This window comes from Chiloscyllium plagiosum, unplaced genomic scaffold (assembly GCF_037043375.1).
Source record: "Chiloscyllium plagiosum isolate Xiang-an unplaced genomic scaffold, Cpla_swu_hap1 HiC_scaffold_10, whole genome shotgun sequence".
Classification (NCBI taxonomy): domain Eukaryota; kingdom Metazoa; phylum Chordata; class Chondrichthyes; order Orectolobiformes; family Hemiscylliidae; genus Chiloscyllium; species Chiloscyllium plagiosum.
Window position 1 is genome coordinate 6,954,571 of NW_028270148.1, and position 72,089 is coordinate 7,026,659.

The 72,089-nt window shown below is 45.1% G+C and overlaps 1 protein-coding gene across 12 annotated transcripts; it reads right to left on the bottom strand.

Annotated features, from left to right (window-relative positions):
* Nucleotides 1-2,201: 2,201 nt before the first annotated feature.
* LOC122552577 (uncharacterized) lies at nucleotides 2,202-46,424 on the bottom strand. 12 transcript variants are annotated; one of them, XR_015758337.1, is made up of 4 exons: nucleotides 36,916-37,068; nucleotides 30,383-33,494; nucleotides 19,861-20,040; nucleotides 2,202-2,806 (listed from the first exon to the last, which is right to left on the bottom strand). XR_015758337.1 is itself a non-coding variant. In XM_087991050.1 (4 exons), the coding sequence occupies exon 4, from the start codon at nucleotides 33,474-33,476 to the stop codon at nucleotides 31,413-31,415; it is 2,064 nt and encodes a 687-aa protein (XP_087847176.1). In that variant the 5' UTR covers nucleotides 33,477-33,494; nucleotides 37,081-37,188; nucleotides 38,296-38,596; nucleotides 46,325-46,402; the 3' UTR covers nucleotides 29,363-31,412. The 12 variants fall into 12 exon arrangements, 7 of the variants coding, with proteins under 7 accessions (XP_087847176.1, XP_087847174.1, XP_087847177.1 ...); XR_015758339.1 differs by having other exon boundaries at nucleotides 18,571-20,040; XR_015758338.1 differs by lacking the exon at nucleotides 2,202-2,806 and adding an exon at nucleotides 12,477-13,527.
* Between the last annotated feature and the right edge of the window lie 25,665 nt (nucleotides 46,425-72,089).

The following is a 72,089-nucleotide window of genomic DNA, read 5'->3' on the forward strand; positions in this document are numbered from 1 at the left end:
CCCAGTATCGTTAGATTCTAACCCCTGGTTCTGGACTCCCCAGTTATTTGGAACGTTCTTCCTGTTTTTATCCTGTCTAATCCTGTTAAATTAATCCTAGTTTTTTGGGATACTGATTAAAGTGCGCTGTCCAAATCTGATTACAATTAAACAGAATCTCATCTTGTGTTACTTGATCAATACACTTTCATTACTTGACCGTTGCTCATAGTTAAATGAAAAGCTACTTATTTAAGCTGAGCTTTCCTACCACAGTGCTGGTTGATTATCTCAAATGAGCTCAATAAATACATTTTCCTTTTGCCTGGAAGGGCTTGCGGTGGGACAATCACATTCTCCTGATGGTCAGATCAGGGACTGGGATACAGCTCATGCTGTGGTTATTGTTTCTTTTATACACTCATGGGATGTGGGCATTGCTAGCTGGGCCAGCATTTATTGCCCATCCCTAGTTGCCCCTTGAGAAGGTGGTGGTGAGCTGCCTTCTTGAACCACTGCAGTCCATGCGCTGTGGGTAGACCCACAATGTCCTGAAGGAGGGAATTCCAGGATTTTGACCCAACTGCACTGAAGGAACGGTGATGTAATTCCAAGTCAGGGTGGTGAGTGACTTGGAGGGAAATATACAGGTGGTGGTGTTCTCATGTATCTGCTGCTCTTGTCCTTCTAGGTGGAAGTGGTTGTGAGATTGGAAAGTGTTATCTATGGTTCTTTGGTGAAGTTCTGCAGTCCATCTTATAGATAGTACACACTGCTGCTACTGTGTATCGGGAGTAGATGTTTGTGGATCTCATGCCAATCAAGGTTTTATCCTGGATGGTGTCAAGCTTCTTGAGTGTTTGTTGGAGCTGCCCCCATCCAGGTAAGTGAGGAGCATTCCATCACACTCCTGACTTGTACCTTGGAGATGATGTTGAAGGTACAAATCTGTTGTGGAAGCTTGAACAGACAATGTAGAGCAGACATTGGAATTTCTTCTATCAGTTTCAGTCAGTGTTACAGACACATTCAAGGCAAGAATCACCTTCCTGGAACATTTTGAAGTCTGTTTTTTTAGATAAAATGCTTTATAAAACTCAGTGCAAGGAAAGCACTGGTTGGTCACTACAACAAATGAAAGACATGTTCCCTGGAACTGGGTAATTTCAGGGAGAACATACACACAAGTATCCTTTGTTTGCCATTCATAAGCTTCAAATGAAGACAAAATAAATATTAGTATTGTACGTCTAAGAGAGGTCTTTGGCTTTTTGGATAGAATCAAAGTCCAATGTTTTGTTTGTTTACTTGATTTGCAACTGTGCAGAACTGAACTGTTTTTGTGACAATCTATATGTGCAGAGAGACATTTTTATGAATAAGGTATCCTTTTGAAATTTAACAAGAGATAAAATACTGCAGATGCTGGAAATCTGAAACAAACACAGAGAAAGCTGGAGAAACTCAGCAGGTCAGGCAGCGTCTGTGGCGATAGAAACAGAGTTAACGTTTGGGTCTGGTATGACTTTTCTACAGAGCCCTAATGAAGAATCATACAGGGTTTGAAGCATTAATTCTGTTTCTCTCACTGCAGATGCTGCCCGACCTGCTGAGTTTCACAAACTTCACATCCTGATTTTCCGATCTTGGCTTTGCAGCTGCAAAGGTTACATGAGAAAAAACGGTCAGCCTGGTGTGGACCGTGAGGAGGTAATTGGCTGGGACTGGGCCCATTGTGCAATACAAATCCTGAAGAAGGAAAATGGTCAGGAACCAACAAACCTTCCCAACGCTGAAGGGAGGAAATGTAGAAGAGTCCTTTGTGAACAAAATAGCCTGAAATTGCTTGCACATCATTCACTCCTCAATAAGCCCATGTGGATGTGTGCAGGCACCAGGAATTAGCAGGTACACCAATCCCATCTTGTTTATTCCATTCTCCATAGTAACCAAGAGTATCTTTATGTGCCCAGAGTTCATGGGGTAATACAACCAGCAGAAAGTTATCAGAACAAGTTAGATTGCTTCTTACTTTCAACAGAAGCTTGGCTCAGGAACTATTACTAACACTTGGGGTGTTCTCTAAAGAGCTCAAGTGTTTTCTTCATTTCTATTCGTAAGTTGTTTGCTTTTTCATTCACAGATTGTAACAAAGGTGTATCATTTAATGAAATTTCAATCTATAGGGAACTTACAGGGAATTAATCATTGTCCCAGAAATGTGAATTTTGAAATGCAATTTTTTATTCACTCATGGATCACAGGTATCACTGGTTGGACCAGTATTTACTGCCTGTCTCTAGTTACCCCTTGAGACGGTAATGGTAAGCTGCCTTCTTGAATTGCTGCTGTCCATCTGCTGTAGGGATGCCACTTAGGGAGGGAATTCCAGGATTTCGATCCAGCCAGAGTGAATGAACAGCAATATATTTCCAAGTCAGGATGATGGTCGGCTCGGAAGGGAACTTGCAGGGGATAGTGTTCCCATGTATCTGCTGTGCTTGCCCTTCTCAATAGAAGTAGTCATGGGTTTAGAAAGCGCTAAGGATCTTTGATGAATTTCTGTAGTGTACCATGTAGATAGTACACATTGCTGCTACTGAGCATGGCAGTGGGGGGAGTGGAGACTTGTGGATGCGATACCAATCAAGTGTCCTGGATGGTATCAGTGTTGTTCAGTGTAGATTATAAGGTTGTAGACTGATCTTCTGGAGCAGATCTCAATCACCATCTGGAGGTCAGGGTGATATTTTTGAATCAATTCTATTTTCTCAAGAACTTAGTCGGTGAGTGTTGTTTTCTTTCGGATTGCCAGTGGATTAGTGAACTGAAAAGAAAGGAACAAATAATCGCATTCACATAGTGCCTTTAATGGTTCAGGACGGCACAGCCTGTAATTTGGATACACAGGGACCTCACAAAGAGCAATGTGATGATGACCAGATACCCTGAATCGTGGATATCTTTTACAATATTATCCATGACATGGTAAAAAAACACCTCTCTTCTTTCCTTCTTCCATTAGACCATAGAATCATTGAAGAATTGTCGAATCACACAGTACAAAAGAGACCCATTGAGTCTTCACTACCTATTCTGGACCCTGGCCTTTAATGTTATAATACTTCAAGTGCTTATCTAAATTCTGTTTAAAGGTTGTGTGATTTCCTACCCCAACTACCCACTATTTAAGGGCATTGTGGCATGTTGTGACTCTGACAGCTCTCAGACATTCCTTCCCATTCCCTGTAAATCTGCACCTTCTTCCTGTCACCATCTGCTGAGGTGGGATTTGAACCCCTGTCCTGAGAGTATTAGCCTGGTATCTAGATTACTCTAAGGTACCACCTACTCCCCCCCAGTCTCCATGGGATCTGTGGTTGGGCTCAGCATTCAGGAGAGTCACAATCACGAGAGGGAAATGATTGTGGAGAGTCCCTGTAATCTCCTTGGATCCTGCAGTATAGTTACTTATGAACTCCCGCCTGTCAGTTTCCAGTGGATGTGGAACTGCTTCACAGAATTCTCAGTAAAAGTTAGCATTTTTATTTACAATTTCCATTGCGTTACTCCCCCTTTATGCTGAGAATTGGGACCAGAGTGAGATTAACAGTTAGGCCTCTCCTCAGCAGAAGTTCAAGTTTGTTGTACCACTTTACAGACATACCATGGGCTCAAAGAAGTGAAGTGAAATCTGACCCAACATTGGTTCTGATTGCTGTTCAGGCATTTGGTGACTGTACAAAACAGACATTAGCCCCTTGTAGATGCTGATGGGGATCGTGATACCGGTATAACGAGCTTCACCTGAAGCTGGGACCTTTCCCTCATTACAGCCTGAGGCCTAGGCCTGGTCTGCTCAGGGTCGCTAAATGTGGTCTAGTCAATGAAGGAAATTTCACTGGAGCTTCAAGGGAGGGCAGGGTCATCTGCAGTACTTTCTATTGTTACTATTTGGCTGTAAATAAAAAGGTTGCATTTCTGTAGCACCTTTCATCAGCACAGGACATTGAAAGGTGCTTTACAACCAGTGAAATCTTTTTTTGAAATGCAGTTACAGTTATAGTGGATTGCACAGAACACAACCTTACGAAGAGCAGTGCAGTGACCACGTACTTTGTGGTGAAACTCAGCAGATCTGGCAGCACCTGTGGAGAGAAAAGTGTGATTTTCTGAGTCCAGTGACCCTTCTATTTTTGTGCGTTTCAGATCTCCAGCATCCACAGTTCTTTGTTTTATTTTACATACTTTTAATGTTGGTTGAAGGATATATATTGAACAGACACCATAAAGTTCTAGAGGTCTATAGCACAGAAAAAGGTTCTTCAGCTGATTGAGTCTGTGCTGGTCAAATACAAGCACCTGAGTATTTGAATCCCATTTTCCAGTTTTTCACCCATTGTGTTGTATGCTTTGATACCATGGGTGTGGATCCATGGAGAGCTCCCACATTATTCTTTGAAATAGAGGCATGAGTTATTTCATATCCACCAAAGATATGATGTCTTGGATTATAGTGTCCCATTCAAAACTTTCAGATGTGGTGGCGCAATGGTTCGGTGGTTAGCATTGCTGCCTCACAGTGCCAGGACTGTCTGTGTGGAGTTTGCACATTCTCTCTGTGTCAGCGTGGGTTTCCTCTGGGTGCTCCAGTTTCCTCGCACAGTCCAAGGATGTATAGGTAGATGAATTGGCCATGGGACATGGGAGAGAGGTGTGATGCTCTTTTGCAGGGTGGTGTGGATTCGATGGACCAAATGGCCTGCTTCCACAGTGTATGGAGTCTTTGATTCAGTGCAGTACTCCGTGACAACTGCATGGGGATTATGAACTTAATTCTCTGGTATAGGGAATTAGCCAACAATTCTTACAAGCTCTCCCATTTATAGTCATTGCATGATAGGCTGCATTTCTGTCAGCTGGTTTGCAGGAATAAATATTTATGCACAGCGCACGAGTGTGAGAAACTTCATAAAATAACACACAGCCAACCAACAGGTTTGTAAATTACAGCAGGCTCTCTCTGTGGAGCAGTCAAGGGTGTCTATGCTGCTTCTTAAATTATTAACACCTTGACCATTCATTGTTCAATCTTGCTATCTTCCCAGTACTTTTATTTCACACTCTCTGCATTTAGATTTGACAATTTAAAGATTTGAAAAGGGTGATTAATAAAAGCTGATTAACACAGCTATCTCTGTCTCTCTGTCTCTCTCTCTCTCTCTCTGTGAGGGACAGCATTCAGTTAAAAGTCTAAATGGAATTCAGCCACTAAAGTGTCAGGGAAGTGGTGATTATCTGAGCTTCTTTAGGGAGAAAAGGGTTTGGTGGAGATTTCCCCAGAGCGCTAATTAACAAAAAAGTAAACAACATGTTTGAAATAAGGTATGCAATCTGGTTACCTAGCATCCTGGCTGCATTGGGATTTAATTGTGTTGAGCTGTCCAAGCCACATTACACCTGTGTGTTTGTTGCTGCTGCTTGTTTTTCAGCGACATGTCTGACATCATCAGCCAGGGGCTGCGCCCTCACCTTTATCTCTTCAGCTACACTTTAACAGTTCCTTTGTACTGAACAGTCTACTAACCTCGGTCTCAAATATACTCAGTGACTCAGCGTCCACACCTCTCTGCAATAGAAAATTCTCAAGATCAACAAACCCTTTCACAGGAAAAATTTCTTATACGTTCATCTTAAATGGTCACCTCCTATCTTCTGTTGCCATGACCTCACCAGCTCCCCCCGCCATTATGTTCTAGATTTAGGAAGAAAAGCGTCTTGGCATCTATCCTGTCAACACCCTTTTAGAAATTCTTATGTTTCAATGTGATCACCTCTTTGAAACTCCAGCTGTTATAAACTTGATGTTATGAGTTGTTGATGCAGGGTGTGGTGGAGGGAGATGGTGAGAGGAGAGCAGAGGGGAGGGCTAGAATGATTAAAGGTGGTCCACCAGTTCCTGAAAAGCTGCTGGAAGGTAGTGGGGGCTGTGTGATTGGAAGACGGGGTGGTGGTAGTCTGGAAAACGGACCTCCAAGCCACAGAGGCTGACGCCAACTCTCCGACACCACATCCTATCTCCGCCTTGCCCGAGATCCCACCGCAACCCATCAGGCCAAAATCACTGGCACAGTCAGTGACCCCAATGCCTCCAATGATCTCCCCATCACCACCTCCAAACTCATAGTCCCCCAGCTCCACACTGCCCCGTTCTACCTGCTCCCCAAGATTAACAAGCACAACTACCCCAGCTGACCAATCGTCTCTGCATGCTCCTGCCCCACCAATATCCACGACACCAACCACACTCTACATCTCTTCAGCAACTTCCAGTTCCCCGGCCCCAAGCGCTTTATCTTGACTATGGACATGCAATCCTTACACATGTCCATACCCCACAAGGACGGTCTCCAGGCCCTCCACTTCTTCCTCTCCAACAGACGCATTCAGTTCCCCTCTACCAATACCCTCCTCCACCTCACTGAACTGGTCCTCACCCTCAACAATGTTTCCTTTAACTCCTCCCATTATCCAGGGGGTGGCCATGGGCACCCGGATGGGCCCCAGATACATCCGCCTCTTTGTTGGCCATATTGAACAGTCCCTCTTTAGTACCTACACAGGTGGTGTGCCCCAACCCTTCCGCTGTTACATCGGTGACTGCATAGGTGCAGCGTTCCACACCCAGGTTGAACTGGAGAAGTTCACTGACTTCGCCCATAACTTCCACCCCGCCCTCAAATTCACTTGGTCCATCTCGGACACCTCCCTCCCCTTTCTTGACCTCACCATTTCAATCTCCAGCGACAGTCTCCAGGCAGATGTTAACTACAAACCCACAGACTCCCATAGCTACCTGGATTACACCTCCCCCCACCCAATATCTTGCAAGAACTCCATCCCCTCCTCCGCCTCCGCTGCATCTGCTCAGACGAGGAGACATTCCATTTGTGAGCATCCCAGATGTCCACCTATTTTGAGCAACGTGCTTTTCCTCCCTCTGTCATCCAGATAGCCCTCTGCCACACTACCTCCATTCCACTGCTCTAAACCACTCCTCCCTCCAACACCAAAGACAGAGTCCCCCTGGTCTTCACCTACCACCTGACCAGTTTCCGCATCCAACGCACCATTCTTGAACACTTCCACCAACTCCAACCAGACCCCATCACCAAGAACATCTTCCCCTCCCGCACCCCTCTCTGCCTTCCTCAGGACCATTCCCTTTGACAGTTTTGGTTTGCACCACTCTCTCCACCAACACCCCCGAACCCCCAGGTACCTTCCCCTGCAACTGGAAAAGATGCAAAACCTGCTGGCACACCACCCCCCTCACCTCCATCCAGGGCCCCAAATAGCCCTTCAGGTGAGACAGAGGTTCACCTACCTCTCCTCCGACCTAGTTTACTGCATCAGGTGCTCCCGATGTGGTCTTCTCTACATCGGGGAGATCGCACGTGAACGTAAGAAATGGTTCATCGAGCATTTCAGCCGGGTCTGCAGGGGCCAACTGGACCTCCCAGTCACCGCCCATTTCCCATGCCCTTTCCTACAAAACCATCTTTGGCCTCCTCCATTGCCAAAACTGCCAAACTGGAGGAACAGCAACTCATCTTCCACCTGGGAGCCTACAGCCCGGAGGACTTAACATTGAGTTCTCCAATTTCAAATAACTTCCCTCCCCATCCCCCGAATTCCTTCCCAGCCTCCCCCCCTCCCTTCCACTGCTCCCAGCCACCTACCGAATTAATTCCTCCCACTGACCAACAGGTTGTACCCTCTACTGTCTTCACCTATCCCCACTTCACCATCCTGCCCCGCCACCCCTTGTATCTGCAGTTCCCCCGACACCCACCCCCAGTCCTGAAGAAGGGTTACACCTGAAACATCAAATTCTCCACCTCCTGATGCTGCCTGGCTTGTTGTGTTCTTCCAGCCTACTGCCTGTCTACTTTGGATTAAAGAAAGACCATTCAGTTCAGTATGTGCTTTTCATGATCTAAGGTTGTCCTGAAGTATTTTACAGAATTTCTGAATGGAGTCCCTGCTGTAATTTAGCAGATTCAGAGTTAATTCATTCAAGTACGATCCCAAATAATACTGCGATAATCAGGAGAATCTGTTGCTGACTGAGGATTAAATATCTAACTTATCGTCCATTCTTCGACTAGTTCAATGGGAAATTTTAAAACCAATTCAGAGTACAGAGATTCCCTGAGAGGGGTCTCAGTTCTGTGCCTCAATTGATAGCACCTCGGTATTGACCTATGTCGAGAGTGTGGTGCTGGAAAAGCACAGCAGGTCAGGCAGCATCCAAGGAGCAGGAGAGTCCACATTTTGGGCAAAAGCCCTTCATCAGGAATGCTCTGTGTGACAGCCTTAGTTTATGTGTCTAAGTGCTCTGCTCGGGACTTGACCCCATGGCCTGACCCGGAAGTGGTCCTGAGGCATGGCTGACCTCACTAACACCATAGTGTGAAGCAAACAGCCACAGTGCCGAAGGGAGCTCCATATCAGCTTGAGGGGTAAGGCAGGCATGTGTGAGACAATGAATTCCTCAGTAACGTTCTGGTCACAGCTTCCTTACACATCCCCTCTCCTTAGTGTAGGTGTGAAAGCTGCAGACTTACATCGACCTCCACATACAGTACTGGTGTCCATGGCTGCAAACCTGATGCACCTTTCCAGATGAGGGTGTGTGGGTAGGAAGTACACACTCCTGCTTCTCCTCCAGGGGAAGACAGTGTAATTGAAGGCAGACTCAGACACTCTTCGATCACCATGGGGCCGGTCACACTTCACCTGAAGGCATCATATTGCAGCATCTGTTGTGCTCTGATTTTTATTTCATTCTTAGGCTCCGACACTTGTTCTGCACGGACGGGTTGAGAAGGGGTGGCCATACTCCTGTTTAAGGTTATGAAAACTATTCATTTGTTTGGGCTGATGAAGCTGATTTTGTGCACAGTCAAAGTTTAAATCCTTTGTTCTCCTTCATTCTCATTCTACCTTTTATTAAATAAAAATCAAATCTTGTGATGTAGTCACCACTGACAAAGCCAGCATTTATTGCCGGTTCCTAGTTGTCCTTCAGAAGGTGGTGGTGAGCTGCCTTCTTGAATCTCTGCAGTCCATGTGCTGTAAGTAGACCTACAATGTCCTTCGGGAGGGAATTCCAGGATTTTGACCCAGCGACAGTGAAGGAACGACGATATATTTCCAAGTCAGGATAGTGGAGGGTAACCTGCAGAGGGTACTGTTCCCATGTGTCTGCTGCCCTCGAGGGTGTGGGAATGAAAGGCGTAGTATAAGTCCTGCTGCCTCTGTGTGTCAGTGGAGAAGGGAGTGAATGTTTAAAGGGGTGGATGGGGTGCTGATCCAATGGGCTACTTTGTCCTGCATGGTCTTTGGTTTCCTGAGTGTCATTAAAGCTTCACTCATCCTGGCTAGTGGTGGAACCTCCTTCATCATTGACAAAAAGACTTCAATAAAATGATTGTTCTTCAACTTGTCTTGGATGTTCAGAGCACGGAATGTGTTGGTGCATTCACTTCTCAAATTATGAATGAGAGGCTTCTCGGTAAAACCATGGAAGTTTTGATGAGCAATGAAGTGAAGAGGCATTCCTAGTCTATTGGATAGTGATTTACATGGGTTCCTAAGGACTGTTAGACCACCAGTAATAAGGCCTAGGTGTGGAAAGAGGCCATTCAACCCATCAGGTGTTCTCCATCATTCACTGAGATTCTAGCTGATCTGACAATCCTCAATCCCACTTTCCTGCCTTTTTCCTTTCACCATTGATTCCCTTACTGTTTAAACAACTCTCTAGCTCAGTCTTAAATGTAACCAGTGAGGAATCAAGCATTATTATCCAAATGGAGCCAACATGCTCATTAGACATTTGCAATGCAAAGTCAAGCCTCAAACCAAAATTAAGTCAACATGGTGCAGAGTTACTGGATCCACAATTCAGAAACACTCTTTCCAAACAGAATTCTTCGGCTAATTCTCAGGAATCCACTATTGGTTTCATGAAGTCAAAAGCAGCATCAATGATTAACACAGTGTTATTCCAACCATTGCGACCTTCGAAGGAGAACGATTGGGCTATGAATCAGGCAGTTCATTCATTTTAATGGCCAGTAAGGTCATTCTTTTATCTCGGTGGAATATTTGCTAAATATGCTGCTGGCAGCTCATGACAGAACATTAACAAGATGCCAACATTTATTTTTATCACACCAATAGGCTCTCCTAGTTTTGATCGTTTCCATGGCAACTCTGAGATTTCATCTGTCATTGAGTATCTCGATATGAGCTGCTGTTACCCAGCCGACATTCACAGAGGTAAAGTTAATATTTTAAATCCAAACATCATTCGTTTTTCATTCTTGAACCAACTAGGAAGTTCGTACTCAGATTTTTATATTTCTCTTATAAGGCCAGGAACCATATTTTTAATGTAAAACCTCTCTTGTATTCCATAGATATGGTACGGATGGGGGATTCATTATCTCTTACACATTGACAGACCTGAATATGTGCACATACGTGGTCTCTATACATCAATCTGGTCTCAATAGATCACTCTGGTCCCCGTACATCACTCTGTTCTCCATACAGCACTCAGTATCTAAGTCAATGCTATCCGACTGTATATCCATTTCCTGCTGCGTTTTCACTCCATTTTAAGACCAGGAAAGTGAAATTTGAGTTGTTTTCCATATTTTGTGTATCCGGTGTCATGAATTGAGGACATTCTGGGTAGCTTCACTGCAAGGTTTATTTACTAAACCTGTCACAGATTGCCTCAAAAACTGGACCTTGGACTCACCGTCAGTAAATTGGTTTTCAATGTTGAGCATCTCCTTTCACCTTGGCCATCTGGTCACTGTCCCAGGAGTTACCCTGCATCACATCGCAGACAACAATGGAGCAGTGACCTGGGCCTCTCACCAAATGTTGCTGACTTGAAATAGTCATCAAAACAGATTTGCTTAGTCTTTGGACCCAATCCAAAGTCTCTGCTCTGGTCTCTGAAGTGGACGTATTACAGAGATGCCCAACATCCTGATCCAATGCTATTCACTATCAAAATCCTCAGATACTGTAATCTCTCTCAATTCTGAAAGGACAAAGGCTTTATTCCTATTAATGAATCCTTAGTGGTGGATTACACAGACAGTGCTAGGAATTTTAATGTTCCTACTATCTAACTTCCCAATTCTTTGACACCTTCTGTCTATGTAATAAGGCTACAAATGGAAGCAGCCCATCTAACAAAAAAGAGATCTATCAACACCTTCCCTTTTTCCTTATTGCAAAATCATATGTCTTTGCAATGTTCCAGATCAGGTACAGTGGCAATTAGCTTAAAAAGGTTGTCCATTTATAAAGCACCTATTACAGCAATGCAATGATGCCCAGGTAATGTCTTTGAGATGCTGTTTATGATAAATATTGCCAGACGTGCAAGAGAACTCTCCTGCCCCCTCCCCCCCGCCCTCCCCCCACCCCCCCCCCCCGCCCCCCCCCCCCCCCCCCCCCCTTCAAATAGAGCTGAGGATCTTTTATATCCACTTGTAAGGTGAGTTATTGTCCAAAAGATGGCATCAACAATAGTGCAGCTCTCATTCAGTTTTGCCCTCAGGTGGTCACCAGTGTTATTTGACCCAGTCTGTAAAATTTGACTGGATATTCCACCTGGATTGTGCGCTCAAGATTCTCCGATTCTAAACTGGGAGGGCTCACACACCGTTGAGATTAGAAATTATACTACAAATGTTAACCAGTATTATGTGATGTAGTACTTCTGGTATAAGGCTGGTAACTCAGAATCTTGGGGTACTAATGCTGGGAATTCCATCAGGACAGATCTCAAGTTTGAATTCAGTCAAATATGCCTTCAAATAAAAACATGGTGTCAGGTAGAACCATTAAAAGAAAATAGATTCACTCAAAATCTGGCAACCCTACCCAGTCTGGACTTAAACATAACTCAGGAATGAGAGGAGATCTAACTGACGTATATAAGATGCTAAAGGGGATTGACAAAGTAGATGTGGAGAGAATGTTTTTCCATGTGGGGCAATCTAGTGTAGTTTTAGGATCAGGAGTAGCAGATTTAAAACAGAAATAAAGAGCAATTACTTCTCACAAAGAGTCATAAATCTGTCAAATTCACTACCTCAGTGTGTGATGGATGCCAGGACTCTGAATAAATTTAAGCAGGCAATAGACAGATTTTTAATTAATAATGGGTTGAAGCGTTATGGAGAATGGGCAGGAAAATAGAATTGAGGCCAAGGTGAGATCAGCCATGATCATAGTAAATGGTGGAGGGGCTGAATGGCCTACTCCTGCTCTTAGTTCTTAAGTTGTTATAACTCGGGTTCCACACCAAAGTAGTTATATCCCAAGTGTATTTGGCGTATTGTGGGGACACTAAGAGTAAGGAACATAGTTTAAAAATAAGAGGTCTCCTTTAAGACAGATGAATTTAGAAACATATTTATTTCTTTCAAAGGGCCATTAAAGTGTGGAATTATCTTGCCCAGATGGCAATGGAGGCTAGTCTTTAAGCTGCATGGGTTTGATTTTCAATAGGCAAGGGAGTTGAGGGTTATGGGGAGTAGACAGGAAATAATTTTAAGATCACAACTGCACCAGCTCTAATCTTATCAAATGGCTGGGCAGACTCAAAGATCTGAATAACCCACTACCACTCCTCTGCTCAAGGTCCTAACTGCCTCAGCAAGCTATTTCATTGACTAGAGTGAGAACGGAATATAAAATGTACCAATGGAAATAACTAGGAGAAAGTGAGGACTGCAGATGCTGGTGATCAGAGTCGAGAGTGTGGTGCTAGAAAAGCACAGCAGGTCAGGCAGCATCCGAGGAGCAGGAGAATTGATGTTTCAGCATTTCCTGAGGAAGAGCTTATGCCTGAAACGTCAATTCTCCTGCTCCTTGGATGCTGCCTGACCTGCTGTGCTTTTCCAGCACCATACAAATGGAAATAATGTCAAGTCAGCTGTCTCTCCACCATCCTAGTGAGCATGCCCAGGAAGCATCAGGCTTAAAAACAAAGCAGGATTCCTCCACATTATCCCCTATATCAAAAAGTGTGTTCCCAGAACATCCACCATCACAGCAGTTGGCCACTCCTATTTGTCGTCCCATGTCCTAGTGTTCAGAGAGGGTTCTAATGCAGGATTATAGTCACTATCATACAGAGCTGTGGCATTGCTGCTGACAGTTCTGCAACACAGGTCTGATGAAAATATCTTCCTGGTCAGAAGGGAGCTCAGGAATTGAATATGGGGAATGCTAACACTGAGAAAGCTACTTCAAATAATCAACATGTACAGACTGGTTTAGGCATAATCAGAGGATAATCTGGAGGAGTTGGCAAATTGCACAGAGACGAGAAAACATGATCTAAAGAAAATGACTCCCAGGTAACTGAAGCTGCTCTTTGTTTCTGAGAGTTAGTTGAGATCAGATGTTTCCTGTTGTGGGCAGAGTTCATGTAGACAGGATGTTCTGTTGAAACAAAGACCAATTCTCAATTAATGAGTTTTATGCAGTTCATACAGAAAAGGGGAAGAAAGTCTAAAGTTATTCAGTAAATCCTTTCAGCACAACGCTGTTTTCTGAAAGGTACTGTGTCAGCTGTTTTGATGGGAATGACCCAATTTAAAGAGCTGGTGGGTTAACATGTGTTTATTTTTAACAGTAACAATTCGACTGGTTGCCTAGAGACAGTCTGCCAGAACAGGAAATCAGTCTCCCTTCTCCCTTCTAAATGTTCCAAGAGCACATTCCAATTTTTCTCAAATGCAGCTATTCTGGCACAAGTCCACAAACTTAGTATATTGTCAAAACGCCCTTTAAACAGATAACACGTGGTCCCCTCACAGAATGAAGGCCATGGAAGAAATGAGTATATTGGAAAAAAACAAATCAAATTATTGCTCCTTATACATTTTTAACTTTTGAAAAAGCCTTGGTGAATATTGTTGCTTCTGCATTGCTGGACAGCAGGCCATTGTAGCTTTTACTGTGTGGGCCTTTGTCTGATTTTTAATGAATACTATTGCCTTGGCTTACAACAGAATAATAACTGGACTCGAAAGTTTAACTCATGAGGAAAGATTATGTAAGTTAGGCCATCAAAACAAATGCTAGAGAACAGAGAAGGTCAGACTCTGGAAAGACAAGCAGAGATAACCTTTCATCAGGTCAAACCAGGAAAAGTTTAACATGTAAGAGGTTTTTAAAAACTAACTTTATGCAAACCAGAGCTGCCGTCTCTGGAGTTTAATGGTTTAATGATTGAGTTGGTCAAAGTTTTCAAAAATAGTTAAGGGTAACTATTTCTGCTGCGCGGTAAGTGAAGGTCTATGGGGTACTTTATAAATATGTCAGCCAAACACATCAGGAGCAAATGAAACACTTTAAAATACAGAATGGCAGAAATTTGGAGCTATCTTTTCGCAAATGGCAATTGACTCTGGGTTATTTGTTAATTTCAAATCTAAGCTTGATGGATATCTAGATAGATGTCATAGATTAGCCATGATCTCATTGAAAGACAGAATAAGCTGAAGAGGCTAAATAAGATGCCCCGTTTCTGTTTTGGTATCTTTTAAGGTTAAACCAAAAGAACTACAGATGCTGGAAATCAGAAACAGAAACAGCTGGAGACATCACCAGGTTTGGACGTATCGTTGGAGAGAGGAACAGAGTTCACGCTTCAGGTCCAGTGACCCTTCTTCATATCCCTGTCTTCGGAAGAAGGGTCACTAGATCCAAAATGTGAACCCTGATTTCTATCTCCTCAAATGTTGCCCATCCTGCTGAGAATTTTCCAGCAGTTTCTGTATCTTTTAATGCTGCCTGATCCTTGCCTGAGATAGATATTTCTCGGTTGGGGGTCTTTGCCCAGTGTAGTCTGGCCCCTGAAGTCCTAATCATGAATCCTCCTTAATCTGTTTACGTGAATACTGCTCAAAAGGAGGTGGAATAGCCAGCATACTTAAATTTACACAATCGCCTGCAGAAATATTCCAGGGTGAGAGCACTGACAGCCTGGTAGTTAACCTTTGAATATGGTCCAAGCAGATAAATACACTGCAGTTGAAAACATGATCAGCAGTGGAAAATATGAATCACTGAAGGAAAAATCTCCAGACAATAATATCTGTTGTTTGAAATAAATTTGACAGTGTTGTCAGAACAAGTCCACTGGCTATAATCATATTGAGTGTCATGCATTTAGCTCTTGATAAGCAAAAACTGTAAAATGATCACAATTACATTGCATCATTGTGTGCACTGGCATGGAGATGGCAGAGGTGGTGGGGCTGGTGTGTGTATGTGAAAGGGGGATGTCATGGGAATCTGAGTTTGGTGGGTTTCCTCCACAGAGCAACCAGTCTGAGCATGGCATTTGTATAAACTCTGCTAATCATATTTTATACTGTGAGATAATTCACTTCACAGGAACAGTGAGACATTGTTAATTTTCACTTCCAGATGGCGAGAATTTCCTTTTCGTCTCTCTTCCTTGTCTTATGTTGACCTGAGAGAATGAGATCAAAGTTATTCTGGGTGGGGGAGGTGGGCAGATTTGGATAAACTCTCCCACTTGCACTTCAATAATAGCAAAGAATGAGAAATTCAGCATTTGGAGAATGATTGTTGTCAGACTATATTACTCTTTGCTCTGTAACGTGTAGTTTGAATTTAAACTGCAACTCCCTGCCTTTACCTTCTCAATTCCTCTTTCATCATTTCAGGCCTGTACGCAGATGATGCCTAGTCTACGTGCCCCAAACTTTCTGGGTATCTCCTGATTCTAGACTGACTGGTCAAGAACACAGAGCTCTGGGGCAGGACTCAGTTTTCTAAACCAGGCACTGGACAAAGTATCATAGAATCCCTTCAGTGTGGAAACAGACCATTTGGCCCAACAAGTCCACACTGACCCTTGGAGAGTACCTCACCCATTTCCCTACACTATCAACCTACATTTCCCCTGACTATTGCACCTAATCTACACATCCTGAACACAATAGACAATTTAGCATGGCTAACCCACCTAACCTGCACATCTTTGGACTATGGGAGGAAACTGGAGCACCCTGAGGAAACCTAAGCAGACACGGGGAGAATGTGCAAACTCCACACAGACAGTCACCTGAGGCTGGAATCAAACCCAGGTCTCTGGTGCTGTGAGGCAGCAGTGCTAACACTGAGCCACCGTGCTACATTACAAAGTTGCTGTGTTGTCCTTGCCTCACCTAATGCATAGGAACAGAGAGAGTATCTGAACCATTAACTCTATCCCCCTCTCTCTCCACAGATGCTGCTTGACCTGCTGAGCATTTCCAGCATTTTCTGATTTTATTTCAGGTTTGCTTCACCCACAGTATGTTACCTCTGGGTCCGCGGTCTGAACATCAACAAGGATCCACCTGCTTCCCAGCATTCTGTGGTTCAAGTTGGATGTATCCAGCTACTATTTATACTCGGACTGAGACTGGTCCTAACTGCCTGAAGGTAAAATAACAAAAATCACAAAACCCTAGCAAAGTTCCTATTAAAAGATTCAAAATCTACAGAAGACAGGCGTCCTTAGTGGCCAAAATATTAACACAAACAGAAATTCTTGGAGAAACTCAGCAGGGCTGGCATGATCTGTGGAGAGATAAACAGAGCTAAGCAGGTATGACTCTTAGAAAGCAAAAACATAGGTAATAGGAGCAGGATTAGACTACTTAATCTTTTGAGGCTGGTACACTATTCAATATAGGAGAAAGTGAGGTCTGCAGATGCTGGAGATCAGAGCTGGAAATGTGTTGCTGGAGAAGGGCTTATGCCCGAAACGTCGATTCTCCTGTTCCCTGGATGCTGCCTGACCTGCTGCGCTTTTCCAGCAACACATTTTCAGCACTATTCAATATAATCATGGCTGATCATCCAACTCAGTCCCCTGTTCAAGATTTCTCTCCATACCCTTTGATTCCTTTAGCCCTAAGATTTATATCTATCTCCTTTTTGAAAACATTCAATGCTTTTGCCTCAATCCTTCTGTGGCAGTGAATCCCACAGACTCTGCACTCTCTGGGTGAAGAATTTTCTCTTCATTTTAGTCCAAAATGGCCTACCCTTAGACCGTGACCATCTGGTTCTGGAGTCCCTGGATTTTGGGAACGCTGTCTAGTTCTGATTTTGACTGCTCTCTTGTGTCCCTTGAGCGATCCCGTATTTCTAGGACAGCCCGTGGGAGGCTGGGAATCTCCGGGGTGAGTGATTTGGGTGGGGTGGAAGCTGGATGATGATAATGACGTGACTCAACAGGAGAAATTATATGCCGTTCAGTGAATTTGATCCACTCCCTCCCCGCAACTATTCTGATTCTAAGACCTCAAAACAACAACCCACCCCCATAACCAACGTTGAGCATGATGCCCTCACTCCAACCTTCTCCACTCTTACATTGACCAGCACCCACACCCCTTGGTCCCGCTGTCCCTTATTTTATTTTATCCAGGATGGCTCACTTCAGGTGGAGTTTGGATCCACCCTATGTCCCTCACTGCTGTTTTATGGAAGCAACCACCTTTTCAACAACACAGTTTTGAGAGACATAACTGGATGGAGTTGAAGTAATTCACTGCAGGGCTGTGTGATATTGAAGTGATCGAGTCACTTAACTAGTTTAACCGGTCGAAGAACAATTTTGTTTTGAAAAATGGCCCCACAGGGACAACACCTTAAATGAAAAGTGGGTTAGAAGGTTACAGCACAGATTTCGGCCCATCAGGTTTATGATTTACTTTCAGAAAAAAAAATGGTGAATTGGAAATGCTGACACACTTTAGGTCTCAGGGTTGTTTCCCCAACTACAGCCTTTCCCAATAGTTCCATTTATACCCTCCATTTCATCAACTAAATATTGGAAATGTTGATGTAATCCACATGGGATAACCCCACAGTGGATTTATAGCCCAGCATTCATTGCCTTCAGACTGAAGCCACTGGAACAAGCCATTGCAGCATAAATGTTTTTTCATTGGTTCATGGGATATGGGCATCACTGGCCGGGCCCAGCATTTATTGCCCATCCCTAGGTACCCCTTGAGAAGGTGGTGGTGAGCTGCCTTCTTGAATCACTGCACTCCATGCTGCCAGGGTTGGAGGGCTTGAGCTACAAGGAGAGGCTGAATAGGCCTGGGCTATTTTCCCTGAAGTCTGAGGTTGGGGAGCGACCTTATAGAGGTTTATAAAATGATAAGGGGCATGGATAGGGTGAATAGCAAAGGTCTTTTCCCTGGAGTAGGGGAGTCCATAACTACAGGGCATAGATTTAAGGTGAGAGGGGAAAGGTTTAAAAGGGACCGAAGGGTCAACCTTTTCACACAGAGGGCGATGAGTATGTGGAATGAGCTGCCAAAGGAAGTGGTGGAAGCTAGTACAATTATAGCATTTAAAAGACATCTGGATGGGTATATGAATAGGAAGGTGTTAGAGGGGTGTGGTCCAAATGCTGACAAATGGGGCTAGATCAATGTAGGATACCTGATCAGCATGGACGAGTTCGACCGAAGGGTCTACTTCTGTGCTGTACAAAACTATGATGCTACATGCTGCAGTCCATGTGCTGTGGGTTGATCCACAATGCTGTTAGGGAGGGAATTCCAGGATTTTCATCCAGCGATAGTGAAGAAACAGCGATATATTTCTAAGTCAGGATGGTGAGTGGTTTGGTGGCGAACTTGCAGAGTGGTAGTGTTCCCATGTATCTGCTGCCCTTGTTCTTCTAGATGGAAGTGGTCATGAGTTTGAAAGATGCTGTCTAAGAAGCCTTGATCCCATCACTGGAGATTTAATCCATTAGTTCCAGGATGCTTTGAGAAAATGGGTTCACGTCCTACCACAACAACTGGCGGAATTTTAATTCAAGCAATAAATCTGAGGGATAAAAGCCATCATCAATGGATAAAAAAATCTCACGTGAGTCACTAATGTCCTGTAGGGAAGGAAGTCTATCATCTTTACCCACTTTGGCCTACACGTGACTCTAGACTCACAATAATGTCAGTGGCTCTGAAATGGCTGAGAGAGCCAATCATTTCAAGGGCAATTGAAGATGACCAATAGATGTTGTCCTTGATGCCCAACCTCTATGATATAACGAAGAAAAATAATCTCACTCTGCTCCGTAAAGTTTCTTTCATGAGATTTTACATGGCTCAGTTCACAGTGAGAACATTTGCATTTATATGGCTCCTTCCGGTGCAGTAAGACATGAGGACATTATCAAACAACTTGAGACATAGAAGTAGAGGAAACAATGAAGCAAGTGGCCAAAGGATTGTGAATAATGTGGATTTGCAGTTATGCCTGAAAGTAAGAGAGCGCAGGGAGAAGGTATATGGAGGGAATTCCAGAGCCGAGAGCCACTGAGCTCTCGGCAATGATGCCGAGTGAAGCATGTCTTCACACATAGGGTAATGGAAGGTCAGAACTCTCTCCCCAAAGCTTGAGTTAGAACGGGAGAGGGAGGTTCATTGAACTTTTCCAATCTGTGAGTGACAGATTTTTGGTAAGCAGGGATATTAAGGGTCGTGAACCAAGGAGGGAGAAAGACTGAGATACATGTCACTGGGATTCCATTAAATGGTGGATTGTGGGTTAAAAGACCTTTCTACTCCAGATTTCTTCATGCATTTGACTCATCTCCTGTCAGTTTTAGGAAAAAATATGGAATTTCAAGTCCCAGATGGAAACACACAAAGAAGATCTGGTCTGAATAAAGTCTCTGAGGAGAAGAGTCAGCAGGGGCCAGGCAGCCTATTGAATACTTGCCTCTCGCTGACCATGAACATTCACCACCATTTGACCTCCTGAAGCACAGCTTGATGACCTGACCAAATTCGGGCTTGTTGTATGGATATTAACGGTATGGTCAATATTTATCGTAGATACTGTTCCTGGCTGCCTCTGGAGTTTGCCTCTGCCTCCTAAGTCCTGACTTTCCCAGCGTCCCTAAAGGAAGAAGCCAAAATAAAACATAATAATCACTCACCATAAAACTTTACAGGATGATCATTGGCATCCAGTAGAGATATAAACAGTAGCAATATCCCACCATAAATCAGTTGAATGGCTATATAATTGTTGACTTTAGAGTTCTTAAGGGACTGGATTATGGTACAAACTGCCTCATCTTGCCTTGAACAACCAGAGTTAATGCCAGCACCTAGTAACTCATTCCTGCTGGGTGTTTGTTCTCTCTGATTGAGGCAGACACGGGGAGACCATGCAAACTCCACACGGACAGCTGCCCGAGGCTGGAATCCCTGGCACTATGAGGCAGCAGTGTTAAACCACTGAGCCACTGTGGCACCCCTCAGCCCTGGCATCATCTCTGTGAAACTCTTCTGTACCCTCACAGTGGCAAGGTTCCTGAAGTCAGGCACCAAAACTAGGTCGATTATTCTAATCTCATCCAAGCCAATGATTTGGAAAGGTTGAGCCTCCGAGTTTTGCTTTAGTATGGAGGAATTTGCTTTCGAGCTAAAAGCATTTCAGCTGACTGCTCGATATTGTTCATCAGTAATAAAGAAGAGGTAACATATGACCTGCCTGATGGACCTTTTTCTGTTTATCAGCAATTCCATCTGTATTTTCTGCTGCTGAGACAGTTTTCAATTCAATTAGATAATTTGCCATTCGTTTCATGAGGGTTAATCTCATTAAAAGCCTCGTTAAAATCCAAATAAATGATGTACAATGAGAGGGCTATTAATTGGATGTATCATGGGAGTCACGTAATAGTGACAATTCCAACTTTGTATTAGAAACCTCCTCATTTGAATTATTGCTGTTGTTTCCTGTCACTGGGGAGAGATGGCAGAATGAAGCTCCTTTTTCCCATCTCTTAACTGCCCTCAAACAAGGTGAGTTTAAAAGAAGTTTTGAACCATGTGAGTCTCTAAAACAATACAATGCAGATTTCCTTCCTCTCTTGTTCTCAATGCCTGATTATAATCGCAACAGCAGCCATTCACACAAGACAAGCACGTGCAGGAAAATATGATTATAAAAGAAGTAGCAAGCACGTCAATCTTTAAAGAGTTCCAAAAGTCTCAATTACTCTGCTTTCCAAGATGGAAACTAGATACATTGCAAGCTCAATAATTTCCGTTTGGTTTCCTGGTGAAAATAGAGGTTGGTAGATTCTGTTGACATCTCACTGTGCCTTCCTGCTTGTAGAAGCAGCTATTTGACCTTGTTCCAGCTGGATGATGTGTCCTGAGGATCTGACATGGTTCTGCACATCAATAGTGAAAGGACAGCCCTAATCCTCTGCCTGTTAAATGGATTTAAGGATGGGTAGGATCCCTTCTGTCTGTGATCTGTTTCCCAGACTGATTGATGTGTGCATCTAAAGATGATGCTTGCAAATGGTTCTTTATCGTAAGAGCTTTCTGTCAGGTGACCGTAGTGTTGGTGTTTCCATTGTCCATACAAATGATAGCTGTGATGATTGTAGCAGCCAATCACAATGGGGTTTTGCCCCTGACAAATGTCATGCCTTAGTGTGACAGCATGGAATTCTTTCAGATAGCTTACATGGAATTTAATTCCACAGCCATTAGCTGTGTAGCCATTGTTCATTAGTTTCTGTAGAGCCTTCAGAGAATAGTAACTGTAACTCTATAGCAGAGATATCGCATGTTCAACATCTCTTCAGGATAATGTCCTAGAAAGTTTGCTTGCATGTTAATTTCTTGATCAGACAACCAGGCTACTTCCATGTTTCAGCAGTTTCATGTGTATCAACAGGGAAGGAGGCAAGTCACCTGACCTCATTGCCTCCATCTTGTTATAACGCAAATTGTCCATTTTCTTTTTGAAAAGTAAAATGCTCATTTTCCCATAAATTATGGGAAAAACTGCTATCCTCATTTAGTCTGACTGACAGTGACAACCCACAGCAATGTGGTTGACTCTCAAATGCCCTCTGGGCAATTAGTGATGAATAATGAATGTTGGCCTAACCAACGACGCACACATCCTGTGAATGAATAACACAAATGAGGTATGCAGTCTGTATTTGAGTATCTGGATTGGAGGTTCTCTACCTGCATTGTCTATAGGATTATTCTGCCACTTGAATTGTGGCAGGCCTCTCAGCTTAACTTCCTCATTCTTTAGACTTTGTGCACTGAAGTATTCCCCAGTTAGCACTATCAAATCTGACAAGATTGGGTTTTATGAATCTGATTAGCTAGTGAGGGAGTTCCCCAGAATAAAATGAGCTGCTTGTTTGATGGGTCATGTGGGAGGTGAGGGTGTCATGACAGGGAGCTGATAAGGGAAGAGAAAGAAAAAAAGATTGTGCGAAGATTTGTAGCTCGGGTGCTCGTTGTTGTGGTTCTGTTCGCCGAGCTGGAAGTTTTTGTTGCAAACGTTTCGTCACCTGGCTAGGCGACATCATCAGTGCTTGGGAGCCTCCTGCGAAGCGGTTCTTTGATGTTTCCTCCGGTGTTTATAGTGGTCTGTCCCTGCAGCTTCCGGTTGTCAGTTTCAGCAGTTTCAAAGAATTTAAAAAATGCAAAGGTGACTGTTGGTGAATAAAGCCACCTTCTATTTTCTTGAATGAAGATGTAAAATAAATACACAAGTGAATGAACTCTGATTTGGAGTGAGTCTGAAGAAGAATTTCAATCCAATGAATTACGGCACTTGGTCAATTTAGTTTTATAACAAAAGGAGGATGAAATAATATACAGATTGGGACTGGTCCTTCAAACTTTTGAGGAGCTTTTTCCTGCTGCTGAGGTAGTTCAGCATCCTCACATATTCTCCTCAGATATTGCAGACAACTTTGGTTACTGATTGTAATTACATTTCAGCAACATTTAACCACCTAGCACTCAGGAAAGTCTAACTGTTAAAAGCATCTTGAAGGGACATTTGGTAGAGTAGGAGGGACCCGGAAATCAGATTGCAGCACTTTGTGGGGAGATCCATGAACAAAACTAGGATGCAACTTCAACGTGACCAACCAGCACAGCCAGGGTTCTGAGCCTCTGGAACTCCAACTTTCCATTCCTGTTCTTGTTTCGTTTTGCCAATGACCCTTAAGCTGCTTCTCTCAGGAGAGAATCATTACTCTCGAGACAAAGTCACTACTCAGTTATTGAGTAAAGACAGATATTTTAGGTTTTTTTACTGGGAATGTGACAAGAGATGTTGACAACGCGAGTGCACAGGCAGCAAATGATGTAGTCATGTCCAATAGTTTTAAAAATTTAAACAGTTAAGTTCAAATAGAAGCAGAAATTACTGGAAAACTCAGTAGGTCCGACAGCACCTGTAGAGAGAAAGCAGCATTGGACATTTTAAATCAGGTCACTCGACTTCAGTTCTCACAATGTTTCTCAGTCATTTCTCTTTTATTTGTTTCGGATCTCCAATATCCATGGTTCTTTGTTTTATTTTTGTTGTTAAAGTCGGGGCTGCCACCGATGGGAAATACAATTCTCAACAAGCAAGCTCTATTGTAGTTATGGTTACTTCCATTCTTCATCCAGCTTCAGACCAGACATCCAGGTTTCTTTTAAACAACATTTATTCACAACAGATGCACAATGTTAAAGCTGCAGAGCTCCACATCACTGAGCTGCACTGCGTCCAACCTTCTAGCAGAGTCCAAACGCATGATGACTGAGTTAATGGATACATCACAACATACCTCAGTGTCAAGTCACATTCATAAAACTCTGTCTCGACAGATTAGATAGAGCTAAATGAGAAATGCTTCAATGCAGAAAGTCTAGGGAATGAGGAAGCTGAGAGTTGCATCACAAGTGGCAGTGTAATCCTGTAGACAATGCAGGTAGAATACCTCAAATCCAGACTACATGCCTCATTTATGTAATTCATTCACAGGATATGGACATCACTGGTTAGGCCAGTATTCATTGCCCACCATTAATGCCCCAGAGAGCAGTTGATAGTCAACCACATTGCTCTGGGTCTGGAGTCACTTGTATGCCAGACCAGGTGAGGATGTCAGATTTCCTTCCCTGAAGACCATCAGTAAACCAGATGGATATTTTCCTGATGATTAATTCATGGTCATCATAGATGTTTAATTGCAGATTTTTATTGTATTTAAATTCCATCAAGAAAAGATTCGAACCCAGGTACCCAGAACGTATCCTGGGTCAGCCGAGCGAGAATACCACTGGGCCATTACCTCCCTTAAAATGCTTGATCGAAACTTTTAAAACGTACCTGGACAATTGGGCCAGGTCCCTGCATAGGTGCAGTGTGGCTGCAGGATAGTGATCCTCCGCTCACTGTTCTATCCCACATTCTGAATGACCCTAGACCCTGCCCGACAAGGAATGTCCCAAACTGGCCATGGTTCCAACTGTCTGACCTGAAATTCCAACATATCCCAAATTTGGCATAGCCTCAGATCTCCGGGTGCTGAATTAGGGAAACTGGATCTGCACTGAGTCATAGCTGAAAGCAAGGGAAGAAATGGTAGCTTGATATTCCTAAATATAGGAACTTTAGGAGAGATAAAATAGAGCATAAAAAAAGAATCGATTTTAAAACTGATAGCTGTTGAAAACTGATTTGAAGGATATTAAAGGGGTCATCACATCACTACAGAGCTCCCAGATTGGGGGTCAGTTAACTCAGTTGGCTGGACAGTTGGCTTTCAATGCAGGATGATGGCAGATGTGAGGATTCAATATCCACACTGCCTGAGGTTCCCATGAAAGCCTCTCCTTCTGAATGTCTCCACTCACCTGAGGCGTGGTGACCTGATTATCTGTAAGACCCTGAGATCAGGTTTTACCTTGGTGAGAGGAAGGATTGAATGAATAATGATGTGGAGTTTCCACATGGATGTATCCTAGATTCACACTGTAATCCCAGGAAAACAGCGGGATATTGGGAGAACAAAGCGGAACATTTGACTGCAACATAATCATCCCCGATTTTAGAAGGTCACCTGTATAACAACCATTTCCAGCAGGCTGATGCCCTTATTTACCAGAAAGCTCCGCAGCACCCCTTGCTGCAAGGACAGATGGCTGGTCATTTAGTGTCTGGGTGCAGTTGAGTTTTGATGATGATTTGTGTACATTACAAAGTGAGCAGACATTTTTCACACCATCCCTCATTGTCAGTGAAGTCTGTCGACTTGCCCCATTAAAGTCAATAAGTGTGGTGCTGGAAAAGCACAGCAGGTCAGGCAGCATCTGAGGAATTCCTAATGCAGGGCTTATATTTGAAATCTCGACTCTCCTGCTCCTCGGATGCTACCTGACCTGCTGTGCTTTTCCAGTGCCACACCTTTCGACTCTGAGTCTCCAGCATCTGTGGTCCTCACTTTCTCCTTTCCCCATTAAAACCCATATGGACGGACAACCACATGGTGGTCCCTTTATTTCTTATGTATATTCATGAGATTTTGGCTGGGCCAAAGCTTTCTCAATGCCCTTGGGAAGGTGGTGGTGTTGCCACATTCTTGAACCTTTGCAGACCATGTGGTGTGTCGGTCAGCGACAGTCAGAGAGTCATAGAATCACAGAGATGTACAGCACAGAAACAGACCTTTTGGTCCAACTCATCCATGCTGACCAGATATCCAAACCTAATCTAGGCCCAGCATTGGTCAGCATTTGGTCCAAATCAGTCTAAACTCTTCCTGTTTATGTACCCATGTTGTAACTGTACCAACCTCCATCACTTCCTCTGTCAGCTCATTCCACAGAAACACCATTCTGAGTGAAAAGGTTGCCCCTTAGGTCCCTTTTAAACTTTTGCCATCTCACCCTAAACCTATGCCCACTAGTTCTGGACTACTCCAACCCAGGGAAAAGACCTTGTCTATTTACCCTATCCATGTTCCTCAAGATTTTATAAACCTTTATAAGATTACCCCTCAGCATCTGATGCTCCAGGGAAAACAGCCCCAGCCTATTCAGCCTCTCCCTATAGCTCAATCCCTGGCAACATCCTTGTAAATTTTTCTGAACCCTTTCAAGTTTTACAATATCCTTCCTATAGCAAGGAGACCAGAATTTAATACAATATTCCAAAAGTGGCCGAACCAATGTCCTGTACAGCTACAACATGACCTCCAGTGCTATTAGGAATGGAGTTACTAGGAAGCTGCAAGTTTTGTATTAACTGGAGCAAGGACCTATGAGAAAAATGATAGTAGTCCCTAAATCTGACATCGTGCTAGATGTTTCCTCTTAGTCAGTGGCACTGAGGAGGAGTAACGATGAATGGTCTGACCTTCTTAGCTAATTGAGGGAATGGGTGTGTGGGAATTGAGTTGAGAGTGTAATGCTGGAAAAGCCAGCCGATCAGGCAGCATCCGAGGAGCAGGAGAATTGATGGTTCAGGCATAAGCCCTTCATCAGGAAGGGTGATCATTTGATCTCCAGCATCTGCAATCCTCACATTCTCCTATGGGAATTGAGAAGAGAATCCTAAACAAATGATCGTCCCATTCAGTCTGCCTTAATCTGATGTTAGCAAAATGTTTTGAGGTTTAGTTGGTTATTCTGCAATTTAAAAATAGAACAATATACTGAAAAGAGGAAAAAATCCTTTTAAGAAGTGAAAGGTTTTGGGGACAGTCAATTTTCTCAGAAACGAATAGTCCTCTAATCATCCCAAAGGATTAGATTGGCTAATGCTCAATGTTTTTGTGTTATTTTTGAGCTGGAGTCAGACCAGAAACAGATGTGACTCTGGGCCAATGAATCAGTAACTTTCATCAGTTTCTGCTCTTTTCTCTTCAGCAAGAAGTTTAGCTTGGCTCGGGAGCAGGAGAAATACAGGAACAGGCTATTCGGCCCCTGTTCCACATTTCATGAGATCAGATAGCCTGCTCCTTGGAGTGTCTCTCTCATGGTTCATTGAGGATACATTCCCCATATGCGCACATTCTATCAGCTCTCTCCCTGTGATGCACAGTCTGGGTGATTCTCTCCACAAGTATGTAATGGGACCCGTTATACAGTTACCCCAGACAACCATACACCAGGATCCATGCCCCATCACCCTATGGCACAAACCTATCAAATTTCCAAACTTTGCTTGCTTTGCCAATGACTTGCCCAGACATTGGATTGCACCCATATTCTTTGTCATTCATTTTCAAGATGTGGGTGTCACTAATAAGGCCAGCTATGATTACAAACAAAAAAATGAGAAACAGAAATTGCTGGAAAAACTCTGGCAGCATCTCTGGAGAGAAATCAGAGTTAATATTTTGGGTCCAGTAACAATTCTTACGAAGGGCTATCATTACCCCTCACTAGTCTTTGAATGGGAGCTGGGGAGATGCCTTCTTCATAAACCATTGCACTCAGTGTGTGGGAGATCACAGAGTTATTATGACACAGAAAGAGTGGAGTCGCAGGTAGGTAGGATAGCGAAGAAGGCGTTTGGTATGCTTGCCTTTATTGGTCAATGCATTGAGTATAGGAGTTGGAGTTCATGTTGCGGCTGCACAGGACATTGGTTAGGCCACTTTTCGAATACTGTGTTCAGTTGTAGTCTCCCTGCTATAAGGCAGGATGTTGTGAAACTTGAAAGAGTTCAGAGAAGATTTACAAGAATGTTATCAAGGTTTGAGGTTTTGAGCATAAGGGAGAAGCTGAGTAGGCTGGAGCTGTTTTCCCTGGAGCATCAGATGCTGAAGGGTGACCTTGTAGAGGTTTACAACATTATGAGAGGCATAGATAGGGCAAATAGACAAGGTATTTTCCCCCTGGTGGGGGAGTCCAAAATTAGACGGTGTAAGTTTAGGGTGCAAGGAGAAAGATTTAAAAGGAACATAAGGGGCAATGTTTTCCACACAGAGGGTGGTGCGTTTATGGAATGAGCCACCATAGGAAGTAATGGAGGCTGGTAGTACAATTATAGCATTTAAAAAGCATCTGGATGGGTATATGAATAGGAAGTGTTTAGAGCGATATACGCCATATGCTGGCAAATGGTACTGGATTAATTTAGCATAACTGATCAGCATGGATGAGTTGGACTGAAGGGTTTGTTTCCGTGCTGTACAGCTCTATGATTCTATGTCTGATACCAAGTGTACAGTTTGGAAGTACTGTAATTGGGCCGGATTCTCGTGTGGACAAGTTTAGAAGCTGCTGGCAAGGCTCTTAAGGCTCAGCTGTAGTGTCTGTTCCTCTGGGCCAGGAGGCCTGGGTTCAAGTCCCACCTGCTCCAGAGAGATGCAAAACATCGCTGAACGGGTTGGCTAGAAAATATTCCCAAAGCTGCTGGACCAGAGGGCATCGTCTCTGCTGGTTTGGTGAAATGTGTGTCATTGCTGATGGGGATCAATCATTCTCCAGCAAAAACTCAAAACTTACGAGATGTCCTTTCAAAGTTTGCAGAAAACGTGCTGGTAATTTCCGTATGGAATAAGGCCAGTGGGGAGCAAGCTGATACTTTCCCTCTCAGTCCTCACCCCACAGACATGTGGTGCTGGCCTGTGTCATGAGAGCAGATGGGATTTGTGAGCCAGACATTCTGAATCAGGGCCTCAGTCAAACACTCTCAATGGAGGCCATGGTCTTCCCAATGGGAGACAAGGAGCGGTTGACCAAAGTGACACCTCCTTCCCACACTGCACCTTCAGAGAATCCCTACAGTGTGGGAGCAGGCCATTTAGCCCAACATGTCCATATTGAGCCTCCAAAGAGCATCCCACCCAGATCCACTGTACCCCTATAATGCTGCATGGCAAACCCACCTAGCCTGCACATCATTAGATATTATGGGTAATTGAGCATGGCCAATCCACCCTAACGTGCACATCTTTGGACTGTGGGAAGAAACCAGAGCACCTGGAGGAATCCCACGCAGATGCAGTAACAGATAGAATCCCTACAGTGTGGAAGCAGGCCATTCAGCCCATGTGCAAACTCCACACTGACAGTCTCCTGAGGGTGGAATTGAACCTGGGTTTCTGGTGCTATGAGGCAGCAATGCTAACCACTGAGCTGCCCCTCAGAAAACGGTTAAGATAGCCAGGGGATATAAAAAAAACAACAAAAATAAGTTTAGGGTGGCACAGTGGTAGGTTAGGTGGTTTGGCCATGCTAAATTACCCATCGCATCCAAGACTGTGCAGGTTAGGTGGGTTAGCCAAAGGATATGCAGGTTTACAGGGATGGGGTGGGTCTTCCAATGGTCGGTGCTGACATGGTGGGCTGAATGGCCTGCTTCCACACTGTACGGATTCTATTTAATACTTTCTGAACAATATCAGTTTGAAAAGAAATCCACAATAACATTTAAGTTGTCTTTTTTTGATCGTAAAGTTATTCATTACTATTTATTAAACATCTTTTTGCATTTTTGTCAGAATACATGAAATATAGCCTATTGCAGCCTCATAATATATTGCTGTTCTCCACTTCCAGTCCCCAGCTGTTCCCAGTGAATATTAGCTTCAATGAGCTTGATATTGTCCCAGTGTGAAATGGTGACAGTGCTCATTCCTAATTTATCCCTCCTCTGCATTCCCAGTTTACCTCCCTGTCCTCCATGCCTCACTGCACATCTCCTCAGCTGTAGCTGGCAGCAGTACCGTGGTAGCTTTCCCTATTAAATTGTTTTTTTAAAGTTCAGGTGAATGTCAAAGACCCCATAGTACTATTGGAAAGGAAACGGCGCTCAGAAAATGTATTTTTAATCTCTTTCAATCTAAACTGAAACCAGGCCAGAATTCTTGAGGATGAACGAACCTGGCTGACATCTTAGGGGCCACAATGGGCCTCATCGGAGGAGGATTGGTGAAATTGGTGCAATATTTAGCCATCTGTAAGCATTCCCCGTCAGCGTTAGGATGTGTTTAATTCCTGTTTAGGTAAATACTGAGATTTTCTATCAGGAAAATCAAGTAAGGTCCCATCACCGACCCAGTGAGATTGTCACTGCTTGCTGTTTGCGTGGTGGGACTTTGCAAACACCCATATTCATAAGATACCAGCCCCAGCCACATGCTCAGCAATAGGCTCCTGATTTTAACGTCAAAATTCACACTGCACTTCACCCCATCGAGGGTGAATCATACATCAATTCAAATTGTTTCCATTGGGGATTTTACGCTCAGTCACCTATTCCAGGAGATGCGGGTGCGATAATCTCGAACTGGCTACTGCAACTTAAGCAACCCTGAATGTCTCTGAGAAATAGAAGATCACTTTGGAAAGTTTTAAATCCTTTCACATCTGGAGAGCACCTTTGCTCTGGTTCCCACATGTAGCTGCAGTACAAGTGGAACTGACCAAGGAATGTGAAACTCCAGAATACTCACTCCGAGTTTACTATCTGACTTCCAGGATGATCAATGTTTCAATTTCATTCGCTGTCTGAGAGGTGGGTGCTGCTGGCATTTATTTCTCTGCAGCAGTTAGTCTGGAGAAGATGGTGATGAACCATTGCGTGTGATGAAGATGTGTCCTCAACCCCCGACAGATGGTCAATACCCTGCCTCTCCGATGAACAGAGGGGATCCCATGGAGTGGTTATGAAGGAGAACAAGGAGTACTGTCCAATTTCCTGGCCAACATTTATCCCTCAATAAACATCACCAGAACAGGTGATCAAGCTGCCTGTGGACAAATAAGTTGCGGATTTTCCTTTGCAAACAGCAGACAGTACAGCAACTGGGAAGCACTCTGGGATGGGTGGACCATGGTGATGATAAGTGCTATATAAATGCAAGTTTGTCCTTCATTTTCAGCAGGTTTATGATTCTGCTATGTGAAGATGAATGAAAGATGGTGCACACCTGAGTCTGGACCATGTGTGGTTTCAAGGGGAACTTGAAGAATTGCTGTCCGGAGCATTTGGCAGCCCCACCGACTGAGCATGATTGGCTGAATCTCTGAATGCACTATCAAAGAGCTGTTTAGGTAAATACTGAGATTTTCTATCAGAAAATGAAGACATGGAGGAGAAGAATCACTTGAATTGTGGATATATGCTGGGAATTGGGGCCTCCTCTGCATAGGGAACCCTGATTCTTCCTGGGAGATAGAGACAGGTCAATCCAGAATGGTGAATCCTGGGAAAAAGCTCTCCTGGTCAGGACCCCCAACCAACACATCCCCACCATGGACCTGCTTTAATGCAGGTCAGTCAGCTAGTGGGAGAGTGAATGGGTCACAGGATGTATTCTGAACAGAACTAAGACTTCAGCAGAACCTTTCTGGCAATGGAGATCAGGAAAGATTTAAGGCATTATTTTCATACAATAGCTGCACATTCACATGCTGTCTGTAACCTTCAGTCAGGTAGCGAGACCTCAGGATCTTCCTTCAGATTGCTCTGTATATTGTGCCCTATTGTCTCTCTGTGAGGGGTAGGACATCTTTAAATGTGGAGTTGATGCTGTCAATCCTCTGTTGTATTTGAATCTCAAATTCCCGTTTGTTCTTCATGACCAGTTGGTTGACTGCTTCCTTTGTGGCAGTGTAGCCTTCCTGCAGTTGTTTGCGTTTCACATTAAACATTGGATCATCAGGGCTCATATTGATGTTGGTCTCTAAACTAGAGATTTGGTCCCTTAGATGCTTCTGAGAGATCTCAACATAAGTACCTGAGATCATGTGGCAGAGATTGGCAATGTTGCAAGCCTGAAAGGCTTCTGTGTAGATCATGTCCTTGATGAAAGCATCTTCGGAATATCCTGGGAATGGCTCGTAAGCCTCACTATCACTGGTGAACTGTGTGACAGTGTCGTTGAGAGAGACCTGAATCAGATTAGACATCATTTGGAAGAAGTTGCTCATCTTAGCCCATTGCTCTTTGACCTGGCTCAATGCATCCAGGCCAATCACCAGCAGCTTGAGGGTTGTGTCATAGTCTATCTCCTTCACTTGACACCTCATCATGGTGACCAGGATCTCATCGAGATCTTTAGTCACCTTCTCCTTGGTCTCAGACAGTTTCTGGTACTCCTCTCTGGTGGAATCCAATTGGGTTTTTGCTTGTTCTACCTTAAAGCAGGCTTGATCTAGGACCATTTTAGAAAGACCTTCTTCTGCCTTCTCCAGGTTGGCAGCTTGAGTGAGATTTGGCGGTTGAGGTGCAAAGGCTGGGACGTTGGTGGATTTTTTGATGTCTGAAAGGTACTTGAGAACATTGGTGTTCTGCTCCTTGATGGCTGTGGCAAGGCTTTCCAACTGGGGCTCACTGGGCTTCTCCATCTTAGCGACTTCCTCCAGCTTCTCGCAGATTGTGACCCCGTCCTCACAGAGCTTCACCGCTGCTGCCTTGGCTCTGCAGTCCCCTTCCTGTTCAATCTTGCTCAGGCTGCTCTGAAACATGAGCTTGTAGTCCACGGAATTGCCGTTCTGTGAGTTGTCACTGGGCAGCTGGCTGGTGTCGATGGTCCCCTTCTCAGAGACCAGGTCGTGTAGGAGGGCGCTGGCCATCATCATCTCCATCCCCTTCAGGTAGATGCTTGCTGATCGCCCCAAGCTCTCGTCCTCGTCCTCGTCTGTGGAGCCTGCTGCCTTCTTTTTCTGCACCTTCTTCTTGATGTGACCCACCGCTGTCTCACTGATTTCAAGGGCCAGGCTCAGGGGCTCGGTCATGCCCATCGTCACCAGCTCCGTGGCCAGACTGTTTGTCAAGTCGAGCAGAGATTGAGTGACATAAACCCCGACCAGGTTCTTCCCGCTCGGGATCATCTTTATGGCCTTGCGGTAAACAGCCCGAGCCTCCTCCATCCTGGCGCACACATCACCGAACTGCACCTCCACCCTCTGCTTTTCCTTCTCAGCTGTCTCCTTGCGGAACTGGGACTCTGCCAGCGTCTGCCTGACCTGCTCCAGGGAGGCGTGGTGCTCCGTTCGGGAGCTAGCACAGAATTCCAGCAGCTCTTGCACCAGCTCGATGAGTGAGGTGAACTCCTCCTCGACAGACACTGCCAGCTGCTGGCACTGCTCTGCCACCTTTCGGATGCTGTTGAGTCGGCTGGGCAGCATGGCCTTGACTACCTTGGGGTCCCGGCGACTCAACACCTGCACAGCGCTGGCCAGGTGCTTCGGAGCTGACATGGAGTAGAGCCGGATCTGGTCCATATTTCTGTGAGCTTTGTTGAAGGCTTTCCAACCTTGGTCACTCACCTGCATAAGGCAGGCGTGGAAGGATTCCGGGTGCCGTAGGAAGCGGAACGTTTTCCCAGCCACACTGAGCTTCACTTGGAACGCCTCGGCTGCGGAAATGAATATCAGCTCACCCAGGATGGCGATGGAGAGTGGGCCCGGTGTCAGGAACTCTTCCCAGTTGGCATAAGGCTTCATGATCAGCTCCAGGTCAGACTTCACCTCCTCTGCTGCACTGAGCATGTTGATACTGCTGTTGACCCTTGCCACGATCTGGGCCCCTTCAGCCGACATGGTGAGCGAGTTAATATCCTGTCGACAAAGGCAGGCACGTTTGGTTTAATCAAAGACAGAAGGGAGACAGTGACGACTGTGGCTAAGTGGCTAGCTCCCTCACCACTGAGACAGGAGTTACACTGCATGGGTTTCAGACATAATCCAGCCAGGGCAGTACATGGGGAGTGCAACACTGTCTCAGGTGCCAGCTCTTCAATGAGGCATTCATTGGGAGTTTTAAGATGGGGATAAAAAGTCCCAGCGTACGTTTTGATGAGGAGCTGGTGAATTCTCCCTGGGGACTCACCGCCAATGTGGTCCTCAACAGACAAACTGAGACAATCATCTGGTCATTATCACATTACAGATTGTGGGAGTTTGCTGTGTTCAACCAGCTCACTGCATTTCCTGCTTTAAAACACTGCTTGCCCTGGAAAAGTCTCTCAGGTGATGAGGTGGGTGTTGGTTGAGATTTGGAGAGAGGAAGTGGGAAGGGGGTCAGCGGGTCATAGGGAGCCTGAGGAAACAGGCTTGGACAAGGTGGCAGTGCGATGATGCAGAGACAGTTGGATGCTGCTGTGCTGTAGGGTGAGGGGAGTGGGGAGAGCTGAGGGAGAGAGATATCCAGACCAGCAGTCCGGAAACACAGGAATGAATTCTATAAACCACACTGAGACGTTCTGGGCTCAATAAATGCTCAGTTTGTTAAATAGAAGGTTTTGTTATTGCGCGGAATGATCATGCTGGGATTGGCTGAAATTGGGAATGATCATGCCGGGATCAGGTGGAGTCAGGAATGATCATGCTGGGGTTGGCTGAAATTGGGAATGATCATGCCGGGATCAGGTGGAGTCAGGAATGATCATGCTGGGGTTGGCTGGCGGTCTCTTCAACGTGTCAGAAAGAGACAAAAAAAAGTAGGCTAATGGACGTCTCCTGACAAAAATCTCTTTCTTTTTGTCATGTTTTCGGATGAGGTATAGCAGACTGAAAACAGAGAAGAGGAAAGATTTCTCCACTTAAAGAGTTGTGAATCTATGGAATTGACTATCCCAGAGTGTGATGGATGCTGGGACATTGAGTAAATTTAGGGGGGATGTAGACAGATTTTTATTCAGCAATTGGGTGAAGGGTTATAAAGAGCAGGTAGGGGTTGATGCTGAGATGAGATCAGCGATGATCATATTAAATGGCAGAGCAGGCTGGAGGGGCTGAATGGCCTACTCCTGATCTTATGTTCTTAATTGGATGATAAATCTTAGCCAGGCCATGAGCAAAAACACCTCCGTTATTCTTTAAAATACTATCATCTGAGCCCAGAGGGAGTACAGGGTTGGAGTTTACCATCTGAACCTAATGATGGTAATTCTGACAGTGTTGTTCTCCTTCAGTACTGCACTGGGAGAGTCAGCCTTTGGGTTCAAATCTCTCACTCGGGACTTGAACCCACAACCCTGTGACCCTGAGGTAAGAGTGTTTTCCCTGTAAAATCTGATGATCCAATAGAGTTCACATCCAGTGATCTGCCTGTGTTCCATACCCTCTTCACTCCCCTCTAATAAATGGCACAGCCTCCAGCCATCACTCCCCTGCCATCTACCATTGCCTTTGTACCTCCCACCCAGCCTTGTCACCAATCCTCTTCTGACTCCCTCCCTCGACTTCTGCCACTGCAGCCACACCATCAGTCAGCTCATCCTCCTTTCTTCTCCACCTCACGCTCTCCTGGTCCCACAGACTATAAGAGATAGGAACAGAATCAGGCCATTCAGCCCATCGAGTCTGCTCCACCATTTGATGAGAACAAAGCTGATCTGATAGTCCTCAACTCCATACTCCTTCCTTTTCCCCCACAATCCTTGATTCCCTTCTGATTAAAAATCTTTGTATCCCAACCTTAAATATACTCAATGGCCTCAAGGTTCTGAGAGTATGCCTTCCTGTTGTAGACTCTCCCATAAGGGGAAACAACTTCTCCACATCTACTATCAAGAACCTAAGAAGTTTGCATGATTCCTATCCCTTCTCCCCTATTAAATCCCCCACTGAGACCACAGTGATACCAGAAACCACAGCTTGTACCTCCTGGGGAGGGATTTGTAAAACTAAACTAGAAGTCATGTCTTACTGAGTGAGTGGTTAATTTTGGGGACATGATCTCACAGGAAACAACGGCCTACCACTGCCCCTAGTTTCTCTGTTTCTAGCTAATTCCTAAATCCTATTTCGATAAATCAAAGTTAATGACATCCTTTAGCCAATTATCGCATAACCTGCTGAAGTCACAACATAAATTCAAGTTTATTTTAACCTGAGACTGATTAATTTGTATTGTTAAACCCATCTTCTAAAGCACTGTAATAATATTCCCCTTGAGCACAACAGCATCTGCAAGCAACGTGCTGAATCAGTCTAGTCACCATGCAATATGCTGCTACATTATAGCTGTACATCTCAGACTGACTCCCTCACCCATTCCAACACAATGTCGGGAAGCTCATCTTTCCCAGGGAGATGGGTTTGGATTGAGCTGTGCTCGTTTCCCTTTTCACTCCTGTCAGTCTCCTCTGTTTCTATCATGACACCTGAGAGAAGAGACAGTCTCTCTGCCATAGACCATAGAGTTGCCATGGTAACTGCCTCTGCTGGCAAGCACTCATTACAATCAGCTTTTGCTGTGCTCTGCCCCTTCTTTGGGGAAAGAGTGAACCTCTCCTGTTGTCGAGTTCGCCTGGTGCCAGCTAAAAGGAGAGGCTTTTCTTAAATTCATTCTTGACATGTTTCGTGTTAGGGGCTGAGTCAGCATTACCCATCCATAGTCTCTGACAGAGTGTGGTGAGGCCCTGTCGCGGGAGATTTCCTCTCCTCCCACCAACACTCTCCCTCCACATCCCCTAACTTTCATAATGCCCTGACTCTCCATGAGCCTGCCCCCACCACATTCCTGCACTACGGCTCCCAGCCCCACAGTGCAATTGCAACACAGCCCCTGACCCTGCTGCCCTCCTTCCCAGACACACCACAACCCCAGACTCTCCTTCTCTACCACAACCTCCCTCTTAATACTATCTATACATCCATTTATCCCTTCCCTCTCAGATGCTGCGTGATTCACTGCAGCATTTATTTAGCAACCACACAGCCCAGCTACTTCCTGAACAGAACGAGAATTTTCTTTTGCCAATTGGAGATTTTTTTGTTTATTCCCAAAACTGGCAATGCTGAGGATTTGCTGCAGGATAAAGATGCACACGCCCTCTCTCTCACACAAACACAGCGTTTGTTTCCTATTACTGGGCATGAGCTGACAGTAGACTCTGCTGATACAGACTTTAAAATGAGGCCTGTTGAGCAGGATTATCACTGATTCCTATCTCTCTGACACTTACTGAATACTCATAGACTCAGCTACATCTGGACTGGGGCTGTCACTTTTACATTTCAGTAAGAATTGTACCTGGGGAGGATGATCAGCAGGCTGTGGTTGCTGTTTGAGTCGAGCAGGCCTTGTACACTACGGTTTAAAACACAGTCACTGAGCCACTCCCTTTATGTTTTGCCAGCTGCTGCCTTCACTGAACGTTTCCCCCAGGGCTTTTCGCTTTCTCACTCACTTACTCACTGGGATTGATGATTTCCTATCACATGGCCAGCCTCCTGGCTGCTCGTCTGCTGTCTACCTTCCAGAAACACCACTGTCCAATCTTTAAACACTCTCCAAGCTTCTTGTCTGCAGCCAAACAAACGACAGGCATTCAGCGATTGTGGCATTAACCGCTTTGGAAGGAAATTGCTGTCTATTCAAAGCTCTGCAGTAACTAGAGAACTAATTTACGATAAATGAATTACAACAACATCTGAAATATAGAACAGGCTTCAAAAATAAAACTGAAACAGAGATTACGGTCCAGTCTCTGCAATTAGTTTAATGATTTAATGGCTTTTTTTACCATCTAAATTAGTACCTATTTCAGAAACATGTTTTTTTTTTAATGAAAGCTGTAAATCAGAAAAAAAGAACCTTTCTCACAACCTGCTGAGATTTTCCAGCAATTTCTGATTCTGTTTTTGTGAATAAAGTTGTAAATGGTTAAATTACAAAGATAAGTTTCCTTGGCTAACTCCTATTGATTCCCTCAAGTATAAGCGATTAAGGGGTGCGTTGAAGCAGATTTATTGGATTTGTTGTGTTAGAGAATGCGAAACATTGAAATGTACAAAATAGGAGCAGGAGTAAGCATTTTGGCCCTTCAAGCCTGCTCCATCATTGTATAGATCATGGCTGATTATCCAACTCAACCCTATTCCTGCTTTCTCCTCATATCCTTTGATCCCAGCATCCCTTTGTGGCACGGTGGCTCGGTGGTTAGCACTGCTGCCTCACTCCACCAGGTGCCTGGGTTCAATTCAACCCTCAAGCAACTGTCTGTGTGGAGTTTGCACATTCTCCCTGTGTCTGCATAGGTTTCCTCCCACAATCGAAAGGTTAGGTGAATTGGCAAGGCTAAATTGCCCATAGTGTCCAGGGATGTGTAAATTAGGTGGATTAGCCATGGGAAATACAAGGTGAGAGGTTAAATACATGTGTGGGATTCTCTTCAGAGATTCAGTGTGGACTTGTTGGGCCAAATGGCCTGTTTCCACTCTGTAGGGATTCTATGAAAACTATATCCAACTCCTTCTTGAAAGCCTCAATTGCTTTCTACAGACTCCCCACTCTCTGGGAGTGAAGACATTTCTCCTCGGCTCAGTCCAAAATTGGCCAACCCTGTATGTTTAAACTGTGAGCTCTGGTACTGGGCTCCCCCATTATTGAGAACATCCATCCTACATTTACCTTGTCTCGTCCAGTAGAATTTTATAATTTTTTTATGAGAATCACCCCACTTTGCTTTAAACTCCAATGAACAGAATACAAATCGATCCAGTTTCTTTTCACACATCAGTCCTGCCATCCCAGGAATCAGTGGCGAGAGTGTGGTGCTGGAAAAGCACAGCAGGTCAGGCAGCATCTGAGGAGCAGGAGAATCCACGTTTCAGGCATAAGCTCTTCATCAGGAATCACTCTGGAAAACCTTCAGTAAAGTCTCTCCACAGCCAGGACATCCTTCTTCAGATGTGAGGGAGCCGGTGTTGGGCTGAGGTGGACAAAGTTACAATCCTTCATTAGGTGGATGAAGGAGCAGTGCTCCGAAAGCTAGTGCTTCCAAATAAACCTGCTGGACTATAACCTGGGGTTGTGTGATTTTTAACTTTAACCTTCCTCAGATAAGGCAGACTAAACCTGCACACAATATTCCAGGGTGTGTTCTCACCGAGGCCCTGTAGAATTGCAGCAAGGTTTCCCTGCTCCTGTACTTGAATCCTCTCGCTCTGAAGGTCGGAATAGCAATTGCCTTCTTCACCAGCTGCTGTGCCTGCCTGCTTCCTGTTGTTTTGGGTAGGGACTGGTACAAGGGGTCGTAACCGAGAGCCTGTTCATTCAAGGTTGGTTAGGAAATATAAAAGCCCCTGTCCCATAAAGCTGAGAGTGTCAAGGGTTATTTAGTGCTATCGAGATGGATAGGTTTGGATTGTGTCAGGCAACATAAGGCCAGAGCTGAGGGATAGATCGAGAGAATTGTTGAAGCTCGAGAGGCTGAGCAGTGTCCTCCTGTTCCTGGTTCTGAAGACAGTCTGACAGCAGTGTAACCTTGAGGTGATGGGATCATCAGTAAGACCATAAGACACAGGAGCAGAAATCAGGCCATCGAGGCTGCTCTGCCAGTCAATCAAGACTGATAATTTTCTCAAATCTATTCTTCTGCTTTCTCCTCGTAATTCTTGATCCCCTTGATACTCAAGAACCTATCTATCTCCATCTTAAATAGACTCAATGGCCAGGTCTCCACAGCCTTCTGTGGCAGTGAATTCCATAGATGCCAGGCTGCATCATGGGATTGCAGCGCAGTGTAGGCCATCCGCAGTTTGTCTCTGGTGGTGGGTACAGATGTGAAAACAAGGTTTCTGCCCGTCACCATCTCACCTTTCATTGGAAGCTGCGTCCAGAATGCAGTCTTATTGGGTCAAAGGAGCTGCACTCAGTCAAAATATAGGAAAGAGCGAACAGGCCAGGGCTCTTTACTCTTGGAAAGACAAGACTGAGTAAGGGTTACCTGGCAGACGTCTTTGAAATGATGGGAGGTTTTGTAAAGGCAGACTTGAAGAAGGTGTCAGTGACGTTCAAACTAAGGCCCTTTGGAGAGTTACAAATACATTCAATCAGAAATTCAGGATAAACTTCCTTTGCCATGGGTATGGTGCAACAGGGAATGGATGATATGAATAGCCAGGACCCTTTCAAGGAAATTAGTTAAATCCATGAGCTGAAAGTAAAGAGTGAAATGACTCTCAATTGGAGAGGAAACACAAACATGGATCGGATGGGCTGAATGGCCTGATGTACAGTCAGTAACCTACCTGCATGCTCAATCGTTACTTTTTTCAAATATTTACCCATCTACTTTTTTGTATTTCTGCTTCCCTCACTGTTGGCTGGCAAACCCATTCTCTAACATATATTTCTGCCATATTATCGGGATCAGCATCAAAAAGACAAGCTGCTTATTCACTTTGGTGGTGATGGTGGGATCTTGATGTGCACAGATGGCCTAATGTGTACAGCTAGGTAAGAACACTCAGGATGTGGGCATTGCAAGTGAAAGTGGCATTGACTGTCCCTTCCTGTTTACCTCCAAAGGTGTTGGTGACCCTTTGCGGTGAACCTCTATGTGATGCAGGTTTGATTCAACTGGGTGCTCAGTGATCTCCCACCAGGGTGGCACAGTGGTTAGCACTGCTGCCTCACAGCACCAGGGTCCCAGGTTTGATTCCATGGGCAGCACAGTGGCTCAGTGGTTAGCATTCACAGCACCAGGGTCCCAGGTTCGATTCCAGCCTCGGGTGATTGTCTGTGTGGAGTTTGCGCGTTCTCCCCGTGTCAGCATGGGTTTCCTCCCACAGTCCAAAGATGTGGTGGTCAGGTGAATCGGCCGTGCTAAATTGCCCATAGTGTTAGGCGCATCATTCAGAGGGAAATGGAACTGGGTAGATTACTGTTTGGAGGGTCGGTGTGGACTTGTTGGACTGAAGGGCCTGTTTCCACATAGTAGGGAATCTAATCATACCCAACCCCAAAGGGGGACTGAATTCTAAAATACAATGTAGTTTTGGCTGGAGTCACAAAAAGCTCCAGATTTGGAAAATACTGCACATTTCCTCCTCAGATGGATGTTAATGAGCTCATTGAGTTTTTAATGACCATCAGACAACTTGGTAATCACTTTAATCCCGGTGTCAGCTGTGTATTTAATTCCAGTTTTTTTACAAACGTGCATCGAAACTGTCTATTGTTGAATTTGAAACCACCCTTGTTGGATTTCTGGTCTGGATTACGGATGCCACGACATTACCCCCACAAGCCCAACCAATAATTCATGGTGCATAAAGCTTTTGGAGACATTTCCGAGGGCTGGATTGAGACAATCTCTTGTTGATCGTTTATTTCCGGCTGACACGTCCTCATTACTGAAAATGGAAGTGTCTGTCCGGACTCCAACTCTCTCCAGCCAATGTTCAACTGGTCCCAGGCCTGGCAGTGAGATGGACAATGATGTACCTCAAACTCAAGGCTGTTTTTTTCTGTAACCACCTGGTCTTTACACAGTTCCTGTGCCAAGATCTTATGACTATAAGACACTGGAGCAGAAGTAGGCCATTCAGCCCATCGAGTCTGCTCTGCCATTCAATGTAATCGTGGCTGATCTGATAACCCTCACTTTACATTCCTACCTTTTCCCCTGAACCTTCAACTCCTACTGGCTAAAAGTCTATCTGTTTCAGCCTTAGATATACCTAAAGACCCAAACTCGACAGTCTTCTGCGGTAAAGAATTCCACAGATTCACTCCCCTCTGAGAAAGAGATTCCTCCTCATCTCTGACTTAAATGTGATTCTGGGATGATGTTCCTGATCCTAGACTCTCTCACAAGGGGCAACGATCTTTCTGCAGCTGCCCTGTCAAGTCCCCCTCAGAATCTTGTATGTTTTAATGAGGTCGCCTCTCTACAATGAATACGGGCCTCAAGCTCTCTCCCTCTGGTCTTCAATCAGTCCCTCAATAGCCACAGTCAGCCTAGAGAACCTTCTCTGCACTGCCTCCAATGCCAGCATATCCTTCCTTAAAAATGGGGCCCAAAACTGTTCACAATATTCCAAGGCAAATATCTTGAACAGTTTTAGTAAAGGTCCCTTCTCATTGTTCTGACTGAGCTGAGCACACACTCAAGAACCAGATGTAAAGGAAACAAGTGCAGCTTTTTTTTGCATTCAGCATATTTACCTTGAGAAAAATGTATTTGTTTCCTGTGTTATGTCTGAAACTCCTGTGAGGTTTATCTTCTCCAAGTGATATCTTGCTTGCATCCTGTAGCCTATAAATAAATCGATCAAGCTTCTCTTACTGACCATCTCGGTTTGCAGAATGAGTTGTTTGTTGTTTTTGGAAATTTCACACTCTTTCCTTTCATCCCTCATACCAGCAGAAAGGGTGGGGTTGGGGGGAGGAAGCGTGTGGATTCAGTCATTTATGGTCATTACGGGGGGTGGCTCCCACCTATCACCCACTAAATGGAATGGGGAAGGGAGCGCAGTTGTCGGAGGAAGTCAACAAATCTTGCTCCAGCCCAAAGTCTGTGTCCAAGTGGGATTGTTGACTGACCAAATCCTGACAGAGGTTGCGAAGTTTCTGTGGGAGAGAGGGAGTGAGTCGCATCTACTCACTATCTCCTGCCAAGAAGAAGGCTCTGGCCTGATGTCAGGACAGGTTGTGGACTCTTTGGACAATTGCAAAGAGGAAGGGAGAAAGCAGTGACCACCACCTTGGTTTTATCTCCTGGTTTCCAGCATGTTTTGAAAGTACATGATGGCATTCAGTGCAAACAAGGGCAGGGTAACAATACCAGGAGCCAATAACAAAGAACCAACATCTCCAAACCATAAGCCACCTCCACCTCTCCAGAATGCTGCTTTCCTCTCACAAGGTGAAGACTTCAGCTGTTTCAGATAACCCACATTACAACTGCTTAATATGTCTACTTCGGTCTTACAGATTTGTTGCACTAAGTTCTTTGATTTTATACATTCCATAGATTTCCTAGTATAGCCTTTTCAAACATTTACAACCATCAACATCCCAGTATTCTGTGTTTCTGCATAATGCAAACATCACTCCCAGCACAGACTTAGCAGAGACCGGATCTGGCCATGTAGAGAAACTACCTGAGAGAACAGTGGAACTAAGAAAGTAAAATAACTTAAGACTATGGGTTAAAAACAGCGGGGTTGGTTAACCAGAGATGATTAATGAAATTAGGAGTGTTTGGAAGGTCAAAATTTTGATTTGATTTATTATTGTCACATGACAACTGGGAAGAGGAAATCAACTGGGAGTCAGGTTTTAGGAAATTGTAGCTGAGCGGAAAATATAAAGAAGGATATAAACGATGTGGGGTTGAAGGAGATATGAGGAAAGGGTGAAGGGCGTTAAGTCATTATAAAGGTGCAGTGAATGATATACACCATGTTCAGATTATTCACAGTTACACCAACTTCAACACAGCTGCAGGAAAGACAAAAACCTCATGAACTCTCAAGAGTAGATGCAACCGGGTTGGGGGTATGTGTTTCAATATGTTGCCAACTGTGATATAACGTGCAGCCCCACCAACCTCCTTGCTGCCATCTGGCAACTTAATAGATTTACCGTGTTGGTCAGGAAGTTCTGTTGAACTGTGACCTCCTGTCCCTTCACCCTTGGGTCCCACATTGTGTCTAGTATTAAAACCTCTCTGTTACAATAGCAAACCGGTATTCCTTGTGCTGATGTAAACTCCCCATCAGTCTCTCTAGCTTTGGGGAACTGGGAACCCACGGCAGGTATGTCGAAACACGGTCCCTCTTCTTTGTCAGGTTTCTCCCACATGGGATAGGCCAGAAGCAATCCCACCAGAATCAGAAAATTGTTCATTCATGTCCCAAATCCAGCGACGACAATGCCAACAGGAATGAGAGAAACTGGGAACCCTGCAGCCTACAGGACTGAGTCTTGAGTTCAATAATTTTAGGGCCTGAACTCCTCCTTCCATGTCTTTTACCCCTCAACAGCCCAGGTGTTCTCAATTTCTCAGCAGAGCTGACCCATTTTCACCCATTAATGGGGCTCATTTTCAGCGTGTCTTTCTCCCAGGCTCACCATTATCCATCTGTTTGTTTTCCTCACTGTCTTACTCTCCCTCTGAGCTCCACCATCACCTATCCCCCCCCCCATTCCTTTAACTTTACTGTCCCCCACACCACTCCCTATTTTCAGCACATGTACCATCTTTTCCTTGTTGCTCTTAGTACTGAAGAAGGACCACTGGACCCGAAACTTTAACTTTCTCTCCACAGAGTTTCTCCAGCAATTTCCGTTTCTGTTTGCGATTGCTAGTCCAGTGCCACCCCCTGCCAACTGTTCAACATCCCAAATCCCTGTGGGTCACCCTCAATGGTCAGACACATGGAAGGGAAGAGTGTGTCGCCCACAACACATAAGTGGGAATGAAAGCCCCCACTTTGCAAACGGTGTCAGCTGAGGTGCATGAGTTACCATGGAGAAGGTGCTGGGGCAGAGGAATGATGGGATCACCCTGGGCTAGAGGATTGTCTGATTGGACAGTGCAGGGAGTGGAAAAGTGCAGTGCTGGAAAAGCTCAGCAGGTCAGGCAGCATCCGGGGAGCAGGAGTGCGCCACACTTTCCGACTCTGACTCTCCAGCATCTGCAGTCCTCACTTTCTCTCTGGACAGTGCAGTGAGGTGGTTTCTCATTCAAAAGCAATCAGTTGATTTGATTTCAGATTTCACCTCACACAGTTTAAAGCAGAGGCAGTAGTGAATCAAATTTCCAGGAAAGAATACACAGAGGATTACATGGAAGAGATTTCATTCAGAAATGGAGGGGCCCTTGCACACAGAGGGTTTTGAGTCTGTAGAACTACACTGTGAGAGTTAGTGACTGAATCAGTGAACACGAGAGGCTGGGTTCAATAGCTGCCTTCAGGGAAAGGAGAAGGAGGGAGTGGGAACAGGTACGTGGCCTGGGGATACTGCTGGTTAAACTCCAACACGGACTGCTTTCAGGAAATGATTTGTTTCTATGTAGTCTTTCCAGTGTAACACTGCAATGTTCAACTGTGTGGAAATACTACTGAGTCTCACTGTAAATTCCAAATAAACAACAGACACTAAGATAATAATCTCTCAAATATAATTGATGCAGGACTGAGTCTTGAGTTCAATAATTTTAGGGCCTGAACTCCTCCTTCCATGTCTTTTACCCCTCAAAAGCCCAGGTATTCTCAATTTCTCAGCAGAGCTGACCCATTTTCACCCATTAATGGAGCTCATTTTCAGCGTGTCTTTCTCCCAGGCTCACCATTATCCATCTGTTTGTTTGCCTCGCTGTCTTACTCTCCCTCTGAGCTCCACCATCACCTATCCCCCCCATTCCTTTAACGTTACTGTGCCCCAGGTTTGTGTGAGCGACTCAGTGGCAGATTGATCGTGGGGATGGTCTGGAGGGTAGCCTGCAGTGACAGGAGCTACAAGGTTTGTGTTCTAAGGAGAGGCTGGATAGGCTGGGACTTACTACACTGGAGTATAGGAGGCTGAGGGGTGACCTTACTGAGGTTTTTAAAATCATGAGGGACATGGATAGGGTGAGTAGTCAAGGTCGTTTTCCAAGGGTAGGGGGAGTCTAAAACTAGAGGGCATAGGTTTAAGGTGAGAAGGGAAAGATATAAAGGGACCTGAGGGGCCACTTTTTCACACAGAGGGTGGTATGCGTGTGGAATGAACTGCCAAAGAAGTGATAGAGGCTGGTACAATTACAGCATTTAAAAGACATTGGATAGGAAAGGTTTAGAGGGATATGGGCCAAATGCAGGCAGGTGGGACTTGGTTAGTTTGGGAAACCTAGGACAAGATGGACCGAAGGGTCTGTTTCCATGTTGTATATCTCTATAACAAGGGTTCACACAGCAAATACACTTGAAGACAATCTTACATTTCCAAAACAACTCTTTCCACTCATTGAAGGGATTTCTCCTGTATCCCAAACATTGCAGAGTACAGCCTCACTAATGAACTCAGCTAAACCAAGACACGCTATGCTAAAGCATTCAGTTCTAAAATCATGTCTCTGTTGGTTACAAACAATTCAGGGACATCATTCAAGACAATGTTCATTTCCATTGACTTCAGTTTAGAGAAGAATGTGACTGGGTTTGTGAACAATGGGGACGGCTTTCAGACAATGTCAGATTACAGAATTGTCAGCTATGGTCTATTGTTCATTCCAAACGGGAACATCATCTCCCTTCACAAATTTGACAACTGGGCATTGTCACTCAAATCATTTTCTCCTTTTCTCCCCCTTTACCCATTTAAATTTGAAAACTGACAATGCCAACACACTCTACACTAGGATTGCACCTTATTCACACACACAAGTGATGTTTTGGGGGGAATGCACAGTTAGGCACGTGTACAGTCAAAGCAGAAATCACACCTTCACTGGTCAGAAACAAATATTAACTTCACACATCAACAGGCAGCTCAGCAACTTACAAAACACCAGATTTTAATGGAAATGATTAACTTTCACCCTAACTCAATATTAAGACCCTAAACCCAACAGCTAAAACAGCTTCGATTGAATTCAAACACCTAACTCTTTTCTCTGTTAAAAATTTGCTATGATAATAAAGGATTCTCCAAAACTACTCACCAATTGGAGCTCAGAAATGGTGCATAAAGTTGTCTTGTGAACAGTTTGATCCTACACTGGGGAAGGAGGGTAGTTTGCTGTGAATGAGCTGCTGCTGAAGAATATCTGGCTGGAAAGTCAGTTGATGTTGGTTTTATATCTGGGTGGATGGTGGGGCAGTACCTCTGCAAGATACATCACAACTCATGGGTGGAGCTAGTCTAATTCAGCTCTAACAGAAAAGCCAGCTTCTCTCCAGCAGAACTCTATATCTTACCTAGGGTTTCTCTGGTTTGGGAAATTGTACACCCCATTAGCTGAGCTCAGAGGCCTGTGTGGGTCTGTAAAACATTTTGAACCATTTCTTCGTTTGTCCCTCCTGCGACATCCACTCCCATTTTCCTCCTCACCCTCCACAACCAAGCCCATGATGAGATCTTGCTGTACACATTTTGGCTCACATGCTAACTGCACTTTACAACTTTCATTCATGATGAATGCACAGAGCTTGACAATGTTTTACTCAGTGGGGGGTTCAAGGGTTATAGGAAAATAGCAGGAAAGTGGAGTTGAGCATTATCAGATCAGCCGTGATCTCATTGAATGGTGGAGGAGGCTCGATGGGCTGAATGCCCTACTTCTGCTCCTGTGTTTTACCTCAGATGTTTGTGAATGATGCTGTTATTCAATACTGTTCTCTGATTCCATCCAAATCGTTATTACCCAGAGACTAGACCGATGCAATAGCCAACATAGTGATAGCCCTCCTCCTCACCTCTCTCCCCTCCTCTTTCCCCTTCTGCCTTTCCCTTCCTTCATGTCTCTCTCTCTCTCTCTCTCTCTCTCCTTTCCTCCCCCCACAACCACCCCTACTTTTTCCTGACTTGGATCTGCAGTGCTGGTTGGTCACTGTTGCCGGGTCGATACACTGGTACTCCCGCAACACTGCATTGTGGGTATTCCTCCACCCCCCCCCCCCCCCCCCCCAAGGACTGTAGTAGTTCAAAATGGCAGCTCACTTGCACCTTCATGAAGGTGATTGATAGGCAACAAATACTGGCCCAGACATTGACACCCGTACCCTGTGAATATATCAACGGGGTCTCAGATGTGGAGGAGTTGAGTGCAATTTACAACAAGTCCTGACACCAGACTAAGGGTGCAGTGATGGAAGTCTGTACTCATGTCCTGTTTCAGAATGTTTGCCAAAGGTACTTTGATCTGGTGTTATCAGCTGAGGATGATGAGTTCTCAACAATGACTCTACCGTCTGCTAGCACCTTTCCTCTGCAGTACCCTGGGGGACAGTGTGATTACAGCTTCACTGGGGTCTCTTACAGAGCATCACTGCAGTCACAGGCTGATTGTAAAACATCCCTTTGATAAAATTGGTCTAAAGCACATGGAATGAGAGACCAGTGCACCCATCCAACTCTGCTGCTCACTGGTGACCCATCACATCCACACTTTCAGGAAACCTACACCGATTTGTTGAAAGTGTAGGATCGAGCAAAAATCGCCAATATTTAAAATACCAGACAAAACCCTGCACTTTTCAAAACTTTTAAAGGGGAAAGCTGGACTAAATTCTGTGGAAAATACATAAACACAACCGGCAGAATGGAGATTGCTGTGTGGAACCATTGTTCGGTCTGGAGTTCCAATTTACACCTTCTCTCCAAAAGGACAATCAACCAAATGCAACAGCCCAAGACAAAGTTAAAAATCACACACTAGGTTATAGTCCAGCAGGTTTCAGAGCACTGCTCCTTCATCCACTAGCTCCAAAAGCTAGTGCTTCCAAATAAACCTGTTGGACTATAACCTGGTGTTGTGTAATTTTTAACTTTGTCCACCCCAGTCCAACACCGGCTCCTCCACATCATAGCTCAAGACAGGTTTTACCCCTCAGGCTACCCAGCGCAGACAGTACAGAGCCTACAGGGACACTGGGTGTTCAACCTCAATCAAAATCCACTCACACAAAATTTAATGATCGGAAAACTAATTAACTTCAGGAAGAGCCACAATGAAAATTGCAGATTTGGTGTGAAGATAAGGGGCCCGCAGTAAGTATAATTGCAGACCCTGATCTCACCTGGAGAGCATCAGAGAGCTTCCTGAATGAGAGCTACCAGACACAGGCCTCTTCCGAACCAAAGGAGCCAACAGCTGCAGAACCAAAGATTGACAACTCAGCAAACCAACCGACCCGACCGACACCACAAGGCCTCAGGCCCATCCTGAGGTGACACCCGGGGCCTACAAGACCAACAAGAAATAAAGAAAACTGTGTACTTACCTGATAGATCCACCACGCACCTTACCGCATCAACAGAATGGAAACTAGAAAAACAAACGCATCCCAATGTCTTCATCCAGGCTCTAGTTTGGCAAATGGGAATAGCCAGGTGTATTTCAAAATCGTGCTTTCCTCAGCGGTGAGCATGAACTCCCGAGACCCCAAAGTTCCGACCTAGCCAGAAAGGAGGGGAAGGCGGGTGATGACAGTGCATTGGGACCCCAAGCGTAGGAATTCTGATTAAAGATTTTGTAATTAAAGCTGTTGCTTTTCTCTGTGCATTTGTGAGATAAGGTTCTAATCGTGTTAATCTAGTAAAGAGTGTGATGTAAAATACTACAACTCTCTGAATAATTAATTGTGTCAATTTCTTTGTCTATTGCATTTACCTGTTTGTTTTGTATGATATTTGCCATTTGTATTTTGAATAAATGCAGAGAATCTTTTGCTAAGAAACACCTGTCTACCACCTCTTCATTTTGCATTCCCTGAATAAGTCCAGTGTCCAGAACCAGGGATCTAGGAGTGATTCGAACCACTTAAAAATCAGGAAATAACTGATTGCAAACCAACACCCACAAAGGAAACTTTATGATTTCCCATTAATAATGTGAATTGTTTCATTTCAACATGGCGCAGTATTGATGGTCGAGTGTCACTTCTTGGGACAGCTGTGCGCTTCTCCGAGTGCCTCACCAATATTACCACCCCCTGCCCCACCCCCGCCCTCTGCCAAGGTCCCTTACAACACCTTGATCACAAAGATAAAGTCAGTGCTCACCCCACGGCTCTATCTGTGAGTTCACAAAACAATAGCTACCACACTTCGAAACTAATTCATAGGCTGTGAGTCACTTTGAGACATCTTGAGGATGTGAAAGGTGCTATGTAAATGAAACCCTGTCTCATCTTTAAACGTCTGATGAAAGTGTATCACTCAGGAATAGTCTTGCTATGTCGAGTGATAAGCAGAAATCCACCGGGAATATTACACGATCAATATCTGGCATGTCACCATTGTGGGACTGGGCTGTGTCAGAGACTTGGTTTACTCAGTTGATCAGGTTGCCCTCAGTATGGGAATGATGGATGTGATTCTCCCCCTTACTGGAGGTGGCGATAATAATGGGGTGAGTTGGCCCCTGACCTCATCAATGAGGCTTCTGGGGACCGGGTCCATTGTGGGCCTTTTCTTTCTTTTTTGTTTTCTTTTTTCTTTATCCCCACACTCCCCCCTAACTGCGGTAGTGCTTATTTTTTCCCCAGCACCCGTGCTGTATGTGTGCAGGTGTGAGACACAGTGAAAGACACAAGGTGCCATTGTGGACCTTATCTGCTATTTGGCTGTCAGCTTCTAATGAGCTGGTTAGTGGGAGATTGAATAGTGGGGGAGATGTGTTAGTCATCATCTCACACACACTCACCTTTGTAAAATAAAATGGGAAACTATGTCCCAATGTCTGCAAGTTTGCCTATGTCAATTTTCCTTAACTTCTTCTAACTCAATATTGGCCCATGACTTCTCAGTCCAACCACCTTCCATTGCTTTGTTTAAAACTGTCCTTCTACCTTCTGTCGAGCAGTTCCGATTCATGCTTCTCAGGACAGATCCAGAGCTGCACTAATAAGTGGCAATGAGTTAAGATTCACATCACATGAAGGCCACCAGCAGGGGGCATGACATGGGGCTGGAGGTTTTATTGGACTCCCACACTACACGTGTGGATGAAAGAGTAGGTCAGGGTTTGGATATTCTATGGTGATTTGATCATCCCCTTATCCCGCCCAGATCCTTCCCAAAGCTCAGTTGTGGTGAATGCCGGTCAGGAGGACTTACTGTGCCCCTGATATGTCAGGATATTACGGGCAATCTTCTTCAACTGAACTATCCAGCTCCACAATCTCTACTACCCAGAAATCACCAAGTGTGAGACAGCCACCAACCCGGAGTCAGACATTTTATCCCTGACCCTTCATGGTCGCTGGGTTAAAATCCTGGAGCTCTCTCCCTGGCAGCATTGAGGGTATCCCTACAACAGGAAGTCAACAGCTGTTCAAGGAGACAGCTCACCATCACCTTCTCAAAGGACAGTAGATACTGTCCCAGTCTGCCATGCCCTCTTCCCAAACAGGAGTACAAGAGGAGATAAAGCCCTTCTATTTTCTTACATCAGCAAAGACTCATATCATCCTCCTTACTCTGTACCTTCCTCCATGCTGTGAGTTGCTTCTGATGATCCCTTTGCCTCTGATCATAGATTTGTTCCACAACATTCCTTTGAACTAAACTTGTACAGCTCCCTCTGCCTCTACTTTTCCTCTTGCTCACTGAGTGAGATCTTCTGCTCAGGGCAGGCTAACTCAAACCAACCATTGATGTTCATGTATTTCCCTCATCTGTAATAGCTCCATACTAATTAAGGTTGTAAGTTTGCTCGCTGAGCTGTTGGATGTGTTCTCAGACATTTCGTCATCATGCTCGGTAACATCATCAATGAGCTCCCCGGTGAAGCATTAGTGTTCTGTCCCGCTTGCAACAGTCTTAGTCTATTGTGGGGTGATAAGACTTTTGGTTCTGTTTCTGAGAGGTTGGTAAATGGGGTCCAAATTAATGTGTTTGTTAATGGAGTTCTGGTTTGAATGCCAGGCCTTGAGGAATTCCCATGCGTGTCTTTGTTTAGTCCGTCCCAGGATGGATGTATTGTCCCAGTCGAACTGGTGTCTCTCTTCATCTGTATGTATGGATACCAGTGATAGTGGGCCATATCTTTTGGTGGCTAGTTGGTGCTCATGTATCCTGGTGGGTAGTTTCCTGCCCGTCAGTCCAATGTAGTGTTTGTTGCAGTCCTTGCAGGGTATTTTGTTTATGACATTCATTCTGCTGGTTGCTGATGTGGGGTCCTTTAAATTCATCAGGAGCTGTTTCAATGTGGTGGTAAGTTTGTGGACTACCATGATGCCTAGGGGCTGGAGTAGTCTGGTCATCATCTCCGAGATGTCTTTAATGTACGGCAGGGTGGCTAGAGTCTCTGGGCGTGTTGTGTCTTCCTGATTAGGTCTGTTGTGCAGGAATTGGTGGACTGCGCTTATCGGACACCCAATGTTCCTGAATACATTGTGTAGGTGTTTTTCTCAGCAGAAAGAAAGAAGGGAATGCCCTCAACATACAGGAAAGGGAAGCCATGGAAGGACGAAGAAAAGACAGAAATATGGTAATCCTACCAGCAGACAAAGAGCGCATGACCGTCATCCTGAACAGAACACAATGCATTGAAAAAGCAAACACATTACTCGCAGATACCGGCACCTACTAACAGGTGGCGATGAAACCAACTCCACAGCTAGAAAACCGTATTACAGCAGAACCTGAGGAAACTGCACAAGACAGGTGAAATTAACAAGAAAGACCTTCAAAGAATGAAACCTGAAGGATCCAACACACCCCGTTTCTCCGGATTACCAATGGTACATAAACAAGGGCCCCCCCTCAGACCCATAGTCTCACCTCCCAGCACACTGACATGCAGACTAACAAAGGAACTTTAACACACTTCAAACTGAAACACCTGGTAAAAGACTCAAGCCACTGCATCCACTCCATACAGGAATTCCTGAACCTCATCAAAGACACCAAGGTAGAGGACGACAAAGTCATGGTTTCCTTTGATGTGACCACCGTATTCACATCAATAAACATCATCCTGGCCAAAGAAACACTGGCCTCACTGCTAGGAGAACCAAGGACACAAGCACCTGACAGAACCAAGGACAGCATTCTCAAACTATTAGAGCTGTGCCTCACAACCCACTTCACCTTCAATGACAAGACATACAAACCAATCACTGAGATGCCTATGGGATCACCAATATCAGGACTCTTAGCAGAAGCAGTTATGCAGAGGTTAGAATGAACAGCCCTACCCATGATCCTGCCCAAACTTTGGATCCACTATGTGGATGACATCATGAAACGCAAGTCAGCAGAAGAAACCCACAAACACATAAACAACATTCTTACCGGTATAAAGTTCACTGAAGAGAAAGAGAACAATAACAGACTCCCCTTCCTCGACATCACAGTCAAACAAAAAGCCATGGAGAGCTGCAGACCGGCGTCAATAGGAAAGCGACGCACACAGACCAGATACTCAACTACAGGAGCAATAATCCCAACACCCACAATTGGGGCTGCATCAGGACATTATTTAAATGAACCACAACACACTGCAGCACCCAGGAACTTTTAGAAGCCTAGGAAAAACACCTACACAATGTATTCAGGAACATCGGGTGTCCGATAAGCGCAGTCCACCGATTCCTGCACAACAGACCTAATCTGGAAGACACGACACGCCCAGAGACTCTAGCCACCCTGCCATACCTTAAAGACATCTCGGAGATGATGACCAGACTACTCCGGCCCGCAGCATCATGGTAGCCCACAAACCTACTACCACATTGAAACAGCTCCTGCTGAATTTAAAGGACCCCACATCAGCAACCAGCAGAATGAACATCATAAACAAAATATCCTGCAAGGACTGCAACAAACACTACATTGGACTGACGGGCAGGAAACTACCCACCAGGATACATGAGCACCAACTAGCCACCAAAAGACATGAGCAACTATCACTGGTATCCATACATACAGATGAAGAGAGACACCAGTTCGACTGGGACTACACATCCATCCTGGGACAGGCTAAAAAAAAGGCACCCTCAGGAATTCCTTGAGGCCTGGCATTCAAACTGGAACACCATTAACAAACACATTGATTTGGACCCCATTTATCAACCTCTCAGAAACACAACCAGAAATGATATCACTCACCTCAACCAAACCGAGATAGTTAAATAGCAAATGGGACAGAACACCAACAATTCACTGGAAGCTCACTGATGATGTTACCAAGTATGGTGACAAAACATTGGAGAACAAACCCAACAGCTCAGTGAGTAAACTTACAACCTGATCCATAATCTGAGCTACAAATCTTCTCCAAAATCTCAAAACATACTAGCTTAGTCTCAACACGTGTCTAACCAAACTTTGCCCTTACACTTATCACAGGGAAACCTTGGAAATCACACTGAAAGGAAATAAAGTTCTGAGTAGCTATTGCAGGCATTACTATATAAATACAAGTCTCATTCATGAAAGCCTATGCTTTACATTTAAATCTCTTCAAGTACTTATTCCCATACAAAACAAACATTTATATTCAGAATCCCACATAAAAGAAAGTTCATCATTTAATAATTTCTTTGAGTTTTCAATCAATTTGTGATTTGGCAGTGCCCCCTAAGGCTGTGATAGGGTTGGGTTGTGGGCAGTTCCCTGCTGTATTTCTTGGTGACAGGACGGAAAATGTTGTTATGTGTTAAAAGCTGCCCCAATTCCTGTTTACCCATAACCTCTTTACTCAAGGACGTGCATTGGCTCCCAGTCAATTGATACCTCCATTTTACAATGCTCCTCTGTGGTTTACAGTTCATTTCATTTCCTCCTGCCTCTCTCTATCTCTGTAACCTCCTCCAGGTCCATAACCCTCCCAGAACCTTGTCTGGTCTCTCACACATCCCTGATTATATTCACACCACCATTAGATACCTGCTCTCAGTTGTCTGGCTTCTAAACTCTGGAAACTTCTCCATAAATATTACCGATTTTCTGCCTTTCTTTAACTTTCTCCTTAAAACCTTGGTCTTTGATCAGATTTCTGATTACACCTCTTGTAATATTCCTCTGTGCCAGGCCCATAAGCTCCTGGAGTGCAATTTTCAAACAGCTATCTGGGTTTGCTACTTCTTCATCACTTTTTATACCTGATGTTGTATGGCATGCTTCTGGGCTACTACATTTATACACTGAACAAGGTACATGCACAAGGATGTCTCTGATATCCAAAAGAATTTCTGACGTTCAATATCATCACTGAATCCCCCACTATCAACATCCTGGAGGTTACCATTTATGAGAAACTCAACTGGAGTGTCCATATAAACACAACGGCTACAACAGTAGGTCAGAGGTTAGGAATGCAGCATCATCTTCTGACTCCTGAAAGCCTGTCCACCATCTACAAGGCACAGGTCAGGAGTGTGATGGAATACCCCCCACTTGCCTGGATGGATGCAGTTCCAACAACACTCAAGAAGCTTGACACCATCCAGGGCAAAGCAGCCCCTTGATTGGCACCTCATCCGCAAGCATCTACTCCCTCCATCACCAACACTCCAGAGCAGCAGTGTGTACTATCTACAGGATGCACTGCAGAAATTCACCAAAGATCATTAGAGAGCACCTTTCAAGCCCATGACCACTTCCATCCAGAAACACAAGGGCAGCAGATACATGAGAACACCACCCCCTGCAAGTTCCTCTCTGGGGAGTGTTGCCAAACAAAGAGAGTGCACGTGTATAGTCCCCTCAAAGTGGCATTGCAGGTAGGCAGGATGGTGAAGAAGGTGTTTGATACATTTGCCTTCATTGGTTAGAGACAAAAAACTGCAAATGCTGGAATCTAAGGTCGACAAGCAGGAGGCTGGAAGAACACAGCAAGCCAGGCAGCATCAGGAGATGGAGAAGTCCTTAGAGTGGGTGTAAGGGGGAGCTGCAGATAAAGAGGGTGTGGGGCAGAGTGGTGAGGTGGGGATAGGTGAAGACAGCTCTACGGTATGGCCTGGTTGGTCAATGGGAGGAATGAATCTGGTTTTTAGCTGGAAGGAAGGGTTGGTCAGAGGAATGGAAGGGACATGGATGGGCTGGGAAGGGAGTGGGGGAATAAGAAGGGAGGTTATTTAAAATTAGAGACGTCAATATTGAGTGCTCTGGGCTGCAGTCTGCCCAGGCGGAAGATGAGGTGTTGTTCCTCCAATTTGCAGTTTTGTTCATTGTGGCAATGGAGGAGGCTAAGGATGGTCAGAACATTGAGTACAGGAGTTGGGAGGTCATGTTGTGGCTGTACAGGTCATTGATGAGGCCATGTTTGGAATACTGTGTATAATTCTTGCTAAAAAATGTGTTGCTGGAAAAGCGCAGCAGGTCAGGCAGCATCCAAGGAGCAGGAGAATTGACGTTTTGGGCATAAGCCCTTCTTCAGGAATGAGGAGGGTGTGCCAAGCAGGCTAAGATAAAAGGTAGGGATAAGGGTCTTGAGGGAGGGGCGTTGGGAATGCGATAGGTGGAAGAAGGTTAAGGTGAGGGTGATAGGCCGAAGAGGGGGTGGGGGGCGGAGAGGTCGGGAAGAAGATTGTAGGTCAAGAAGCCTGTGCTGAGTCCGAGGGCTGGGACTGAGATAAGGTGGGGGAGGGGAACTGAGAAAGCTGGAGAAATCTGCATTCATCCCTTGTGGTTGGAGGGTACCTAGGCGGAAGATAAGGCGCTCTTCCTCCAGGCATCGTGTTGCCATGGTCTGGCGATGGAGGAGGCCAAGGACCTGCATGACCTTGGCGGAGTGGGAGGGCGAGTTAAAGTGTTCAGCCACGGGGTGGTTGGGTTGGTTGGTGCGGATGTCCCAGAGGTGTTCTCTGAAACGTTCCGCAAGTAGGCGGCCTGTCTCCCCAATGTAGAGGAGGCCACATCGGGTGCAGCAGATGCAGTAAATGATGTGTGTGGAGGTGCAGGTGAATTTGTGACGGATATGGAAGGATCCCTTGGAGCCTTGGAGGGAAGTGAGGAGGGAGGTGTGGGTGCAAGTTTTGCATTTCTTGCGGTTGCAGGGGAAGGTGCCGGGAGTGGAGGTTGGGTTGGTGGGGGATGTGGATCTGACAAGGGAGTCGCAGAGGGAGTGGTCTTTCTGGAACACTGATAGGGGTGGGGAGGGAAATATATCCTTGGTGGTGGGGTCCATTTGGAGGTGGCGGAAATGACGACGGATGATACGATGTATCTGGAGGTTGGTGGGGTGGTAGGTGAGGACCAGTGGGGTTCTGTCCTGGTGGCGATTGGAGGGGCGGGGCTCAAGGGGAGAGGAGCGGAAAGTGGAGGAGATGCGGTGGAGAGCATCGTCAACCACGTCAGAGGGGAAATTGCAGTCTTTGAAGAAGGAGGCCATTTCGGTTGCTCGGTATTGGAATTGGTCCTCCTGGGAGCAGATGCGGCGGAGGCGAAGGAATTGGGAATATGGGATGGCATTTTTACAGGGGGCAGGGTGGGAGGGGGTGTAATCTAGGTAGCTGTGGGAGTCGGTTGGTTTATAGTAAATGTCCGTGTTGATTTGGTCGCCCGAGATAGAAATGGAGAGGTCTAGGAAGGGGAGGGAGGAGTCTGAGACGGGCCAGGTAAATTTGAGGTCGGGGTGGATGGTGTTAGTAAAGTTGATGAACTGTTCAACCTCTTCGTGGGAGCACAAGGTAGCGCCGATACAGTCATCGATGTAGAGGAGGAAAAGGTGGGGTATAGTGCCAGTGTAGCTGTGGAAGATGGACTGTTCCATATATCCTACAAAGAGGCAGGTATAGCTGGGGCCCATGTGGATGCTTTATTGCTGGAACAGCACAGCAGGTCAGGCAGCATCCAGGGAACAGGAGATTCGACGTTTCGGGCACAGGCCCTTCTTCAGGAATTCCTGAAGAAGGGCCTGTGCCCGAAACGTCGAATCTCCTGTTCCCTGGATGCTGCCTGACCTGCTGTGCTGTTCCAGCAATAAAGTTTCAACTTTGATCTCCAGCATCTGCAGACCTCACTTTCTCTTCCCATGTGGATGCCCAAGGCTACCCCTTTGGTTTGGAGAAAGTAGGAGGATTGGAAAGAGTAGTTGTTCAGAGTGAGGACCAGTTCAGTCAGTCGAAGGAGGGTGTCAGTGGAAGGGTACTGGTTCGGTGGGAAAGGAAGAAGTGGAGGGCTTTGAGACCTTTGTGATGGAGGATGGAGGTGTATAGGGAATGGATGTCAATGGTGAAGATAAGGCGTTGGGGGCTGGGGAAGCAAAAATCATGGAGGAGGTGGAGGGCGTGGGTGGTGTCCCGAACATAGGTGTGGAGGACCGTGTCGAGGTTTGTAGAGATGGGTTCGGTGGGGCAGGAGCAGGCTGAGACGATGGGTCGGTCGGGGCAGTCAAGTTTGTGGATTTTGGGCAGAAGATAGAAACGGGCAGTGCGGGGTTGTGGGATGATGAGGTTGGAGGTGGTGGATGGGAGATCCCCTGAGGTGATGAGGCTATGGATGGTCTGGGAGATGATGGTTTGGTGGTGGGAAGTGGGGTCATGGTCAAGAGGGCAGTAGGAGGAGGTGTCCGCGAGCTGGCATTTAGCCTCAACGCCGGCCCCCAACGCCTTATCTTCACCATGGACATCCAGTCCCTATACACCTCCATCCCCCATCACGAAGGCTTCAAAGCCCTCCACCTCTTCCTTTCCCGCCGAACCAACCAGTACCCTTCCACTGACACCCTCCTTCGACTGACTGAACTGGTCCTCACTCTGAACCGCAAGAAATGCAAAACTTGCGCCCACACCTCCCCCCTCACTTCCCTCCAAGGCTCCAAGGGATCCTTCCATATGCGTGACAAATTCACCTGCACCTCCACACACATCATTTACTGCATCCGCTACACCCGATGTGGCCTCCTCTACGTTGGGGAGACAGGCCGCCTACTTCAGAGAACACCTCTGGGACACCCGGACCAACCAACCCAACCACCCCGTGGCTGAACACTTTAACTCCCCCTCCCACTCCGCCAAGGACATGCAGGTCCTTGGCCTCCTCCATCGCCAGACCATGGCAACACAATGCCTGGAGGAAGAGCGCCTTATCTTCCGCCTAGGTACCCTCCAACCACAAGGGATGAATGCAGATTTCTCCAGCTTTCTCAGTTCCCCTCCCCTCACCTTATCTCAGTCCCAACCCTCAGACTCAGCACCGCCTTCTTGACCTACAATCTTCTTCCCGACCTCTCCTCCCCCGCCCCCTCTCCGGCCTATCACCCTCACCTTAACCTCCTTCCACCTATCGCATTCCCAACGCCCATCCACCAAGACCCTTATCCCTACCTTTTATCTTAGCCTGCTTGGCACACCTTCCTCATTCCTGAAGAAGGGCTTATGCCCGAAACGTCGATTCTCCTGCTCCTTGGATGCTGCCTGACCTGCTGCGTTTTTCCAGCAACACACTTTTCAGCTCTGATCTCCAGCATCTGCAGTCCTCACTTTCTCCTATAATTCTTGCTGCCCTGCTACAAGAAGGATGTTGTTAATCTTGAGAGGTTGCATAAACATTGAAAAGGATGTTGCCAGGGTTGGAGGATTTGAGCTACAGGGAGAGATTGAATAGGCTGGGGCTGTTTTCCCTGGAGTATTGGAGGCTGAGGGGTGACCTTATCGAGGTTATAAAAACATAAGAGGCATGGATAGGGTAAATAGACAAAGTGTTTACCCTAGGGTGGAGAAGTGTAAAACTAGAGGGCGTAGTTTTAGGGTGAGAGGGGAGAGATATAAAAGGGACCTAAGGAGCACATTTTTCACACAGAGGGTAGTGCGTGTATGGAATGCACTGCCAGAGGCTGGTACAATTGCAACATTTAAAAGGCATCTGGATGGGTCTATGAATAGAAAGGGTTTGGAGGGATATGACCCAAATGCTGGCAAATGGAACTAGGTCAGATTGGGATATCTGGTCGGGTGGGGACGAGTTGGACTGAAAGGTCTGTTTCCATGCTGTACACCTCTATGATTCTAATACCTTCACCATCCTGACTTGGAAATATATCTCCGTTCCTTCAATATCGTTGGGTCAAAATCCTCGACTCCCTTCCCAAAGGGCATTGTGGTTCTACCTACAACACATGGACTGCAGCAGTTCAAGAAAGCACCTCACTGCCACCTTCTCAAGGGGCAACGAGTTGGATGAGTGAATGAAAAATAGACAAGATCCCAAAACAGTAATGAATTTTAGTGATGTTAAATGGGAGCTAAATATTTTCCCAGAATACCCAGGATTTCTTGCCCATTCTGCTCCATATCCTACAGTGGGATCATTAGCACCCACTGAGAGAGGAGGCAGAAGCTCTGATTAAATCTTGGGGGAGACCTGGGGCCAAGCATTGGCTGAGTTCTGTGATGACCACAACCATCATTACATCACTACCGGAGTGTTATGATGGCCAAAGCATTACCATCCCCCCACCCACCCCACAGCAGGAACCTCCTTCTTTATCTTCCCAGTGACATTCTCAGTGACTACAGAGACAATCACAATGGCCCTGGGGAAGGGAGGGACAGAAAGTGAGGACTGCAGATGTTGGAGATCAGAGTCGAAGAGTGTGGTGCTGGAAAAGCGCATCTGAGGAGCAGGAGAATCAAGGTTTTGGGCATAAGTCATTCCTGATGAAGGGCTTATGCCCAAAACATCGACTCTCCTGCTCCTTGGATGCTGCCTGACCTGCTATGCTTTTCCAGTGCCACACCTTTCAACTTGGGAAGTCAGGGGGTGGGGTAAAGCATGTCTCAATGTGACGAATTAAGTCATCAGTGTGGCGCTTATCTCTCAGTTCCACGCGCCCTGACTTTGTGACATTGTGTGAGGGTCATGGAGATAATCTCAGAGCTATCTTCAGTCCTTACACTCCTTTAACAATATCTTGTTAGTGCTACCAAGCGTCAGTGTGCTATCGTCAGTTTATCCGATCAACAGCACCATTTCCAGACTCTACACAATGTGATTTTCCACTGTTGTGGGGGAGGGTGAAAAATAACTTTTTGGAAGATTCCTCCCCAGTCATTGGTATACAGAACACACCCTGTTTCCCCTGAACAGTATATCATAATCCTTCTGTTTGTAATCTTCAGAACAAGTTCAACAAGCCAGATTCAACCGGTTTCAAATTTCTGGATTTCGACAGAATGAGTTACAGCTGGTTTGAATCATTTAGAAGCAGGAATTAAAAATTAAACACTGGTTTCAGAATTTTCACATGCTTGCTTAAGATTTTATATCTGGCACACGCTTACACACGCACACACACTCACACAGACACGCTCACACATGTGCAGCACAGTCCCAAACACACACTGACCCCTCCTCCATGCACAAACATACACACACACACAAACATTGACACATACACATACAAACACACACACACACCCCTCACTCTCTCCCTCACACGCACACACATATACAAACACACACATGTACACACTCCTTACATACACACACACACACTGGCTTTTATTGGTAGAGGAATTGAATTCCGGAGCCCTGAGGTCATGTTGCAGTTGTATAAGACTCTGGTACGGCCGCATCTGGAGTATTGTGTGAAGTTTTGGTCGCCATACTATAGGAAGGATGTGGAGGCACTGGAACGGGTGCAGAGGAGGTTTACCAGGATGTTGCCTGGTATGGTAGGAAGATCGTATGAGGAAAGGCTGAGGCACTTGGGGCTGTTTTCATTGGAGAAAAGAAGGTTTAGGGGTGACTTGATAGAGGTGTACAAGATGATTAGGGGTTTAGATAGGGTTGACCATGAGAACATTTTTCCACGTATGGAGTCAGCTATTATGAGGGGGCATAGCTTTAAATTAAGGGGGGGGGGGGGGTAGGTATAGGACAGATGTTAGGGGTAGATTCTTTACTCAGCGAGTTGTGAGTTCATGGAATGCCCTGCCAGTAGCAGTGATGGACTCTCACTCTTTAAGCTAGGCATATGGCGGATAGTGGGCTAGTATAGGTTAGGTGGGCTTGGATCGGCGCAACATCGAGGGCCAAAGGGCCTGTACTGCGCTGTATTTTTAATTTAAAAAAACACACACACACACAAACCTCCCCCCCACTCCACCCACACCCCTCCCCTGAAGCAGGGCTCCTGAGCTGGAGCTCCTCTCTTCTAATAGCTCTTTTTTGTCCTTTTTTTCTCTTTTCATGTTCCTTTTTCCTTCATAATTATTTCCTTTATAATTATTCCCTATCCTTGGACAGCATCAGTGGTGGTGAGCTGAGCCAGCACAGACTCAAGGGACTCCCGGCTTCAAGGTGAAGCCCAGCGTGGACTTGGCTGCTTTTCTTTATTATTCTCTTTTTATCTGCTTTAGAAGGTCTGTAGTGCTGAACTTCTAACGTTATTTCTTTATTTTTCTAATTTAAACCTAAGATTTTGTACCTCGGCACCTTTGTATTTCAGATGATGCTGGAAATGGCGACATTCCCTTGCCCTGTTCTCTCACAGACACACACACACAAAACACAAACAAAAAACACACACAAACACAAACACAAACACACAAACACACACACAAACACACAAACAAACACACACACAAACAAACACACAAACACACAAACACACACACAAACACACACACAAACACACAAACACACAAACAAACACACAAACACACAAACAAACACACAAACACACACAAACACATAAATGAACACACAAACACACACAAACACACACACAAACACACACACACAAACAGACACACAAACACACACACAGACACAAACAAACACACAAATACACGCACACACAAACACACACACAGACACAAACAAACACACAAATACACGCACACACACACACACATACACAAACAAACACACATACAAACACACAAACACACACACAAACACACACACAAAACACAAACAAAAAACACACCCAAACACATAAACAAACACACACACAAACACACACAGACACAAACACACACACAAACAAACACATAAACACATAAACAAACACACACACAAACACACACACAGACACAACAAACACACAAACACAAAGACACACACAGACACAAACAGACACAAACAAACACACACACAGACACAAACACACAAACAAACTCACAAACACACACACAGACACAACAAACACACAAACACAAAGACACACACAGACACAAACAGACACAAACAAACACACACACAGACACAAACACACAAACACACACAAACACACACACAGACACAAACAAACACACAAACAAACTCACAAACACAAACAAAAACACACACACAAACACACACACAGACACAAACAAACACACAAACACACACACAAACACACACACAGACACAAACAAACACACACACAGACACAAACACACAAACACACACAAACATACACACAAACACACGCACACACATACGCAAACAAACACACATACAAACACAAAAACACACACACACAAACAAACACACACACACAAAACACAAACAAAAAACACACCCAAACACATAAACAAACACACACACAAACACACACAGACACAAACACACAAAAAAACACACAAACACATAAACAAACACACACACAAACACACACACAAACACACAAACAAACACACAAACACATAAACAAACACACACACAAACACACACACAGACACAAACACACAAACACAAACACACACACAGACACAAACAAACACACACACACAGATACAAACACACAAACACACACACAGACACAAACAAACACACAAACACACACACAAACACACACACAGACACAAACAAACTCACACAGACACAAACACACAAACACACACAGACACAAACATACACACAAACAAACACACACACACAAACACACACACAAACACACAAACACACACACATACACAAACACACACACACACACACAAACACACACAAACAAACACACACTCACATTTAAACACAGCATTGAGAGACTGAAGCAAGATGCTGGAATTCTGAAATACAAACTGAAGTGGCTGCAAATGTTCACCATTGCAAACTCCCTGTTTAAATGATCCCATGACAAGCTCATAATTACTCAGGGAGGAGGGAGTTCCCTTAGTGACCTCGCCAACGTTCCTTCCCCAACCAACACCAACAAAAATAGCACTGCTATTTCATTCCCTTAGTGCTCGTTAGTGGGATTTTGCTCAGAGTTAAATGGCTGTGAGTATGTGAGTGAGTTATGTATTTGTATATGTATATCAGTGTGTGTGTATGTGTGTATCTGTACACATGTGTCTATCTGTCTGTGTGTATCTGAGTGTGTGTATCTGTATGTGTTTGTGTCTGTGTGTATGTATGTGCATGTTTCTGTGTGTGTTTGAACATCTGTGTGTGAGTTTGTGTGTATCTCTGTGTGACTGTGTGGGTGTATGTGTGTATCTGTGATGAGTTTATGATTATCTATGTTTCTGTGTATCTGAGTGTGTATGTTTGTGTGTGTGAATTTGTGTGTATCTGTGTGAGAATGTGAGTGTATGTATGTATTTGTGCACGTGAGTTTATGGGTATTGACATATGTATATCTGTGTGTGTGTGTCTGTCTGTCTGTCTGCGTGCTTTCTCTCATTCAGAGCATGTCTAAGTGGGTTGTAATGTCTGGGTCTCATTCCTGATGAAGGGCCTTTGCCCAAAAGGTCAATTCTCCTGCTCCTCAGATGCTGTCTGACCTGCTGAGCTTTTCCAGCCCCACTCTAATCTAGACCCATGTCTGGGCCTCAGCCTCATTTGAGACAGAATCTTGAATACACATGAAAGGCGCTGGCAATGCCGTAGTGAAAGTGTGCTATACTGTCAGAGTGATCTTCCAGTTGACAGGTAAAAGCCTTCTCCTCTCAAGGAGATCACAAAGATCCCCAGATACTGTTCTGGAGAGGAGAGCTTGGCTACTTCTAGATCTGCTAGGGCCAATATTTCTTCCACAACCAACATCACTAAAACAGATGAACTGGTTGTGGCTTATGGGAGCATAGCGGGGATGTCTTACAACATTCCAATTCTCTGGGTGGTAACCTCAATGACTTCAGGATTTCCAAGCCACAGTTTATGCCTTAAATCTAGCTCAGCTGAAGGAGGGATTGAAGCCCAGGCTGTTGGCATCTGACCACACAGTAAGTGGGCTAACTGTTTCCTGGCCCCGTTCTGCCAGTCACTCAGAGTCCTCATCTACCACAGTGTTAATGCCAAATCACAACCATCCCTGGCAACATGGGAATGACTGAACGCTTTTCACTATCAGTGTCATCTTAGTCATATCTAACTGAATCACAGAGAGAGATGTTTATTCAGCTCATGGAAGGGACTGTGCAAAACACGAATCAAGACTATCACAATACAGGACACTACCTCTCCATAACCAACCCTTACACATTGACTAAACTGCCCTGCAACATAGGCCTTTGTTCAGAGACTCATTATCAAGGGGCCTGTTTAGGAAGGGAAACCATGAGGTGTGGAGAGACACCTGCTCCTGACGCTTGCTGTACTCAGCTGTGACCCAGTTTAAACATTAACAGTGTGTTGGTCTGAAAGCCGTCACCTCCTGCAAAGAACTAGAAGAGATGGGCTGTTCAGGAACATCCGCCAAATGGTTACCTATAACTACAGTCAGACTGATATTCCTGAGAAACTGGGGGTCAGAGACAGGCACATTTACAACAGACAGTTTGGTTGGAACCTTCAATTAGAGGCTGTGTTGTGTCCTGGAACTCCATCATAGAAAGCATTGAGGGTGATGTTGGAGGGAGAGCAAAGGCAGAAAATGATCTTTCACCTCTGATCTATTGTCATGAGCAGGTCAGAGTGGGTTCATTGGGTGTTCCTGAGTTTAGATGGACACAAATGTCCCAATAAACAAGAAACAGGACAGTGGGAGGACGTCTGGAATCTTTGCAGTGGTAGTGTTCCAGCCTCTGAGCCAAGAGGCCCAAGGTAAAGCTCTAGCTGCTTCCGAGGTGTGTAATAGAATTTCTGATTTGAGCATATTTCACTTCCTGCTACCTCTTTCTCCATCCCTCCATTCCCTCCCTCATTCCTCCTTTTCTTTCCTTCTGGTCAAAATGATGAGGGATTTTGACGAGTTAGTAAGAAGTTGATTGTGGGAGAAAGCAGATGCTCAGTAATGCTCACAGATTGAAGATGATTACCAATGAACCAGAAGGGCAGAGGACATTTGTCTACAAAGTGAGTTGCTACTATCTGAATGCAGATTGTAGAATGCAGGGGAAAAGATGACGATGGAGTAGCGCTCCTGAGACAGATCTCATCCACTCTAACTGCTTTTCTTTTCTTCTTTCTTTCTCTCTCCTTGTTTTTTACTTTCTACCTTATATTTTTCTTACTTACCACTTGAGCTCGGACAGCATCGGCAACAGACCTCGGGTGTGCCCAGCGTGGAGGAGAGTAGGCCCAGTGTGGAGGAGATTAGGCCCAGCATGGAGTAGAGCAGGCCCAGTGTGGAGGAGAGTAGGCCCAGTGTGGAGGAGAGAAGACTCCACGTGGAGCAGAGAAGGCCCCAGGTGGAGGAGAGAAGGCCCAGCATGGAGGAGAGTAGGCCCAGTGTGGAGGAGAAAAGGCCCAGTGCGGAGGAGAGTAGGCCCAGTGTGGAGGAGAGCAGGCCCAGCTTGGAGGAGAGCAGGCTCAGCATGGAGGAGAGTAGGCCCAGCATGGAGGAGAGTAGGCCCAGCGTGGAGGAGAGTAGGCCCAGTGTGGAGGAGAGAAGGCCCCACGTGGAGCAGAGAAGGCCCCAGGTGGAGGAGAGAAGGCCCAGCATGGAGGAGAGTACACCCAGCGCAGGGAGATAAGGCCCATCCCATGGGAGAGCAAGCCCTCTTGGGGAAAGCACAGCTTGGAGCATCTGCAACGCCCATTGCTTCAGAACTTTTAACTGTATTTTTCTTCCTTTTTACTAAGAAGACTGTCATGCTGAACTTTTAAGCTTATTTCTTTATTTCTGTAACTAAGATTTTGTACCTGGGCACTTTGTACCTAAGATGATACTGTGTATGCGGTGACATTGTAAATTTTTCACTGTGCTCTTGTATACTGCACTTGAGTACTCGTGGCAATAAAAGCCTAAATCGCAATGTAACTGTCTGAAAGGCGGCAGAAGCAGACTAAATAATAATGTTCAAGGGAAACTTGGTTAGGTTCTGGAAAAATAATTACAAAAGCCACAGAGATCAATTGGACAAAGGGAGTGTTGCTGAACAAAGAGACCTTGGAGTGTAGGTTCATAGCTCTTTGAAAGTGGGAGTCACAGGTAGACATGATGGTAAAGAAGGCATTTGGTATGCTTTCCTTTATTGGACAGAGCATCGAGTATAGGAATTGGAGTTCATGTTGCGGCTGTACAGGACATTGGTTAGGCCACGTTTGGAATATTGTGTTCAATTCTGGTCTCCTTCCTGTCGGAAAGATGTTGTGAAACTTGAAAGGGTTCAGAAGAGATTTACAAGGATGTTGCCAAGTTTGGAGGATTTGAGCTACAGGGAGAGGCTGAATAGGCTGGGGCTGTTTTCCCTGGAGCTTTGGAGGCTGAGGAGTAACCTTATAGAGATTTATAAAATCATGAGGGGCACAGATAGGATAAATAGACAAGGACTTTTTCCCTGAGGTGGAGGAGTCCAAAATGGGAGGACAGAGGTTTAGGGTAAGAGAGGAAAGATATAAAAGGGACCTAAGAGGTAGCTTTTTCACACAGAGGGAGGTGTATGGAACGAGCTGCCAGAGGAACTGTTGGAGGCTGGTACAGTTACAACAGTTAAAAGACGTTCAGATAAGTACATGAATAGGAAAGATTTAGAGGGATATGGGCCAGAAGCAGGTAAGTGGGACTTGTTTAGTTTGGGGTTATGTTCGGCATGGGCTGGTTGGACTGAAGGGTCTGTTTCCATGCTGTATGACTCTATGACTCCATGAACTCTTTCAAAGAGCTTGCAGAGACAGGATGGGGTGAATGGCCTGTCAATCCTTCTATAATAGAGACTGACTGGCTTTGGTTGATTAACAACAGAGTCCATCGCAGCTGTCTGAACACTGCTCGTTACCTTTCCAAACCAACATGGCTGAAGAGTGATTTGTCAGGACTTGCCTGAAGCAGCTGGCAGGAATTCTTCCTGTTCCTACAGGCTCTGGGGAGAAGCAGATGCTGGTGGGATTGTTTTGTTTAAAGGGATGCAGCGTTTACATGTCAATGGGGAAAGGTACAGGAGCTGGGTTGGGTCAGAGTGAGTGAGTCACTGATGAAGTGTCTGTCAGCCAAAACTCCACAGCTTTAGCCTCCAGTAAATGGGACTGACTGGCTCAGAGTCAAACGCAGTATGTTTCACCCACTCTCTGATGATCAAGTGACGGGGAAGTTTTCTGTATGTGAACTCTAACATCTTTTACATTCTTATTACATCACAGACTTACTGAAAATAAAACGAGTTATTGGAATTCAGACAAGTCACAAGAATGTTTTGAGATCAAGTTAGAAAGATAGGTTGAAGGAAAGATTACAGATTACAGATTTTTTTACAGATTACATTACAGTGTGGAAACAGGCCCTTCGGCCCAACAAGTCCACACCGACCCACCGAAGCGCAACCCACCCGTTCCCCTACATTTACCCCTTACCTAACTCTACGAGCAATTTAGCATGGCCAATTCACCTAACCTGCACATCTTTGGACTGTGGGAGGAAACCGGAGCACCTGGAGGAAACCCACGCAGACACGGGGAGAACGTGAAAACTCCACACAGTCAGTCGCCTGAGGCGGGAATTGAACCCGGGTCTCTGGCGCTGTGAGGCAGCAGTGCTAACCACTGTGCCACCGTGCCGCCCAGTGACAAAGAGGGTGACAGATATGAGAGCAGGGAAGGAACAAAGAGTTGAGATGCTGTTTTATACTGAGGATAATCTCTGGCATGGACGGATTGAGCAGAGTCCCTTCATTACCAGGTTGTAAATACTTTGCCTGATCATTACAATGGGTTGTGTGACAAGAGTTGATTTGCCGAGGGATTTTCCTGCAGAGTTTTGCTCCACAGTACCAGTAGAGGTTTGGATGATGTATAATCACAGAATTCCCAGGCATCCTCACAAGTTATGGCTTTATGATGCTGAGTTATAGAGTCATACAGCATGGAAACAGACCCTTAGGTCCAATCAGTCCATGCCGAACATAATCCCAAATTAAACTCGTCCCAACTGCCTACTCCTGGCCCATATCTCTCCAAACCTTTCCTATTCATGTATTTATCAAGTGTCTTTTAAACATTGTAATTGTACTTACACCCACCACTTCCTCAGGAAGTTCATTCCACACGTAAACAACCCTCTCTGAGAGACAAAAAATTGTCTCTCATGTCTTGTTAAAATCTCTCTCCTCTCACCTTAAAAATGTGCCCCCTGATTTTGAATCTCCTATTCTAGGGAAAAGGTGACTACCATTAACCCTGTCTATACCCCTCATCCTGGTAAGTTTCTTCTAAATCCTCTCCAGCTTAACTATATTCTTCCTATAACAGGGCGACCAGAACTGGAGACAGTATTCCAGAAGAGGCCTCACCAAAGTCCTGTACAACCTCAATATGATGTCCCAACTCCTATACTCAAAGAACACAGCAATGAGGGCAAGCATGCTAAATGCTTTTTAACCACTCTGTCTATATGTGATGCAAACTTCAAAGAGATATGTACCTGATCCCCTATGTCCCTCTGTTTAACAATACTACCCATGGCCCTTCCATTAACTGTATAAGTCCTGCCCTTGTTTTGATGTGCCTGAGGGTGTGGTCTGGTGGTGACCAGCTCTCGCTGACCATATTGCCAGAATTCCAGGAGGCTTGTGTGAGCTGTTCAGATGCTGTATGCAAACCCCATCCCTCCATCAGCCACACTGTCTGGGTAAATGTTACCATCGAATCACAAAAATGGCCAATTGCTTTTTTTTTGTTGCCCCTCTGTGCAATAAGAAGCTTCCACATGGTCTATTTAGTAAACTCCAAAATAATCTGCTTAGTTTGAACAAAAGCTACCCACTAAACAAGTGGGAAACATTGGTTAATATCTAAGGGACACAATCAGAATTACATCTATATCCCTCTTTCATTCCAAACACACAGGGTCTGGGTGGCATGCTCTTCAGGCGGTTGGTGAGGACTCGATGGGCCGAATGGCCTGCTTCCACTGTTGGGATTCTATGATTTAATCCCCTGATTTACTGAGGATCTAAACCAAGGGATAGAACTGGATAAATTCTCACAACTCTATGACTCTATGATCCTATAACCCACTGAATTTCATAATGACAAAATCAAATTCCAGACAACTGTTGATGATGGAAACATTTCAGTTCAAATTAAAGGCAAGAGGGATCTAAATTTTGGGAAAATGGCCACAGTTCAGCTTCTCAGGTATCCCAAGGTAATCAGAAACACTGGCATTTCAAAACTTTATCAGGATTCCCACTTAGAGAGCGCGATACGGAGAGAGACTTGCAGTTCCTGGGGTTTCTTCCTCACTGACTAACATCTGTGGAAACAGTAAAGTGTTCAGAAACATTTGCTAGATAAACATTAGCATATTAAGACTCTCTATTACTCTCAAAATCACACTAGGCAAGAATTAAGGACTATTTCTTATCTCCTTGAAAGCTTTGTTGGTCTTCTTTCCAGAGTCAGTTTACTGGTACCTGGGTTGAAATCCCAATCAGGGGACAGTACTTTTTACATTTAAGATAGCGACAGATAGATTCCTATTAGGCCCAAATGGAATCAAAGATTGACAGGGGAAATCTCAACACAGACAGACCAGCCGTGATCTTATTGAATAGGGGAGCAGGCTAAATAATGGTGCCTCCTTACCCTTCATTGACTTGTCCTTGTGTTTAATGTATTATGAGGCTGTTTCTTACCTTTGACTTACATTTCTGGACAAGGTTCTACTAATCTCAACTTGGTTTTGACATTCCTCCCAGTGTCAGAATAATATTGATTCAAGACCTAAGCTCAAGGGCAGAATTCCCATAACACTGTTTGATTGTTCAGTGTTTGGTTATGCGTCTGTGTTGAGCACACACTATATTTAATCAATTAAACCTGGGCTTAGATAAAGGAACTAAACTAGTAAGCTGATGTAAGTAAGTGAGAGTAGAGATTTTAAAGCATAGGGAAGCCGTGTGTGAAACACATGGAGACTGGTTCCCCATCTCTGCTTATCTCTGAACCACATAACTCCATAACTCCCCAGTGCAGAACGGAGGGAATGCTGCACGGGTGGTGGTACTGTCTTTTATTCAAGACAGGAAAATAAGGACCTCTTGGCTCTCTCGGATGTGTGCAGAAACTTCCATGGAACTATCATCGAGCATAGCCAGAGAGCTTCCTGCTATCCTGGATGTTATTTTCTCATGCGTTGTGGGAGCTTGCTGTGTACTATCTGACAGCTATGTTTTCTGCCTTGCAACATTTATAGTACAGTGATTCGGATGCCCTAAAGGTCATGAGAGATGCTATGTCAATGCACCTTTCTGTTCCACTTTGTTATCACTGTCACCTTTCTCCCTCAATGGCTTAATGTACACTTTGTAAAATTATACAAACCCCATTTGATGCCGAACAATTACAAACGCCTGGGGTGCGTAGTAGTTGGAAACTGAAGTGTGGAGTGCTCATGTTGCAGGCTGGAGAGTTCAGGAAGACTTTTCCTCGTGTTGGGTTTACAAAACAGCCAAATCAGGAGGAGTTGTGACGAAGGGATGAAGTGGGTTAAAGATAGTCTAGTCTTGTACCTGCCCACTGTGCACAGTAAATGTTTCAGTCAGTGGATTAACATTCCAGAGTCCGAGATGTAGAGTTCAGAGTCACAGATTCACTGAGACCTACAACACAGATAAAGGCCCTTCAGCCCATCGAATCAAAAACAAGCAACAAGCTATTCAATATGAGACATGTGCTCAAATTCCTCTGTCGTTACTGTACAGACCCATCACTTTTAAAAAATGATCTGGATTTCCTAATGACTGGTGGGAAGAATCAGCAACAAGATTTCACATTTTAAAGCTCTTACTGGAACATTGACTAAACATTACCTCCAGCCAACTACTACACTCATCGATAGTCAAGGCACTCCCCATTCACTTCTGAATATAACTGAAAGGCCTACACCACACTTACACAATACACCACACTCTCAGGAAAAACGTAGTTTCATGTCGCAAAGTCTGAACTTGTCCCTGACTTCAACAGGATGTCCTTACTCCATCCCTGTAGGGGAAATCAGTCAGTGAGAGATTCTGCTGCGCTTACACAGTCTCAGATACTCGTGACCCCTGGCCCACAGCAAAGCAGCTGACCTTTACCCTCTCTGTAATATGGCTGAATGCATCGTCCTGCCGTATCAAACTGCTACAGGAAACACCATGAATAAAGCAAGGACCACCTAAGCTCAGTCCAGTCAATGATAGCCCTCAAGGTCTCCGGCACTGAACATGACAACAGTGGGTGGCACATTGTCTGGAAAATGCTGGTGAAAGATAATATTGGAAAGACAGATGAAGTCAAAGCTTCAGGACTGAGACACGAGAAATCCAAATTTAGATGGGGAACACCAATTTCTACAGCACGAGAAGAGAATGCTGATTGGTTGGACCATGATTAGATATGGAAATGTGTTGCTGGAGAAGCGCAGCAGGTCAGGTCAGACCTGCTGCGCTTCTCCAGCAACACATTTCCATCTCTGATCTCCAGCATCTGCAGACCTCATTTTCTCTTCTGGACCATGA

Excerpts from the sequence above, each read along its gene's own strand:
- LOC122552577 (XM_087991051.1), bottom strand. The coding sequence starts at position 33,476 with ATGTCGGCTGAAGGGGCCCAGATCGTGGCAAGGGTCAACAGCAGTATC.